At 36.4% G+C, this 60,948-nt stretch overlaps 5 protein-coding genes across 7 annotated transcripts; 3 read left to right on the top strand and 2 right to left on the bottom strand.

Annotated features, from left to right (window-relative positions):
• The first annotated feature begins 20,374 nt into the window (after positions 1-20,374).
• On the top strand, positions 20,375-21,567 carry LOC127138220 (uncharacterized). Its single transcript, XM_051064610.1, has 5 exons — positions 20,375-20,395; positions 20,500-20,679; positions 20,976-21,096; positions 21,188-21,383; positions 21,471-21,567. The coding sequence occupies exons 1-5, from the start codon at positions 20,375-20,377 to the stop codon at positions 21,565-21,567; spliced, it is 615 nt and encodes a 204-aa protein (XP_050920567.1).
• A 135-nt stretch (positions 21,568-21,702) lies between these two features.
• On the bottom strand, positions 21,703-26,269 carry LOC127076836 (gibberellin 2-beta-dioxygenase 8). Its single transcript, XM_051018629.1, has 4 exons — positions 26,190-26,269; positions 23,397-23,862; positions 22,149-22,470; positions 21,703-21,997 (listed from the first exon to the last, which is right to left on the bottom strand). Exons 2-4 carry the CDS (start codon positions 23,855-23,857, stop codon positions 21,752-21,754), a joined length of 1,029 nt encoding a protein of 342 aa, XP_050874586.1. The 5' UTR covers positions 23,858-23,862; positions 26,190-26,269; the 3' UTR covers positions 21,703-21,751.
• An 8,125-nt stretch (positions 26,270-34,394) lies between these two features.
• On the top strand, positions 34,395-41,744 carry LOC127076834 (cysteine-rich receptor-like protein kinase 10). Of its 3 annotated transcripts, none has more exons than XM_051018626.1 (8): positions 34,395-34,668; positions 38,953-39,654; positions 39,729-39,830; positions 39,954-40,373; positions 40,516-40,747; positions 40,822-40,916; positions 41,031-41,086; positions 41,169-41,744. In XM_051018626.1, the coding sequence occupies exons 2-8, from the start codon at positions 39,123-39,125 to the stop codon at positions 41,469-41,471; spliced, it is 1,740 nt and encodes a 579-aa protein (XP_050874583.1). In that variant the 5' UTR covers positions 34,395-34,668; positions 38,953-39,122; the 3' UTR covers positions 41,472-41,744. The 3 variants fall into 3 exon arrangements, with proteins under 3 accessions (XP_050874583.1, XP_050874582.1, XP_050874581.1); XM_051018625.1 differs by lacking the exon at positions 34,395-34,668 and having other exon boundaries at positions 37,410-39,654; positions 39,954-40,081; positions 40,163-40,373; XM_051018624.1 differs by lacking the exon at positions 34,395-34,668 and having other exon boundaries at positions 37,410-39,654.
• On the bottom strand, positions 34,593-37,575 carry LOC127076832 (cysteine-rich receptor-like protein kinase 15). Its single transcript, XM_051018623.1, has 7 exons — positions 36,704-37,575; positions 36,450-36,566; positions 36,177-36,367; positions 35,884-36,094; positions 35,534-35,771; positions 35,295-35,445; positions 34,593-35,205 (listed from the first exon to the last, which is right to left on the bottom strand). Exons 1-7 carry the CDS (start codon positions 37,503-37,505, stop codon positions 34,900-34,902), a joined length of 2,016 nt encoding a protein of 671 aa, XP_050874580.1. The 5' UTR covers positions 37,506-37,575; the 3' UTR covers positions 34,593-34,899.
• Positions 41,745-42,026: 282 nt separating the features above from the next.
• Positions 42,027-44,681, top strand: LOC127138218 (COBRA-like protein 10). The gene is made up of 2 exons (XM_051064609.1): positions 42,027-42,798; positions 43,270-44,681. The coding sequence occupies exons 1-2, from the start codon at positions 42,243-42,245 to the stop codon at positions 44,679-44,681; spliced, it is 1,968 nt and encodes a 655-aa protein (XP_050920566.1). The 5' UTR covers positions 42,027-42,242.
• Positions 44,682-60,948: the final 16,267 nt, after the last annotated feature.

Below are 60,948 nucleotides of genomic sequence, written 5' to 3'. Positions count from 1 at the left end.
GACAGCATATGCTAAATTGTAGGTTGTTCAGTTTTCTGTTACAGCTTTCTCAGGCTATTCTTTAGGAAGTCAACAGCTTAGAGAAAATCCAGGAAATCAACAACCAAGCTACATTCAATGAACCTAACAAATAGCCTATTTGTTAGCAACCTAAATATTGAATTTGAGGGAACGTATGTGACCTAAAATTCAGGAAAATACAGGTGCAAAAGCCCAGGTGCTGCAATATAAAAAGGAAGGCATTCCTCCATTCAGTTTCAGGGATTTTGAGGCGTGAAGATTTAGTGTGTCCATCTTACTTCACTGCTGTATTTTTGTGAGTCTAGAATTAGACGTATCTTGTAAGCCAAGTCATTATCAAATAGATGATTGCTTTGGCATAGGGTGTTCATTGAGTTGTAAGTGTTGTGTCACTCAAAGCTTTTAAGCGTGAGTGCTGTGTATCTTGGTTTAAGCTGTGAAGCATAACCAAGAGTTGTTTTTGAAGTGTGACTTCAAAGTGTTTTTTAATATCACTGAGGTGATTGAGGGGGAGTGAGTAGGAACTCTGATCTTAGATTAAGATTGAAATTGCATTGGGTAGGGATTAAGTGATAAGTTGTAAACGGGTGAGTTTAGCTTTGAATTGATACTACTAATAGTGGATTTCCTCCCTGGCTTGGTAGCCCCCAGATGTAGGTCATGTTGGACTGAACTGGGTGAACAATTACTTGTGTTATTTACTGCACTTACAATTAAGTTCTGCATAATCCCTGTCTGTGCAGAATTGGATGTCATAACAACCAGTGTGACATCCAAAGTCTGATAACTAGAATTTCAATTGGTATCAGAGCAGGCACCCTGCCTGTGAAGTTCTGGGTGAGATCTAGGGAAGTTACTTTCTAGTACCATGGACAAGGATTTAGGACACTCAAACAGACCACCCATGTTGGATGGATCTAATTATGATGACTGGAAGCCTCGCATGATAGCCTTCTTAAGGTCTCTAGACAGCAAAGTCTGGAGAGCTGTCAACAAGGGATGGGAACATCCAACGAGGACTGATGAAGATGGAGTCAGTGTGCAGATTCCTGAAGAAGATTGGGACAAGGAACAAGAGGCATTAGCTCTTGGAAATTCCAAAGCCTTGAATGCACTGTTCAATGGAATCACTAAGAACATCTTCAGGCTGGTGCACCATTGTGAACTAGCTAAGGAAGTTTGGGATACCCTCAAGGTAACTCATGAAGGTACTTCCAAGGTGAAGATGTCAAAACTTCAGATGCTGACAACCAAGTTTGAAAATCTGAGGATGAAAGAGGATGAGACTATTCATGACTTCCACATGAATATTCTTGAAATTGCAAACACCTCTGGTGGACTAGGTGAGAAAATGACCGAAGAGAAACTTGTAAGAAAGATTCTCAGGTCCTTGCCTAAGAGGTTTGCTATGAAGGTCACTGCCATAGAGGAGGCTCAGGACATCAGCAATATGAAGGTAGATGAGCTCATTGGTTCTCTCCAAACCTTTGAAATGGGCTTAGGTGAGTATGCTGAGAAGAAGAAAAGCATAGCCTTTGTATCTAATGCTGAAGAGGAGGCAGAAGAAGGATATACTGGAGGTGATGAAAGTATATCAGAAGCCTTAGCCATGCTTGGAAGGCAATTCAACAAGTTCATGAAGAAGATTGATCAAAGAGGTAGACCCAATGTCAAGAACATCCCGTCTGACATTAAGAAAAGATCAACTTCTGAAGAAAAGTTCAACCATGGGGAGGGAATCCAGTGTCATGGTTGTGAAGGGTATGGACACGTCAGAGCTGAATGTCCTACTTACCTCAAATTGCAAAATAAGGGGCTAGCTATCACATGGTCTGAAGGAGATTCTGAAAGTGAATCTGAAGGAGAATCTGCCAAACATGTCACTGCACTAACTAGTGTGTGTGTCTCTGAAGATGACACAAGTGCAGATGAGCTGACCTTTGATGAACTTGCTGCAGCATATAAGAAGCTGTGTACCACCAGTGCAGAAGTGCGTGCACAAGGTGAAAAGCAGAAGAAACTCATCAAGGAACTGGAAGATGAGAGACAGAAACAACTGTCTGCCATAGAAGGGCTGAATGATGAGATAGCCCTGCTGACCTCCAAGCTGAACCAGATGACCAAATCCATCAGAATGATGAATAAGGGAACTGACACCTTGGAAGAAATCCTAAAGGTGGGACAGCAGTCTGGAACCAAATCTGGGCTAGGATTTGGAAAAAGAGCTGAACACAAACGCCCAAAGGCTAAAGTTCAGAAGTTCAAGCAGATGTCAAAACCGATGTCTCAACATCGAGGAGCTAGGATGAATGATCATCAGAAGAGAATATTCCTGAATTGGAGGTGTCACCACTGTGGCAGGCTTGGACATATAAAAGCCTTCTGCTACTGGATTCATGGCTTCCCTAACAGAGCCTCACCTGTCAGACCTAAGCATAACACACGCAAGCGATGTGTTCCCATTAAGAAACAACAATGGTATGCTAGGATAGCTCACACTGCCCTAAGGGCTTCTTCCAGAGAAGACTGGTACTTTGACAGTGGATGCTCAAGACATATGACTGGTATGGAAAATCTACTGGCAGACATTCAACCTCACACCACCAGCTATGTGACTTTTGGTGATGGTGCCAAAGGAAAAATCAGAGGTGTGGGCAAACTGGACTGTTCTGGAGTGCCAAAACTGAACAATGTGCTGTTAGTAAGAGGACTAACTGCAAACCTCATCAGTATAAGTCAGCTGTGTGATCAAGGTTTTCAGGTTCAGTTTACTAAGGAGCAGTGCATTGTGACAAATGGTGACAATCAGGAAGTTATGAGAGGAACCAGGTCCAAAGACAACTGCTATCTATGGGAACCTGACCTCTCTAACTTTTCCACAACTTGCTCCTCAGCCAAGGAAGAACAGGAGGTAAAGCTGTGGCATAGAAGACTTGGCCATCTCCACTTACGTGGAATGAAGAAGATCATATCCAAGGAAGCAGTCAGAGGAATGCCAAAGCTTCTGATTGATGAAGGAAGAGTCTGTGGAGAATGCCAAGTGGGCAAGCAAACCAAGATGTCACACCCAAAGCTGGGACATTCCACAACCTCCAGAGTTCTGGAACTGCTGCACATGGACCTAATGGGACCTATGCAGGTTGAAAGTATTGGTGGGAAGAAGTATGCCTACGTGGTGGTTGATGACCATTCCAGATACACGTGGATAAACTTCATCAGAGAGAAGTCAGATACATTTGATGTCTTCAAGGATCTGTGCATAAGACTTCAAAGAGAAAAGGACAGTTGTGTGGTCCGGATTAGAAGTGATCATGGCACTGAATTCAAGAATTCCAAGTTTGATGAGTTCTGCTCATCTGAAGGAATAAGCCATGAGTTCTCCTCCCCTATAACTCCTCAGCAGAATGGAATAGTTGAAAGAAAAAATAGAACTATTCAAGAATCTGCCAGAGCAATGATTCATGCAAAGAAGCTCCCTATGCACTTTTGGGCTGAAGCAATGAATACGGCGTGCTATGTTCACAACAGAGTCACCTTGAGAAAAGGAACCTCCTCCACTCTGTATGAAATATGGAAGGGTAGAAAACCCACTGTGAAGTACTTTCATATTTTTGGAAGTAAATGCTACATTCTCACAGATCGTGAACAGAGAAGGAAGCTAGATCCCAAAAGTGATGAAGGCGTATTTCTGGGATACTCCACGAACAGCAGAGCCTATAGAGTGTTCAACTACAGGACCAATGTCCTGATGGAATCCATAAATGTCATTGTGGATGATAAAGAGGAAGGAACCGATGTCATGGAGGATGTTGAAACATTCCTTGATAGTCCAACTGACAGTCCAGTCAAGCCTGAAGAAGTACAGGAACCTCCTCCTGAATGTGAAGTAGAAGCACCTACCAAAGTGCCATCTATCAGAATTCAGAAAGACCACCCTAAGGATCTTATCATAGGGGATCCCACCAGTGGTGTGACTACCAGGTCAAGAGGAATAAACTCAAATTCCTGCTTTGTTTCCAAGGTTGAACCAAAGAATGTGAAAGAAGCCCTGACTGATGAATACTGGATCATTGCCATGCAAGAGGAACTCGAGCAGTTCATAAGGCATGAAGTATGGGAGCTGGTTCCAAGACCTGAAGGGTCCAACATCATTGGTACCAAGTGGATCTACAAAAACAAATCTGATGAGAAAGGAGTAATTACTAGAAATAAAGCAAGACTAGTAGCTCAAGGATACACTCAAGTTGAAGGAGTAGACTTTGATGAGACATTTGCTCCTGTGGCTAGACTTGAGTCCATCAGATTGCTGTTGGGGGTAGCATGCATCCTGAAGTTTAAGCTATTTCAAATGGATATGAAGAGTGCATTCTTGAATGGCTACCTGAATGAAGAAGTCTATGTGGAACAACCCAAAGGGTTTTGTGATCCTAACCAACCTGAGCATGTATACAAGCTGAAGAAAGCCTTGTATGGGTTGAAGCAAGCACCCAGAGCTTGGTATGAAAGGTTAACCGAATTTCTGACCACAAATGGTTACAGAAAGGGTGGCATAGATAAAACCTTGTTTGTGAAGGATGAGGAAGGCAAAATCATGATAGCTCAAATCTATGTGGATGATATAGTCTTTGGTGGAATGTCAGAACAAATGGTTAAAAAATTTGTTCACCAGATGCAATCTGAGTTTGAAATGAGTCTAGTGGGAGAACTGACCTATTTCCTTGGAATGCAAGTAAACCAAATGGAGGACTCCATGTTTCTCTCCCAAAGCAAGTATGCCAAGAACATAGTTAAGAAGTTTGGTATGGATCATGCCAGGCACAAGAGGACTCCAGCTCCTACTCATCTGAAGTTAACCAAAGATGATGGAGGACCCAGTGTTGATCAATGCCTGTACAGAAGCATGATAGGTAGTCTGCTGTATCTAACTGCAAGTAGACCTGACATTTCCTATGCAGTTGGAGTGTGTGCCAGATATCAAGCAGAGCCCAAGGTGAGTCACTTGAATCAAGTCAAAAGGATCCTCAAGTACATCAATGGGACATGTGACTATGGGATGCTGTACTCACATGGGTCTGAGCCTGTCCTATCTGGGTACTGTGATGCTGATTGGGCTGGAAGTGCTGATGACAGAAAAAGCACATCAGGTGGATGTTTCTTCTTAGGAGAAAACCTCATATCGTGGTTCAGCAAGAAGCAGAACTGTGTCTCTCTGTCCACCGCAGAGGCTGAATACATAGCGGCTGGAAGCAGTTGCTCCCAACTGGTTTGGATGAAACAAATGCTCACTGAGTACAATGTCACTCAAAATGTCATGACATTGTTCTGTGATAATCTCAGTGCCATCAACATCTCCAAGAATCCCATCCAACACAGCAGGACCAAACATATTGACATTAGGCACCACTTCATCAGAGATCTGGTGGAAGACAAGGTGATCACTTTGGAACATGTAGCCACGGATCTTCAACTGGCTGACATATTTACAAAGGCTCTGGATGCTACTCAGTTTGAAAACTTAAGGAGCAAACTGGGAATATGTCTCTCTGAGACATTATAGCAACCACTGATGTTTGGGATAAATTGTTTAATATCTCTGCCTATTAAACGATTTGTACAAGACTATGATTGGTCAACATATCATAGCTATGCTGCGCGCAACAAGGGTGAATACAAGAGGGTAAGGGGACACCCTACAGAGAGAAGGCCTCTGTACCTGCAGGAGTTCAAGGATGCTGTTCATGCAGGAGTGGTTCTGGATGTCAGAAACAACATCATGGCATCTGATATGGTGGTACCTACTGTAAAGCAAAAGTGGGTGATCACTTGATCGAAGCTGTGAAGCAAGATCAAGTGGATGTGAACTTGGTTGAAACTGTGAAGTAAAACCAAGTCTGGAACTCTGTCATTGTGCTCTGCCTATGTTGTTGACTTTGGCAACATTTGTGACAAAAAGGGGGAGTAATAACCACCAATACCCCTGACAAACAGAGTGGGTCTCTACAAACAGACTCTCATGACAGATCTGAAGATTCCCCCCCTGCAGCTGATGTTGAAGTTTAGGTGCAACTTCTAATATATATGTGCTGCTATGTGAAGTTTTCATTTAACTTCCATGTGTGTGAGTGTGCTGCCACTCTGAGTGTATTAGCTAGTATTATTCCGCTGCTATGAACTCTGTTATGGGGATCAAAGTGTTTTAGCCAAAAATTTGCCAAAGGGGGAGTTTGTAGGTGTTTAATTGGCTGCATTGTATGGTAAAACACAAATGTCTTGACTGATGTCATGACATGTATATGTAACTACATTGTAGTTATCGCAGGACTAGCTAACACAGGATTATTGAATGCTGTGACATTCATACCTGTCAACAGATACTAAGGAACAGAAGCTCTGTTAGAACTTAGTATTCACTTGCAGTCTGGTTATCAAGGAAGAACCAGACCTGGCATAAGGCCTACTGATTGAATGTCAAACTGGATGTTGTGACATTCATCATTGACAGCAGCTACTGAAGATTGGGCAGAGTGGTGTTCTGCTATACTTCAGCATATTAGTTAGTTTGTTCTTCAAGAGAATTACAGAACTAACCTAAGGCCAACTGTGTAAATGTTAAGTTGGACACTTTGACATTTACTAATGTAAGCTGGTACTGTAGTATGGTCATATTGATCATGTACAGGTCAGCAGTTTTGTACAGTCTGGTTTCTGGGAAAACAGACTCAGCATATGGACCTTGATGTCAAGCTGAATGTCGTGACATTCATGCCTGACAGCATATGCTAAATTGTAGGTTGTTCAGTTTTCTGTTACAGCTTTCTCAGGCTATTCTTTAGGAAGTCAACAGCTTAGAGAAAATCCAGGAAATCAACAACCAAGCTACATTCAATGAACCTAACAAATAGCCTATTTGTTAGCAACCTAAATATTGAATTTGAGGGAACGTATGTGACCTAAAATTCAGGAAAATACAGGTGCAAAAGCCCAGGTGCTGCAATATAAAAAGGAAGGCATTCCTCCATTCAGTTTCAGGGATTTTGAGGCGTGAAGATTTAGTGTGTCCATCTTACTTCACTGCTGTATTTTTGTGAGTCTAGAATTAGACGTATCTTGTAAGCCAAGTCATTATCAAATAGATGATTGCTTTGGCATAGGGTGTTCATTGAGTTGTAAGTGTTGTGTCACTCAAAGCTTTTAAGCGTGAGTGCTGTGTATCTTGGTTTAAGCTGTGAAGCATAACCAAGAGTTGTTTTTGAAGTGTGACTTCAAAGTGTTTTTTAATATCACTGAGGTGATTGAGGGGGAGTGAGTAGGAACTCTGATCTTAGATTAAGATTGAAATTGCATTGGGTAGGGATTAAGTGATAAGTTGTAAACGGGTGAGTTTAGCTTTGAATTGATACTACTAATAGTGGATTTCCTCCCTGGCTTGGTAGCCCCCAGATGTAGGTCATGTTGGACTGAACTGGGTGAACAATTACTTGTGTTATTTACTGCACTTACAATTAAGTTCTGCATAATCCCTGTCTGTGCAGAATTGGATGTCATAACAACCAGTGTGACATCCAAAGTCTGATAACTAGAATTTCATTTTCTCATGGTCTGCCGGATTTACTGAAATTTGATTATACCCCGAATATCCGTCCAAGAAACAGTAGAAATTTTTACCGGCGAGCCGCTCCAACATTTGGTCCATGAAAGGTAGTGGGAAATGATCTTTCCTTGTGGCTTGGTTCAACCTTCTATAGTCGATGCACATCCTCCACCCTGTCACTGTTCTCGTCGGAATCAACTCATTTTTATCGTTTTTGATCACCGTCATTCCGCCTTTCTTGGGGACCACTTGTACCGGACTCACCCATGCACTATCAGATATAGGATAAATCATTCCGGCTTCTAAAAGTTTGACAACTTCTTTCCGAACCACCTCTTTCATTGATGGATTCAAACGCCTTTGAGGTTGCGCAACCGGTTTGAAATTTTCCTCCATCATTATCTTGTGCATGCAATATGCTGGACTAATACCCTTCAAATCGGATAAAACCCACCCTATCGCACCTTGGTTCTTTTTCAATACTTGAATCAACTTATCTTCCTCTTGCGTGGACAATGTGTTGCTTATAATCACTGGTTTGGTACACTCATCTCCAAGAAACACATACTTTAAATGTGCCGGAAGCATCTTCAATTCTAACTTTTGCTCTTCAGTTTCCTTCTTTGCATCCAAATCTTCCACTAATTCCTCTGTATAGGCCAGCTCACCACAAGATTCTAGCTCGTGCAACATCGCTTCGATCTCTCGTTCCTCATTGTCAGTTAACACATTGTATGCTCCGATAAGGGATCTTTCCAAAGGATTAGAAATATGGATTTGATTCACGACCTCCACTACTTCCTCTTCACTTGCATCAATTCGAAAAGAATCATGCTTGTCAGTTGGATGTTTCATTGCTTCGAAAAGGTTAAAAGTCACCTCTTCATCTTGCACTCTAACCTTCATAAGCCCATCATCTATGTCGATCATCATCCGAGCGGTCTTCATAAAAGGTCTTCCAAGGATTAAGGGTACATCGCGGTCCTCATCCATCTCTACTATTACAAAATCCACCGGAAACAAAAATTTGTCCACTTTTACGAGCATGTCTTGGGCAATTCCGTATGGTGAGGTTGTAGACTTGTCTGCTAGTTGTAAGGTCATTCTTGTTGATTTAATCTCCACATTTCCCAATCGTTTGACAATAGAAAGAGGAATTAAATTTATACTAGAGCCCAAATCTATCAAACCGTTCCCAACGTATGTGCTTCCAATGGTTACCGGTAGAACAACCCGGCCCGGGTCGGACTCCTTCCGAGGTAAAGTCTTCTGGATGATTGCGCTACACCGTGCATCAAGAATGATGGTCTCATCTTCCACATGTCGCCTTTTCTTGGTAAGAATGTCTTTCATAAATTTAGCATACCGTGGCATTTGTTCTAATGCATCAGCAAATGGAATGTTGATTTGGAGTTGCTTGAAGATGTCCATGAATCGTGCATAATGCCTAGCATTGTCTTTCCTTGATGGAGCATGTGGGTAGGGTAGATGTTGAGTTGGGATGACATTCACTCCCTTCTCAGATTTCTTCTTTTTCTTTGATTCAGCATCTCTTTTTTCTTCACAATCAGTCTGCACAGCAGTGGGCAAAACTTGCTCTTTTCGCGACGCGAAGGTGGTTCGCGGCGCGAACTGAGCATTTCCAGAATCATTTTTCCTCTCACCAACTATATCTGTTTCTTCCAGAATCCCATATGTGGTGTTCTCTTCTACAATTTCTTCACCTTTTTCACTTACCAACGCTTTACCGCTCCTTGTGACAACTGCTTTGCAATGCTCCTTTGGATTTGGTTGAGTGTTAGCAGAAAAAGAAGGCCCTGCATTTTGTTCCGACAGCTGCTTCGCGAGTTGGCCTACTTGATTTTCCAGATTTTTAATTGCCGCCTCGTTACTCTTCTGATTTGCCATAGAAGCTTGCATGAATTGTTGAAGAGTATCTTCTAGCTTGGAATTTCCTCCTTGCGACTGCTGACCTTGAGAGTTTGGTTGTTGGTAAGGGCTTTGCTGTTGATAATTCTGGTTGTTGAATCTTGACGGTTGGTAACCTTGGTTGTTTCTTGGTTGATAGCCTTGATTGTTAGGCTGTTGTCTTTGATATCCCTGGTTTTGGTTGTTCACATAACTGACTTCTTCTTGAGGTGGAGGACAAAAACCAGTAGGATGATCCCCTTGACACAACTCACAACATGCTACTTGATGCTGAACTTGAAACCCTTGAATCTCTTTTATTTGCTGTGGAAGCTTGGCCATTTGTTGAGTAAGAAGCTCCACTTGTTGAGAGAGTAGCTTATTCTGCGCAAGGATGGCATCATTAGTATTCAACTCTAAAACTCCGGGCTTACGTTGTGAAGGGCTACGATCATGTTGACCTTGATGATCATTACGGGCCATCCGTTCAATAATGACTTTAGCTTCTTCCGCAGTTTTTGATATAAGCGAACCACCCGCGGTGGCGTCCAGAAGTGTCTTATGGGTTGATTGGAGACCATTCAAAAAGATATGGATTTGAGTAAGCTCATCAAAACCATGTCCCTTACACTTCCTCAACATTGATTTGAATCTCTCCCAAGCTTCATTTAGAGATTCGTTTCCTCCTTGAGTGAATACCGCTATAGCCGTCTTGGCTTCCATGAATCGGGATTGAGGGAAGTATCTTTCTAAGAACTTTTCTTCTAATAGATTCCAATCCGTCATCACTCTTGATTCTTGATCAAGGTACCACTCCTTTGCTTTTCCCACTAATGAGTGTGGGAACATTCTCTTGAATAACGTCTCTTCACCCGCCTCGTCTATTCCCGTAGAACCCGCAATCTCATAGAATTTGATGAGATGGGTATACGGATCTTCGTGATCCATTCCGGTGAATGGAGTTGCATAGAGAAGTTGGAGGATTCCGGTCTTCATCTCTGTATTTCTTCCTCCACGGGCAAATTGAGCATTCCTTCTTGGACTATTAGCGGACATTTCGGTACGATTATCCTCCGCCATGTTTCCTTCACAAGCTTCTACAACCACTTCTTCGATTGGAACAAGTGCGGAAGTAGATGCTTCTTCTCTCCGGTTCCTCTCTTCGGCTAGTTTCCTTCTTCTTCGTGTTTTGCTATTGAGCTTCCGAAGTGTTCTTTCAATTTCAGGATCGAATTGAAGTTGCTCCTCGGTTACTTTTCCTCGCATGCACTAGAATCTACAAAACTAACAAACCAAGTGAAACAAAAGAGGGATAACAATAAAAGTAACAAAACTTAAAACACAGAATTATTGCAATGCTTGTAATATCGACACCAATCCCCGGCAACGGCGCCAATTTGTTGAAAGAGTATATCTTTGGCAAATATTTTTGTATCGTATCCACAGAGATTGGGTAATACTACCGCCGTTCTATAATTCAAATGTTATAAGTTTAGAAAGTAACAGGGTTGTTTTGTTTGGAAAAGTATCTTGTTAATAAATGTTAACAAAAACTATTAAGTGGTTTTAGACAAATATAAAAGCTTGGCAAGATTGGAGTTCACTATTTCAAATATCTATGATTCCCTATGATAAATAATTAGACTCAAGATTATTGATGATGTTCAAATATCCTCTCAAAGTCATTTATGTCTAAATGAAATCGTGATAGTTACTATATTGATCCTTAGACGATCTCTCCACCTAACTATCAATATAGCAACCTTTAATGTTCAATATCAAAGAATAGTAATGAATAAATCTATCTCTACAACTTATTCACTACTTGAAAATCTGTTTTATGTCTAAACTCGAGTAATCTCTCTCGACAACTACTCAAATCTGGTTTTCAACTTAAAGCAAAAACAGTAATCAACACATCAACAATCTCTATCTCATATATAAATCAAAGTGAATACATAGATAGATGAGAATAGCTACTACCTCCAATCTTGACAAAAGGAGTTTAGCTCCTCATCACCATTGTTACAAAGCAGAAGGATTTAGAAGAAAAACTCTGGTTTTTTCTATTACAAAAACTCTACAGCACAATGTGTGAATCAATGGAATAATGTCTCAATACCCTAGGTTAAACTATTTTGTCTCCACCAAAAAGGTTGACATTTCCCTAATTGGACATTGTCATCAGCAGCAGAAAAGCACTTCCCAGGCAGACATCAAAATGGCAATTACTTTTTCTGCACAGCAGCACATTTGACCCTTGGTCAGCTTGCTGGATTCGCAGCCTTCGCGGCGCGAACTGTTGCTTTCCCAGCTTCCTTGTTTGGCAAGCTTCCTCCAAAATGCCATGTTGAAACCAAGGTCTTGCTTATCCATAATTCTACACAACTAACAAAAAATGTGAAATAACTATTCGAAACAAAATAAATTAAACCTAATTGCATTTATACAAATTAATGAAGATAAAAGTGTGTAATTACATCAAAACTTGGTAAAAGGGACCAATAAAATGGTATAAAAAGTAGTACTAATTGGTCCCTAACACTACATGATAAGAAACATTTTAGGCTATGTTTGGATACTGTAAAACGAACTAGGAGAAAAGGAGAAGAGCGAGGCGGAATGGAGTGGAGCAGAGCGGAATGAGATAAAGATATCATTCAATTGTTGAGTATTTTATGACGTAAGAGAGCAATTTTATCATTCTGCCCAAATTGGAGGGTATAAAAATGATGGAAATGATGGAATATTTCATCCGGTTCCGCTCCATTTCATCCACTAATAATCCAAACAACAAAAATTAAGTTTATTCCATTCCATTCCATCATATTCCATTCCATCATATTCCATTCCATTCTATCACATTCCATTCCATCAATCCAACCATACCCTTAGAAAATTTAAATGAAAATGACCAAGATGGAGTTGACTTTAAGAGACCAATGTATTTGACTTCAAATTTAATGGAAATTGATTTTTTAGGGGGTTACTTATCCCACCCTGGAAAAAATCTAAAATGATCATCAGATTCGGAAGATGCATCTCTGGACGTATCTTATTTTAAATATAAATGTTAATTAATCTGGAGATGCATCTCCGGAATATTTTAACATATACCCCATGCATCCCTATCTCAAAGGATCATTTTACACGTTAATCATTCCGAAGATGATCTCTGTTTAGGGTTTACGAAGATGCATCTTCGTACCCTATCAGAACAGTGCAGGTTATGTTTGGTTTATGGTTATTCAGATGAAAATGACGATTGATAAATGTTAAGGATCCTGTTATGTGATGAGCATTAAACCATACAATTGATATGCAAAAAATGAAATATATGAATCTAGATGTTCAAAAAATGACATATGTAAATGAATCAGAATACACAATAAAGTAGAAATAAGTCAAAATAAAATACAATTGATAATAAATCCAAAGTACGAATACTATATACTACTGCATATGCTGGACTACAGCTCTTCGACCTCCTCTACCCCCACGTCCTCCAACGTTGTCTCCAGTTCTGTCATACCTTAAATTTTCTCCCGAGTTCTTTCAACTGCATCAGCATAGCAAAATCATTTCATCTTATCGTGCATTACATCAGTCAGAAGCATTCATCATAGTTTAAATGGAAAGTCAGGAGTTCTGAAATTTTATCCGATCTTAATGACATTCATTCAGTCATTTTGTTTGATTAAGAAGTCAAAAAGCTTGATTTCTCAATCTTAGTGCACCGTTAGTCCTATTACATCATGTTTCAGAGGTCCAGAGGGTGACAATCAAGAGTACTGTTGTCATCTGAATCTTTGTAGGGTTTTGAGTGTGATTGAGAACCAGAAGCAAATGATCCAAGAGTGATTATGTTGCATCTCATTGTCCATTCATAATTTCTCGATCAGTAATTCAACGCATTCACCAGACATATGCATTATTTACTCATTACAACATGCATTTTATTCTGCATAATGTTTAGAAATGTCGTTTGTAATAAACTTTCGGATATACAAACATAATAATTGAATCAATTTTCAAATATACGTCGACTTAGAGGGCAAAAAATTTCAAAATCAAGCTTGCAAACATAAATTTTATTAATCTACGGTTCGCGTAGTTTAACCTGACATTTTTGTTTTATATTTTTGACTACTTTTTGGGTCGCATTTTGACCAGTCTAAGCCTTTTTAACCAGTTATTTTTCACTTCAAAATTTGTATGTTTCCGAGAAGTTTATTTTGTGCTAGTCATTTTAATGCATTCAGTTTATTTTTTTAGATATTTTTGTGCCATATTTTTATTCATTTTTTATCCTTTTATTTTTGTTTTTGTAACTAAAATAATCGATATAATTAATTAGAATTAAGCAAGTTTTTAGTTTTAGTTTATTGTGTTTTATATTTTTAATCTAATTACTAGAACTCATTTTACCAATCAAAATAAAGAAAAAAAATAAAAACCCTTCATTCATGGGCTGCCACGCGACCCTCTCCCTATTATGAAGAGCAAAAGTGTTTATTTTTTTTGCTATGCAAAAGACCTAAACAATGCCTTAGGTTAAAAAAAAGTATCATCCAATGAGAGGGACCCATGTATCACACACGACCAATGAAAGAGAAGAGCAACTCAATAAGTAGAAGGAGAAAGGAAACAAAAAAATACAAATGTGTTTCTCTTTTCTATTTCTTCACGATCTTCATATGCACATGTTGCAGAAAACATGAAAAGAAAAACCTGCTACTACAAAAGTTTCTCTCCATAATGAAAGTTAAAAGACCACAATCACCTTAACCATAACTCATCCCTCCAACCTTATATAACCAAATATCCTCCTTTAGTTCACACAAAATCGTCTGACCGTATACACCCTTGACACCACCTTCAAACTCATCTTCCGCAAAGATCAAATCTTCATGATAAAAACTTGACCAATCAAACTTGTTTTCCGCCCTTGCGTGACTTCAAAAACATATTCGAAAACGAGTATGCTTTATCCATATCGACGTGAAACAAACAAAGACTCCTGTCTCCAAGAGCGAGCATCAAGTAAAGGTTTAGTCACTCGATATGTCGAAAGGATCACTCCTTAAAAGTGATCAATCCAGTAGTTTTTTAAAGTAGAACTACATAGCCTTGAGTTCTCCATAGCAACTAGAGATACGTAGGAGCAGGATTTTGAAATCTTGTCAGGCACATTAATGTTAAAACACACCCCTTTAATAAAAATCCTTGCTTTTTTTTTTCTTCTCTTTTCTCACTCGATAAGTAGAATATCACAAATGATATCACGCTAACACTCTTGCACGAAACTAACTAAATGAGTCTCGTTGAGTATAACAAATGTGAGAGGGGGTTGATACCTTCCCCTTTCATAACCGACTCTTAAACCCGGTTTAGTTGCGATGACCATGTTTTTTTTAAATTTTTTTGTGGATTTTATCGATATTTTCCCTTCTCTTCTTCAGGAATAAATAAAGTTCGATGGTGACACTGTTTTGTTTATATTTTGAGTGTTCCTTACGCTTGGGTAATTTTCGCGTCGTGACAGCTGGCGACTCTTGTAACATCCTAAACCCCAGATACAGTTTAACGTACAATTTAATTGAAAATACGACTACAAGGGTGTCACTCACATCAAAAATCAACCATGCCCCGTAACACGGGTTACAAAATATCACATAAAACATGTCATCGCGTGCTTACCTTTTCTTAGGGTATCATCGTACTGAAATTATTATCAATCAATTTAAAGATTTAATAATCACCATTCAGGAAATTAAATCTCATAATTTCAACTTCATAACATCTTAACAAGAGTTGTAATGATCAACTCATCTCCATTTAAACTATATCAGATGGATGTGCATAATGCTTATCTCAATAATTATGAACCAAGCAATGAAGGGGTTCCTAAAGATTCTGATTTTTGTAACATGTCTCTCCTTTATGAGGATATTGTGCCGAAGTGGAAGTATGCTCTTCAAAGAAGGTTTGAAGCTGAAAGGGAGCTAGGAGAATAAACCATGAAGACTGTTTCTGATGATGGTCCTATCTATGATAAGTTGGTCAAGGAGCATATGAAAAGGTTTGATAGAGTAAAGTTTGTCAAACTTTCATCATTAACTTCCAATTGATTGGATAAAATCAAGGTTCTGTCTATTGATAAGATAGTGAGAAAGGGAACTATGGAAGAAGGAGAATATGCAAATAAGGTTGCAATTTTTTTTTGGCACTGGTGTATAATGGTCTTATGGAGCTTTATAATGATGAAGACAATGTTGGAGCTTGTAGGAGATTGAAGTTAAGGATGATCGTATTCCTCATGGGTAGCTACCCGTGTCTTTTGACTGTATGCTACTGTTTTGTACTACTTTAGGTTGGATGCTATTCTGATCTCTGATGATATTAGTTATTTATATACCTTTGCCAAATTATTGGAAAAAGGGGGAGTAATAAGAGTTGCTAAGTGCTAAAGTAACACAAGTTTTTTATTGGTACTAACCCTTATGGGTAAATGCTAATGGTGTGCTCCATGCTGAAGCATCGAGCATGGCATATGTTCCTGGTTCTTGTATATGTGAAAACAAATCTATTTGTGTTAGTATTATTCATTGATATCAACTACTAACTGATTTTGTGTGTATGATTAAGTATGTGAATGATTGCATATTGATATATGTTAGTTAGTTAGGATTGTATGTTACTAACTATGAGATAATAGATTAATGCATGACTAAGCCTGTGAATGATTGAATGATTGTCAGTTTGGTTTGAAGCAAACTGAACGGACTATGTGTAAGTATCTAAATGTTGATGCTTTTAACTTCTGATTCGTCTGATGCTTAACTCTGATACAGGAAAGTTGTTAATGCTGAAATACTCTAAAGATCCAGTACATCTACTGGCTGTCACTTGTTCTCATGGAAGAAATGCATTTGTATCTTGAAGAGTTACTTTGCCACAATTTGCCAAAGTGGTAGATTGTTGTTCATTTTGGATTGACCCTTTGAACTGGCTGCGTTTTAGCAAAACAACAACTTGGAGAAGTGTCTAAGTGATCAAGATTGTTCTAGCTTGCTAATGTTGTATGAAACCTCATAACGGACACATGCGGGGCGCGATGCTCTAGCATGTTGGTTTGACATCTGGGCATTATGAAACAAGTTCCATAATGTTGTGTTTTAGATTGTGTTATGTATAAGATTTGTTAAAGATTTTATTGTTATTGATGTAACACTATGATTAGGTGATTTGTTTGACAGCTGGATGAAGTTTAATTCGGATTTAAATTTGAATTTGAATTTAAAATAAAACATATCTTGTTGGAGATATTCAAGGAGCAAATCAAATATCCAATAGATTATACATTAAATTCTGGACGAATTCAAAGATATCATCCAAGGAGAAAAGCCCAGAGTTACATTGTTATATAAAGATCTCAAACCTACACTGGAAAACAAGAACTCTCATTGAAGATCTTAGAGTGTTATGTTTTATGTCGTGTATTCACTCTAATGCCATAATAGGATTAATTTTAAATCTATATGTACACCTCTATGTTTTAGTAACTTGTCATAGACGGGTTGTCTAGTTGAGTTGTAATCAATATTGTTTATGTACACCTCTATGTTTTAGTAACTTGGAATAGAACTTTTGTCTAGTTGATTTGTAATATTCAACATTCTTTATCTTGTGAAGATTAAAGTTGATCACTAGGTTTTAGTGGTTGTTTCCCCCTGTCACTGGGATTGTTGAAGAGAAGAAAGTGAGTAGGTTCTCATATTTAAGGGGAGACTCTAAATAGAAAGTTATTGGATAGGGTTAGAAATAGGCATTGAACAACATAGGGTTTGTGGTTGCTTGTAAGTTTAAATGTACTACACTACTAATAATGCATTTCCTTTATTGGGTTGTGGACTCAGCCCCCTATACGTTGGTATAGTTTCACTGAACTGGGTAAACAATTGATTTGTTCTTTATTGATTTTATGCTTCATCATCTATTACTTGTTAGTATATTGTTTATGGTGTATCTTATCGCACCTGTTGTTGGAGCATCGTGTTCGACATCTATCCATTGAGGAACAAAATTTCAAGTCAATCATACATGCTAAAAATGGAGGTTCAAGTAGGAGTATGGAAGCTTTGTGCAAAGAATATTAATCTCTCTAGGAAAGACTCTTAGGGAAGAAGAAGGAAATACACTCAAAAGCAGAAACTGGTTCTCAAAGGTAGAAAAAGTTCTTTTATCATTTAAAAACCCTTATATATTGGAAAAAGAAATCAATAAACTATATCATCTGAAGCAAGAGTTTGCAAGATCTACAGATGGATTTCCTCTAGGGAATGTAAATAAACTCCATTGCTATACAAGGAAATGCAACACCCTAAGATGGTAATCTCAAATCACGCGTCAGGAAAAATAGACGAAACATATCAGTGATGGGAAAACATTTAATTCTCTTTCTCCCCACTAATATAGTAACCACTCAAAACAAACCCACATCTCTCCAAGGTCGTACCCGTTGCTAGAGGTCGACCGCTATTTCAAAGAATTCCCTGTCTGGCTTCCACCTGGAAAAGCCTTAGGGGTAACTGTTCTGGGTTGACCAAAGGCCCAAAGAAAAGGCTCAATTCTATGCCAACCCAACCAAAAGAATTCAACATATAAATTCATGGCATAAAAAATTCAAGGTACATTCTTCTGATCTCCAATTTTCATTGTGCTGATTCTTGGACTCTAAACTGACTAGCATGTTAGAGTGCTAACATTGCATGTCAGCCCCACGCCACCACATCAAAGATCAGTACCTCCAGTTCAGAGTCCTCCACCATCGATCAACACCAATTTTGGTTCCACAGTTGAACAGTAAGGAACATCAACCTTAAACCAAAATTTATGTCTAGTCTTGTAATCCTTCTCAGATATTGTTTCCACACTTTTTTAAGTTTAACTGTTTCCAATCCAAACGATTTAATTATCAATGTTTATCTTTCACAATGTAAGATCCAAGATATATAGTTCTGGGATTCGCATTCTGGTTGGCTAGCGCGAGGGTTTCACGCAGATCACTAATGTTTCTTGTAGATTAATTTGTTGGCAATGTCTTGAGCGTTGATACTTTATAAATGGGCGACAAATATTTTTTTATAAACAAAATTATATCACTTTCCCCCCTTGGATATTTATGAAAACCAGGGTGATAGGTTATTTCTTTTATAAATAAAAAATTAAATAAAATATAATAAGGATTTCCCCTCGGTTGTTATCCCCCTAGAGGGAATAGATTACTTCTCTTGCAGGCCCAAAAAAGTGGTGAAATGTAAGGAATATCACTTATAGATTTTTGCTATCCACCATTTTCTTTTTAATTGCAATATCTTCTCAGTATAATTAAGAATAAGTTTCTTAATATTGTCAGTCAGGAAAATAATTAAATCATTGAATTTGTACCTTGGATGACAACATTGATAAATTATTCTCAAATATAAAAATGGATTGCAAGACGTGGCATCAACAACAACAACAACAACAACGTCATTATGTGAGATGGATTACAAGAGTAGGAAAATATTTTCTTCAAGGTTGGTAAAATTAGTTTCTTCAATGAATGAATGTAACAGCAACAACAACAACATGCCCATCATCATCACACAATCTTGAAAGATTTTCTAACTAATTAAGAAATCTTAAAAGATTTTTCTATCTTGCAATCCATCTCAGAAAATGATATTTATGAGTTTGGAACGACATCAAATAAGTTAGGTTAGGACAAAACATAATGAACGAATGCTTTTATAGAAAAAACCGAATAATCTTTTCTCTAGATTAGTAGTCTAATCGAAGAAATAGATGACTTAATATTTAAAAAAAGAAAAAGGAATGACACCATTATAAACGAAATAACATAAACTGCAATTGCTGAAATTCAAAGCGTGTCCCTTATTTAGTTTTCCCCACGATATATGTATCAACTGAGAAAATATATAATATTTATTTTAAAAAATTAAAATGTGTCTCATCCCGAATTTACACTTCAATTTTTTATTGGATGGAATAAAATATTTTCTAATTTACACTTTCAATTCGACATTCCACAAGTATTTCAAGCTTCATATGGAAACTCCCTCTCTCAATATAGTAACTTCAATCCTAAATTTCTTCAAAAACTCATAAATCAGTGAAAGAATAAGCAAAGTGTATGGACAAACCCTATGTAGAAGATTATATTATTCCATCCAACAAAAAATTATATATTATAGTGCATTTATAGTCATTGTGTATGTAGGCCTAATGATTTTATCTATTGGTTTAGAGGTCTCATTGATTTTGACTTTGTATTTTATTTTATGAAAAAACAAAGGATCAATTAACATTTACTAGTATTATATAATAAAAGAGTTGTATGCTAAGAATGTCAATTTGCATATGCAATTTTTTGATGCACTGATAAAATATAGAAGTTGACAAGTGATAAAAAAGATACAATGATTTCCACCATCAGTTCCTCTTTATATCCAATTTTTTTCTCCCTTCTAAAAAAAACCAATCGTTCTAAAAAAAAAGAGAGACTAGAGAATTGGTTTTTCAACAAAAACAACATAGTTTTTGCATTTGCATTTCAATTTGTTCCTAGTGGTTGATTCTTCCATATTACAAAGAAACAACACAAGTTATAATTTTCCACAACAATATTTTCAACCCTGTGTTGAATTCAACATGCAATAATGTGCCAAAGTTAAAAAGATCAATCATGTCATTGATTTTCTCCTTCTTCTTGTATTGGGTTTCTTAGTTTCAAACCAATCATGTCAACATAATCCTATGTTTTTTTATCTCTTACAAAGTTATTGAAATATGGAGGAAAATCTCAAGTTGGTAAGATTATGTTCTATGATTAATGTTCAATTGTTTTGTTATAAAATAAGAATGTGTTATTTATTATGAATCCTTGGATTTGTTTTTGCTTTTGTTTTTTTAAGGATTTGTCATCTTCTTCTTATTTTGGTTCTGGAGATGCTTTGGAAAAGGAGAAGAAAAGCTTGGACCACATGAATTCATTTCAATACACAAATGAGAAAATAGAAAGCTATGTGATTGATATGGATCCATTTTCTCCCGGCATCAATAAAGATAATGCCAATACAAATTCAAGAATTACGGTGTGATTTTCTCTCTTTTTACTTGGAAAAACATTTTGGTTTTCTTCAATATTTCACAATTTTATCACAAGATTTTTTAATAAGACATTTTTCTCATAATTATCCATTGAAATCGCTTAGACATTCATCCAAAAACACAGTAATCACTATAGCAATATAAATATTTGTAAATTGAATTTGAATTTGTTGGATATTAATTATATCTAACCTTTTGAAATTGTTATTAATTAAATAAGAGTTTTACATTTTAATTTTACCATATGTTATTAGTATGCTATTATTCTAACCCTAAAAAGACGCAGAGGAGCTTATCCAGAAAAGGATCCCAACGTTTGGGTGACAGGAAAATGAACAGCATTGCAACACTTCAAATTCATGATAATAAGGATCTCATATCTGCTATGTGCTCACCATTAGGTACCATTGCAACACTTCAAATATATACAATACTACAAGAATAATAATAATTTATGTATAATAGAAGTGTTAATTATATCTACTATGGTAGGTGTAGGGTGTGGTACACCGGAAAAGTCCGGAGCAATGCTAGTGTCGTCGACGGATCATTCAATCAACCAGCACATTCATCAACAAAGCGGCGCAACCACGGGTGAAACAAAACCCTTAACTCGCAGAAATAGTTTCGTAAGATCTACTTCATGGTCACTTGATCCTAAAAGGGTTCTCATTTTCTTTGCCACCTTGTAAGATATATATATACACCTAATATACATTTTACTTTTGCTTTTTCTACTTTGAAATTCTGTATTAATTGTTTGATTCTTCAACAGGTCAAGCATGGGAACAATGTTGCTCATATATTTCACTCTTATTAGCAATAAGCAAAATTCAGATGACTTTGTGGGTGATATAGGAACTAGTGAATGAAATGTGAGAGTGAAACCACACATTTATTAGTCTACAATTTCATCATTTAGAATCTTACAAATTAGGGATACATTTTTTTATCAGATGTAGAAACAATGTGTATAATCTCACATGTAACATGACCAAAAACTTGTTGGAGTACTATATAACAAACATTAATTCTATTATAACTATATTTGATGCACTACATAGTTTCATGATTTTTGAGAAACCTAGGTAGACCTATTTTAGAACCTAGTTTTTGAACATCATCATGAACTTGTTGTCTATATTCTTCAAAGCTAAATTTCTTGTAAACAGAAGGCTCTTTACAACTTTCAATCACAGTCTCATTTGAAGGACACAAAAAATAAGCCACAGAGAATCTTTCAACTCTTGGATTTGTCACAACTCGATGTTCAACACTCTTATAGACTCCATTGCTCCAAGCCTACATAATTAACAAAATAACTATTACATGTAAATTACTTGAGAAACAAGTTAACTCTTCTTAGCCTAACCAATTAGTTTGTTGTAACCGATTTCTATATTAATATTACAAAAAGTAGAATATCAAAATATATATAGTTATTGTGAAGTACCTGAAATAAGTCTCCAATGTTGATTATAAGGGCATTAGGGTTTGGTTTAACTGCAATCCATTTTCGATCTTTGACCAATTGTAAACCTCCAACTTGATCTTGATACAATATGGTGAGGAAATCACTATCTGTATGTGGTATTAGGCCATGAATCATAAAATCAAGAGAACATGGAGGATATTTGTTCAATCTAAGATAACATGTCTCGGCCAAGCAATTTTCTTTGAAGAAAGTTGAACGGAGGCCTAGTTTTTCAGCTAGTATATCAGCTAATGTTTGTGCAAGGTTTGAAACTGTGGTGGCAAAATGTTCAATTATTGAACTGCAAAAAGATATACATTTAAAAAAAACTGGTGTAAAATATCTAATTGTCTAATTAAAAAAATATATATGTCGGCCTCCCAAATTTTTGGAGTTCAGAACTACAGTAACATCTGCTAAAGGCCGATTATATATATATATATATATATATATATATATATATATATATATATATATATATATATATATATATATATATATATATATGAGTAATGATATTCCTACACCCAAATTCTTATACCAATACTTACACTAAACACTATTCACCGTATTTATACGGTGAACAATGTTTTTTTAATAAAATAATATTAAATATTTATTTAAAATAAAAAATATTTTTTTAAAAATTAATTTTATAATAAAAATAAATATTTATCATTAATCAATTTTATTATTGTATTAATCACAAAAATATATATTATTAACTCCATATTTTCCTCATAATAGCTTATTGATCGATTTTATTATTTCATTAATCAATAAAAGACATAATATTAATCAAGTTCTGACATTAATTTATAGATTAAATTATAAATTAATATCAGAACTTGGTTAATATTATGTGTTTTATCGGTTAATAAAATAGTGAAGTTGGTTAATAAAATATTAGAAAAATATATGGTTAATAAAATATATTTTTGTGGTTAATACAATAAAAAAATTGATTAATAATTAATATTATATTTTTATTATAAAATTAATTTTTTTAAAAATATATTTTTATTTAAAATAATACTTTAATATTATTTTATTAAAAAACTTTGTACACCATATAAATACGGTGAATAGTATTTAGATGAATGAATATCATTTCAATATATATATATATATATATATATATATATATATATATATATATATATATATATATATATATATATATATATATATATATATTAATTGATGATTAGATAGAAGAGAACATACCTAAGATGAGTGTTTGATTGTGTAGATCTTCCTAATATATGAGTCAAAGGAATATGAAATGCTTCTGACCAAGATAACTGTTTAATGCATGTAGGAGTTGGTGTTCCCCAACGGTAACTACCGGCTGAAAAATTCAAAAACTTATCTTCTTTTCTCTTCTCTTCAAAAGGTTGTTTAAACACTTTCTCTTGCTCACACCTTAACAACCTTAAAATCTCACTTGAAATTCCATGATTCACAACTTGGAAGAAACCCCAATCCTGTGAAGCCTTTGCTATCATAGACTTGCACTCTTCGCTCGCCACGTGGTCATTGTCGATTTTGTTTAAATGGCTCAGATCAATCAATGGTAGCTCACATTCTTCATCAACCATTAACTCATCATTGTTGATATTTTGGGAGTTGTTGAATAGGTTTTTGTATCTTTCTTCAAAGGGTGGGTCTGAATTAATTGAATCCATATTTCCTGATATATCATATGGAAAATAAAATGAATTTGATTTTTTTGAAGAATTTATGTAAAGAGATTAAAAGTAGATATATATGGAGAATTTGTTCTTGTTTCTTTGTGTTTATTTCGTCTTTGATGAAAACGTTTTAAACCTTGGAGACAAAGGTAGATTTCATGTCTTTTTGTTCCTACATAAATATTGATTTATTCACACTTTATTAATTTATATATATATATATATATATATATATATATATATATATATATATATATATATATATATATATATATATATATATATATATATATATATATATATATATATATATATATATATATATATAACTTTGTAATAAAAATAAAATTTAAATATTTATTTCAAAAATAATAATCTTGTAATAATTTAGCAAAAATATAAATCGATATAAATATTTTTCTAGAATTTTAATTCCACACGAAACAATTAAGAAGTTGCAAAGAAACAAAATTGTATATATCTAGGAATAAGAAAATTGCATCTATCTCAAGTCTCCACCTAGCTATATATATATACAAAGAAACATGGACAAAGCAAGGTAACATACACACCTTGTGTTTGTTTGTGTTGATGATTCATGAAGAGAGATTTAGATTTTTCGATAACATGTTAAAATTGAGGAAGAAATAATGTAATGCATAAATTGTAGTAAATCAGATAGAGCACGTAGCTATGGCCAGGACTAATTAAATAATATTAAAAAGTTGTGACTGGATATCTCCATGCTAGTTTTGGTTATATTCTAAGATATTTTTAGTTATCTTTATAGGTTATTTATGCATAATAACAATAATAATAATAATAATAATAATAATAATAATAATAATAATAATAGAAAAGGTGAATAATGTGCTGCTTATATTTTCTTATTTAGTTTAAGTATAAATTTAAAATATAGATAATGTTTTAAATAAAACTAATATTAATGACTTAGAATGGTGTTAAACGAAAACAGTATTTAATATATTTTTGGTATGAATAGCGTGTAATCTATAGGTAAGTGTAAAACCTAGTTTAAATCAATAATGATTTCAAAAATTATTTTTTAGAAATATAACCGCGTAATTTGTTGTCGTTTGTATGCTAATTCTATATAATCTAAATTATATATATATATATATATATATATATATATATATATATATATATATATATATATATATATATATATATATATATATATATATTTTAACTTTAAAAAATAATTTTTTTATTTGTTTTCTAAAAATATATATATATTTTTTTCTATAAAATAATTTTTAAATTTTTTCTTAAAATATTTTTAAAAAATTAAAATTGTTTTTTATATTGAAAACTATTTTTGACATTTTTTAAACATATATTATTGAAGATTAAACATATTCAAAATTATAATTTTTTAACTCATAAGTGAATTTCAACGCAATTTCAATACATTTTTGTTTAAAAGAAAAGATATTATTATTATTATTGTTATATCTAAATATTTAACAAGAATACTTAAATATTTATCAACAATAAAACTAATAGATTTTGATATTTTTAATATAATTATTTTTATTTCTATAATACATTTTATTGGAAAATTTTCAATCCACAAATGATTATGATAGAGATTTTAAATAGTTTATAAAGTAGTACTCTTCACCACAAGTCACTCCATAGTATTGTATCGGGATATAAAAAAATCAAGTCTCATGTATCTAGTTTTAAAAGCGTTTGATTTAATTCTAATACATTTAAATATTTAAAAGTAATTTCAAATCTGGACCAAATCCATCTATTCAACTTCAAATCAATAATGGTTGCAATTAACCAGTTTTAATGTAATCAAATCGATATTGAACAAGTTAAAATCGGTTAATTGCGTGATCTGGTTCATTGTGCATATTTAAAATTGAATCATAGGTACACAAAATGAATCTTTGAATCATATTTAAAATTGCATTTTGGTGACAAAGTAAGAATACTATAATTATTATAATTTAAAAGGTAATTTAAATAAGATAAACATACATATTCTTATATAATTTAAAATTAAATATACTTCATCACATTATTCTGACCGAATAAATAGTTATGCAGTTTGACCCGTAACTCATTAGTTCAATCGATGATCTATTGATCTAGTATTCTGACCGAGTTATTTATCGGCCTAGAGTTTAAAACACTGTATTTGATATTTCAGTTTGTTTATTATGCAATAAATATTTAAAAGTTTTATTGATAAACAATGATTAACGTCATATTAAAGTTAAAAATAACAAGTAATTTAATACAAACATTTATCACAAAAGTGACCGGTAAAGAAGTATTAGTAAGGTACCTGATTAATTAAGAACTTGAGAAGTTATAAGATTCTTGTTATATCAAAGCTGCACTGAAACACAATATTATCAAACAAACGAAATTATATACGCAATGAAGCATTGCATTACATATAGAGATATATATAGGAAAAATAATCAATTATTATCAATAATTTTTTTATAAAAAAAGCAAAATAAATTATAGTGGAACTTCGATGATTGAAAGGTTATGTTAAAGAGAAGACCACGCGGCTCATTGTTGCATCAGAGAATACGTATCCAATGTTTTTCAAAAAATGTTCTTACATTTTGATATGTTTTTTCTTTTGAAACATGTATATATAGAAGGCATGTGCAATTTTAATTTATTAATTTGAAATATTATTTATTATTATTATTACAGAATAAAGTGTATAAGGTAAAGGAAACATATTGAAGGATTGATTTAGTGGTAGAAATTAAACAAACATATACACATGACGTGTGTGTGATTAGACACATAAATCATGTTATGTTTTTCAAAAAATATTTCTTTATTTGATGTGAAGAAAAGAGAAACTTGGAAGAATTAGAACCATACTTGTTAATATCCGTGTGTTTTACTACATTTGATTTAGTTCAAAATTAACTCAAACAAATCAATGGACATATAAATCTGTGAGATGTATGATGAAAAATGCGACAGGGCATAGTTATATTGTGGAACATAGATAAGAGGCAAGAACATGTGCATTGTGTACACAATAAAGGACAAGAAAAATTAACATGGTTAGATCCATGCCTTTCATTATATTAATGGCGACTATGATTTAAAATTTTGAGTGATGAAGAGAAAGAAAATATGTTTTGAGATTGTTAGAAATCAATAATATTAGAAAGTAGGAGAAAAATGTTTGAAAATGTCAGGGTTGTAGGACAGATAGGGCTAGTGGCGACATTGGGACCTGTGTTAGTGCGCGAGACACTTTTAGTGAGGAGAGAAAGAGAGAATAAAGAAATAAAATTTTTATTATTGAATTGAATTGAATTGAATAATAAAACTGAATTACAAAGTGTCTATTATATACATCTAAGTGACTTGATTACTAAGTAAAATAATAAACTAAGTAACAAACCCTAAACCCTAATTAGCTTTGGACTTTGGCCACACAACTCAACATGGATTATATATAATATCTCAACATACCCCATATAATCCAAGTTGTCGAAACACACTAATCATTGTCGATCTTCCATATTCATAATTTCTTTCTCAACATTAGGAACATGTCGATCTTTAATCTTTTGGTGAAAATATCGGCCAATTGTGCTTCACTTCAGCAATGCATTACTTTAAGTTCACCTCGATTCACCTTCTTCCTTAAGAAGTGAAATCTATCTTCTATGTGCTTACTTCTTCCATGCAAAGCTGGATTCTTCACAAAATTTATGGCTGACTTGTTGTCGACCTGCAGTATCAGAGGTTTCTTCACTTAGACCTTGATCTCTTCCAGCACAGATTTGATCCAAATTGCTTGATACACAACATATGATCCTACTATATATTCAGTCTCACACGATGATAATGCCACCACAGGTTGCTTTCTCGAGTACCAAGAGATTGAGACATCAAATACTTGAAAGAAATATCTAGTAGTGTTTCTTCGATCTTCCTTATCTCCACACCAATCAACATCTGGATAACAAGTAACCATAACTTCTTTGCTTTCAGAGTCTGGTCGAAATAAAATTCCATAGTTTGTCGATCCTTTTAAGTATCTCGAGATTCTTCTTGCAGCCTTCATGTGTGACACCCTTGGTTCACTCATATATCTTCTCACTAATTCGATTGAGAAACATATATCAGGTCGACTGTTGCACATATATCTCAGAGATCCAAGAATTTGTTTGAACAAAGTTGCATTTATTTTGTCTTCCTCTTTGTGCTTCTCCAACTTCAAATTTGGTTCGATAGGCGAAGATGTAGAAGTCGAATCATTCATTCTGAATCTCTTGAGTATCCCCTTGACGTACTTTCTTTGATATAACACCATACCTTGCTTCGACATTTGAAATTCCATGCCTAAGAAGTATGACAACTTTCCCAAATTCGGCATTTCAAATTCCTTCTTCATTAGCTCTTTGAACTTTGACAAGTTCTTCAAGCTATTTCTAGTTACTAGCAAGTCATCGACATATAAGCAGATGATTGTTATATCTTGTGCCAAAACCTGAACATAGACACCATACTCATATTGGCATTGACGAAACCCAATTCGACCAAGTATGAGTCAACCTTCTTGTTCCATGTCCTAGGTTTCTGCTTGAGACCATAAATCGCTTTGTGTAACTTGTATACTTTCCTTTCTTCCTCCTGAATCATAAACCCAGGAGGTTATGGGACATACACCTCTTCATCTAAAGGTATATTCAAAAATTCTGATTTCACATCTAAGTGAAAAGTCGACCAACCTTTCTTACATGCCAAGGCTACCACTAGTCGTACAGTTTCCAATCTTGCGACAGGTGCAAATACTTCAGAGTAGTCGAGTCCTGCTCGGTGAAGAAATCCTCTAGCTACCAATCTCTCCTTTTTTCTTGCTATCGACCCATAAACATTGTGCTTTAACTTGAACACCCACTTCACTTTGACAACTTTTGTATGGGCTGACAATTCGACAAACTCCCATGTGTTGTTTCTTTTGATTGCTTGTAACTCTTCGGCCATAGTAGACTTCCACTTCATATTCTTTAAAGTCTCGCTATAGCTGATTAGTTCAACACTTGCAAGTAAAGCAAAATGAACTAGTTCTCCATCTATTGTGGCTTTATCATCACTAACTACTTCATAGTCTTGAAGTCTTGCTAGACGAGCTTTAGTTCTTTGAGGTCTCTCACTTGTACTAGCCATAACCTCTCAGACTTCTATTGTGTCGGGTATGTCAGCAATAACTTCTACTTCAACTTAAATATTGATAATATCTTTGACTTCGACATCATTACTTGCTTCATCGAAATCATAGCTCATCAATGGCTTGTCAATTGCATTACTAGAATCCTAATCCCAGGCAGAATTTTCATCATTCACAATATCTCGGCTAATCATAATCTTCTGAATAATCAGATTGAACAAGCTGTATACTCCAGTCTTATGATATCCTACCAGAATCATAGGTTCACTCTTGTCATCAAGCTTCCTTCTTCTTGCATCAGGAACATGCTTGTAACACATAGAGCCAACACACCTTCAAATGACTCACTGATGGTCGTTTCCCACTCCACACTTCTCTAGGAACCTTGTTCTTCAGCTTATTGATAGGGAACCTGTTCAGTATATAAACAACAGTTGAAACAACTTCACCCCATAAGGATTTTGGAAGATTCTTCTACTTCAACATGCATCACGCCATGACCAATCTGGTCAAGTTTCTTCTTTCTGTTGTTCCATTATGTTGAGGAGTATAAGGATCAGTTACCTAATGATGAACACTATGTTCTGAATATAATGCTTCAAATATCTTGGATGTGTATTCGCCACCTCCATCTTTTTGCGACACCTTGATCTTCTTTTCACTATGGTTTTCGACAAGCATCTTGAATCTCTTAAAGATTTTAAATACTTTGTCCTTTTTCTTGATCACATAGATCCACATATTTCGACTAAACTCATCAATAAACGAAAAAAATATCTGTTTCCACCAATGGTATGCTCCTCAAAAGGACCATATACGTCTGAATGTACAACTTCGAGTATGCAGGAGGATCTCATTGGCATAGTCGAAACGAAATACTTCATGGACTACTTTCTGACTAGACAACCTTCAAAGAGTTTGTCGGGCATCTCAAAACTTGGTATACCAGTTAACATATCTTGAGTGATCAGTTGATTGAGCGACCTAAAATCCAGAGGGCCAAACCTCAGATGCCATAACCAACTACTTTTGTGGTCGACAATTGTTTTCTAACATTGTACCTCAGTCGAACTAAGCATGGTATTGTATGTTCTATTCTTCGACGGAGGAGATTTGAAGACCAAGTTATTATGGATGTTGAAAAGTTATAAGGCTCCATCTTACATCTTTGATCAAGGCCTTCACTCAATTACTCCTTTGAATAACTATGTTTCCAGTACCTTCAGCTTACAACGAGCTATTATCAATAAGTTTTATTTTACTCTTGTTCGACTCGTCGAAATTGACTAACCAAGCTTTTCGACCAGTCATGTGATTCGAGCAGCATGAGTCGAGGAACCAGATCTTGGACTCGACATGGTCATCTGCAACTGCATCCATAACCACCATATCATCAGAATCATCTAAATCATAACATGCAAGATTCGTTCCTTCGTCCCTTCCTTTTATCGATCCTTTTTCTTTCCTATACCAGCAATGCTTGGCCAAGTGACCCCACTTTTCACAGTTATAACATTACACACCTTTTCTTCTTTGTCTTTCTGATGGAAATTTCCTTCTCCTTTTTTCGAGGATTCAAAAGGTCTATCATTGACCTTATTCTTGTGAGGATTCGACCAAGACTTCTTTCCCCGAGTCTTATTGATTTTTTATTTAAACTTGTTGGAACCACCATTCTTCTTCCACGACTGAGCTTGTAGTGCCTGTATTGAGTCTTGAACTCCTTTCCTTTCGACAATCATAATCTCATGCGCCTCCAACGAACCAACCAAATCTTCTAGTTTTAGGGTTTCAAGATTGTTGGATTCTTGGATAGATACAATAATGTGATCAAAGTGAGAGGTCAACATACATATTACCTTCTCAACTATCATCTTATCAGTTTCTGCACCTTCGAGTTTTACCATAACCCTTCATGAGATGGATGAGTTTCTGCACCTTCGACACATAGCCTGCAATCTTTTCGTTTTCTCCCATCGACAACAATTCATATTTTCGTCACAAAGTTTGCAACTTGACAACCTTGACTTTCCCGCCTCCTTCATAGTACTTGACAAGAATATCTTATGCCTCCTTCATCGGTTCATCATGAGCGATTCTGTCGAAATTAGCCGTATCAACCATCGATTGGATGTAAAACGTCGCCTTGCAACCCTTCTTCTTTGAATCCTTGTGAGCGGTTCTCTGTGTGTCGGTTTCATCTTCACCAACCGCAGGAACACCATTAGTAACCACTTCTAGGGTTTCATTAAAGCCAAATAGAGATTGCATTTGTTTTCTCCATCGAAGCCAATTCTTGCCATCAAGAGTTGGAGTGGAGTTTGGTAAATTTCTGTTACCATTCATCTTTGCAGTGATTGATCAACAACAACCCATAATCCCGAAAATACGATCTCTGACGTGTGATTCTTAAAAACACGATTAAGAATCTAACTGAAGCTATGATACCTAGTTAGTGCGTGAGACACTTTTAGTAAGGAGAGAAAGAGAGAATAAGAAAATAAGGATTGTATTATTGAATTGAATTGAATAATAAAACTGAATTACAAAGTGTCTATTATATACACCTAAGTGACTTGACTACTAAGTAAAATAACAAACTAAGTAACACACCCTAAACCCTAATTAACTTTGGGCTTGAGCCACACAACTCAACTTGGATTATATATAATATCTCAACAATCTACAATGGCACAGTTCTGGCGGTCGGAAGGCCGCGCCGCCATCCCAACGATGTCGTGGGAGATACTTTAAGATATTAAGTGTTTCGTGTTGGAGCGAGCATAGGAAGTAGAGAGAGTTATTATATCGATGCAGCGATAAAATTCTCTGATATGGCGGAGTAAGGTGGATCTACAATGTTAACAATCCAACGTCCAAGTCAGTGTGGTCAGAGATATGTAGTTGCATTAGTGACAGTGATAATATACCTATTATGACGCGTAACCTGACTTATATATGGCAAGTGGTTAAAAATGTCTCTATTTAAGTTGGCATGTGACACGGTAACTGACACGTCGGTGGTTGGAATCAGGTTACCGTCTCTTTGGTGAGGTCTCACATGTTAACATGTCTTCCTTGATGACGGTATAAATTAGGCTCTTGTAATTGAGTCTGCTTTATTGGGACTTTGATCAACCTGAAACAATTGTCATCTAAGTATTTACTGTCACTAGTGCAACGAGGATTGCATTAGCGGATACTGGGTGGCCTCAGGCCCACTCTTCTCCACCACATCGAGTTTCATATGTAAGCCTTTGACTTTGAGAAAGGGATAGCTAAAAAGTCAGTTAGTGGGAGTAAGTGGCATCGGGAAGTTGCACATTAAATACATGTATGAACCCAAAATATTTTGTAGAGTGAACCTTACATGTGGCTCTACATCTAGAGGTAGAATTTTCCTTATAGAGTACTCGAGTATCATATGAGATTAAGGCTTAATTAAAACTATTGATTGTTCTAGTCAGGTTCGCTATATCTTCTATTATTGATCGTGTGGTAACTGATCAAATAATATATAAAGGTTCTAGGAAGAATCACATATTGTTTTCACCTTCATCGTCTATAAGATTTAGGGATTCTTCTAAAACTTCGTTTCACTTTTAACTTCACACGTGAATTGTGGAGGTTTAAAAATAATAGATTGAAATAAAATCATCTTCTAAAATAAAGTTTGTAAATATTTTGATAAAACATTTTATAGTAAAGTTAGGATGGATGAACCAAAGTAACCACAACAAAAATTCTCTTTATTATAAATGCATGAAAATCTTGACATTAATAATTAAAGTTGTAAATTATATAAATTATATTATAAAATTTGTATCACGCCTTTTATTACGTTTTAACTACCTATTATGATATAGGTTTTAAATGACATTAACTACGTATTAATTGATATTAATGCTTTTAAGTTGTGATTCAATAGAAAAATTTCTAATTAGCTAACACATGAGTTCTTGAGTTGTTATAAAAAATTTGGGTTGTCAAACCACTCGTTCAAATTAAAAATTAGGAAAATTTTACCTTATACCCCTACAGTTAGTCCCATACCCCTACATTTAAATTTTTTTGATCAAAATACCTTCATATAAATAGACTATATTTTCCATTTCAATTTTTTTTTACCATTTTCGTTGAAGAGTTCCGGAGAAGAGAAATATTTGACTTTTTTGCATTGTAAACCGGAACACTCAGAGTAAGTCTTTCGGTTCATTAAATGTATACCGGAACACTTCTCTAAAGAGTTCCGGTTTGTTCCATTTTAGGGGCACTGAACCGGAAGTCTTTTAGAAAGTCTTCCGGTTTGGAATGTTGTATACTGGAACACTTTCTTCGGAAGGCTTTTTTTTCTTTTTAAATTTTAATTATTTTTTTAAACAATTTTTTTTTGCAGTGATTCGAAGACGAGGCGCAGATGGTAGGATTCCAGTCCGCACGTTAGACCGGGGTGAATCTTCATCTGCAGCGGAGCCGGCTGGATATCCAGGAGGGCCGTACAATAAGTCTCTTTTGGTGAAGTATGAGCATCATGTTGCTCAACATTTATGGTTCGGTGAGGTAAGTAAACGGGCTATATTTAAAAATGAATAATAGTTGAATATAACATATTTTGTTTTTTAATATGTGCTTTAACTTTTTTTTAGGAATTCCAAAGAAAGAGTTGAAGATTGCTGGACATGGACTGAAGTTGACTTCTAGGATTCCATTGGCTCTTCCACCACAGATGGAGAGTTGGGTATCTAGATCCGGTTTATCTTCCCTGCAGAGAACCGGTTTGAACAAGATAGACACAAATCTTGTCTCTGCATTTGTCGAAAGATGGCATCTAGAGACATTTTCATTTCACATGCCGTTTAGTGAAATGAACATTACTTTAGATGATGTCGCATGTATACTTCACTTGCCCATCAGGGATATCTTCTGGAGTCCTCAGAATGTGACTGAAGAGGTAGCTGTTGAACTTGCTGTTGACTACCTAGATCTTGCTGTTTTCCGTAATATACTACTTTGAAAACTACTAGATTTTCTAATTATGTTATTGGAATTAGAAAAATCATTTATATTTAAGGTTATCAATATCTCATTATCAATCATCATCACCATTTAAGCAAATATACAAAATAATTTCCAAATTTTTTATAGTATGTTGATTTATATTTAGAAAAAGATGTCTCTAGTCATCAACAATTTGATATGAAAATTTTAAGGGTAAATACAAACAAAAAAAAGTCTTAAAATATTAATTCATGGGAAGAACAAGTACTATAATAAGTAAGCGTTGTATTCAATGAAGTGTTCACAATTAATTTCCTATATATTACTAAATTCTAATTCTTTATTGTTAAATTTTTATTTCATTTTTTAAATAATTATTATAATTGTAACAGTTTTAGTTTTATACTTTAAGAACTTATCATTTTGTTGCAACAATCACATTATTACAAATGTAAATTTTGTTATACAATATTAAGCTTCATCTAATTATTGAACTTTTGGTTATGTCAAAGTAGATATTGCCATAAGATAACCAAATGATTTAAAGGTTGATCACTTGAGTAAGGGAAGAACAACAAGCAAGAATCTAGTTAGGACTTCATTTGAGGTGACCATTCTCACTTATTTTTTTGACTTTTAGATATTGCATGTAAACTGTTTGATAAATGTTCTTGATGTTTGTTTATTTTTGTGTGTGTTGTTAAAGCTTTCATTGTCTTGCTTGAATGTTTTCAACATGTCTGCTTGAGAAAACGGTGTATGAACTTTGTTCTTGATGATAAAGTTGCTTGCTCTTTGTTCCGATGCGTTGGGAATCATACTTTTTTTTGGTTTGAAATCATCGTGGTGAAATACTAGACCATATACTCTCGTTAGCCGAACGATTTGTTGATGTAGAAGGATCTACGCGAATCATCTTACCTAAAGAAAATGCCGGTTGTCTTGGTTGGGGAAGAACCATTGATTCACTTCCTAGGAGAACCGCAACATTTGACATTGTGGGCCTGTGTTGCGGATCTTCCTGCACACACAAGAGCCCAATATGAATGCACCTAAGAACTTCCGTTTCAGAATCAATACATGACTCCGATAATATAGAATCGACAATTTCTAATCCCTTTCCTTCATTCCACATCCTCCAAGCCTGTCGTAGTTTAGACAAATATGATTATATATAAAAAGTGAAGCTGTACTATACTACTAATAAATCAAGTCTTCAATTAATGAAATTACATATCCCAGGAGAGTCGGGGCAAGTCCGGTTATGTAAAATCCGCTATTTCTTTTTCCACTGATGATTTCCAGCATAATTACGCCAAAGCTGAAGACATCAGATTTCACTGAGAATAATCCCTCCATTGCATACTCTGGTGCCATATATCCACTATTTTGTATATCAGCGTCTAGAACATAAAATACTAAGGCAATGACGAAAAATAAATTATAAGATGAGTGAATTTAAGTTAGCTTACTGTGTTCCCACAACTCTTTTTGTGTTTGCTGTATTCTGATTCTCAGAAAACATTCTCGCCATACCAAAATCTGATATTTTTACTATTAACTCATGGTCTAACAACACATTGTTTGGCTTTAGGTCGCGATGAATGATTTTAAGCCGAGATTCCTCGTGTAGATAAAGTAGTCCTCTTGCTATGCCGCCGATGATGCCATAGCATGTGTTCCAATCAAGTTTTGGACGTTTGTTTGGATCTAGGATGGTAAAGAACAAAATCAATCACTTTTGCAAAATCAAACACAATCAATATCACATTTGGAATTTTATTTGTATATGAAAAGTAAGCAGCAGCAACAAAAAACAAACCGAATATAAATCGATCAAGGCTTCTATTTGACATGAGTTCATATATGAGCATCTTTTCTTCTCCTTCTAAGACACATCCCAACAATCTCACCAAATTCTTGTGTTGAAGTTTAGCTATTAGAATGACCTCATTTTTTAATTCTTCTATACCTTGCCAAGACTTTTTCGACAATCTCTTAACCGCTATTTCGTTACCATCCGGTAGAACACCCTGCAATCAAATTCCAAAATCAAACATTACATCATGACAGTAATCTTAACTTAGGCCTCACCCAGGTTACAAAGAATTTTACCTTGTAGACCACACCAAACCCTCCTTGTCCCAACCTATTTTTATCCGAAAATTCACCGGTAGCCGCCTTAATGGTTGCTAAAGTCATAAACATCTTTTCATCAGAACTAACCAATTGACCTTCTTGTGTGATTACTACATTCTTACTGCTAGACAACTCTTGTAATAGCGTCCTATCGCTTTTTTCTTCGTCTGTTTTATTTTATTATTCAAAAACACAATTATATAGGAACAAAATAGAAGAGAACTAAGGCTCTAAATAGAAGTACTTCACCTCTTTCTCTGTCCTTTTTCTTCCTGAGGCAAGTAGTGCACAGCCCGATAAAAGCTGTTAATGTTAAAACTGAGCCACTTATAGTCAAGATAAACATCCATGGCTTCCATTTTCCTTCTTTAAAATTGAAAAAGCTTGTATCAAATATCAATAGACTCTAACCTTTATGGTTTTCAAATAGCATTGAATTACTTTAAAAAAGTATGAATAATTTCTTGATATATTGTCAGATTCGAAAGCCTTTAATTAATTACCTTTGGAAGTTGGGAAAATCAGAAGGGATGCTGATAATGAAGAAGCATTAAAAAATTCAAACTGATCGAATCTAACGTTGCAATTGCGACTAACAATAATCCCTCCTTCCCTGTATGAGCAGCATTGGTTGAGTTCTGTAATTGCAGAACTCAAACAACTTCTGCATTCAGTTTCAGAAATGTCCTTCGTACATTCGGCAAGTCCATAAATTCTTTTCTTGACGGAAAATTCGATTTCTGCTGTTGCAAACATGTTCTTAGAAGGGCTAAAAGCAGCCTCATTTGAGATATTGTTCATTAAATAATTCAAAACCTGTTGAAAACTAGTAGGATCTGAAACGCGCTTCTCTAGATCATTCTGCTTTGGATATTTTCCAGTGTAAACCGCGTTTGTAAAGAACATCTGAAACGAATACCGAACTTGACAAAGTTCATACCATATCATTGCATCCTCACTCTTACACCTATTCATTAAATCCTTACTTGCTTTCTCAATGCATTCATTACAAACTGTGGAATTTGTTATGTCCCCTCTGCATAGTGCTTGTCCATAAACTTTTTCTAGTCCTTCTCCTGTTGATGTGTTGTTGAAGAAACTTGTGTTTGAAGCTACTATGTTGGAAGATAGAGTTTTCATGAGAAGCTCGAGATTCTTGTGGAATGAAGTGTTGGAAGTGTAAAATGGAAAATTATCAGGACAATATGTATCTATAGGATTGTCTGTACCAGAAACAAAGTTGAGAGATTTTAACACTAAAATGATTAACATAATCATAGCTGAAGAAATTTTATCTTTGTCCATGATCACAATTTCACTTTTCCACCAACAGACAAAACATCAAGGTTATAGTTTATGATGAACATGGTATACTAAATATTAATTGTTTTACTGATTCTTGATCAAATAATCCGCGGAACCACATTTCTGGTCATAATAAAATATAAAAGTCAATATATGACTTACATTTCAATTCAACCTTTTAAATAGTTGAGTTACAATCAAACGGTTGCTTGATTATGATAGCAATAATATATTATAGCATAAATACCACTTTGACAGAGTCTTGATTAGTATTTTAATAACATCATATTATACTAAGGTTAAGGTAGTATTAAGTATCATCAATATGATAGATATCTAAAAAAATATGAATTTTTCTAAATTATTATTAACCTTATAGTCACATTATGAAGTAAGCTGTGTACTAGTCATGAGCGACTTTCATTGTATGAATAAAATATACTAATTTATTAAGAACTGATCTAAGCTAATTTGGTTTGATTTGATTATTATGTTAGAACTTTTTCTAATATTTGTTGGACTACAATTAATAGTAGTTTTTTGTTTTATAAAGACCGGTTGATATTGTGATCTATTTGATGTTTATATCATATAAATGTGATTAATAATAATGGATTTTTGGACATTTAATACTAATTTGTGTTGAATAAAGCATAAGTTTAACCATTAGGGTCTATGATGGACTATGAAGCACCGACGCCTCTAGAAGTAGACGTGTTGCTGTGTCTAACACGTATCGGTGTCCGATACTTGTATGACATCCGTAGGATACGTCTCGGAAAAGGCAGATAAATAACGAAAAGTCAATCAAGTGTTCCAAAAGAAAGTTTTGATTTTGTTAGATCCATGGTTTCAAATTGTGGTCTGCATCTGCAATTGCAGTGTGATCTTCAATCACGTGTGCGACTCATCGTAACTGCAGCAGACGATTTACGTCATGTTTGTTTAAATTTTCTTGCCAAAAATTAAAATTTTCCTGCAATTTAAAATAATGGTTAGACCCTGCTAAAAACTTGCACGACCTGAATTCAATTCAATGATCAAATTCTATTTGCCAAGAGATAGAATCTTTCAGTTTTTCAACTTTCAGACTTTGGATACAGTTTAATCGACATTTCAAAATCCTTTAGCATAATTTCTTATTCTTGCTTCGTATAATATTCAAAATAAGTACAAACAGAAACATTTTCCTGGAAATTAATTATAGCCACTTGGCTCTCAAGTTTGAATCAAAAACAAGCTTAGCTATTTCCTGGTAATTTAACATGTTTTACTCAGCAGAGGGAAGACATAAGAAAAAATATTGAAAGAGAACTACCAACTTAGTTTAGAATCAGAAGCAGAAAAAATAACATGATTCATCATCATCATCTTACTCTTTCCAAATCAATTCAATTCATCCTTGTTTTCTGTACTCTCTATTTTCTTTCATTTGTCGCCTTTGCAGATCCCCCATATGAAACGTGTTCCACACGGAACATCTATACAAATCGAAGTTCGTTTGAGAACAATCTAAGCAACCTCCTTCTCTCTTTACCCTCTAATGTTTCAGCTTCAATCTCCAAATTTGGTAATACTTCTTCAGGAATTGGCCTAGATAGAGTTTATGGTCTCTACATGTGCCTTGACTTCGTTTCAAACGAAACTTGCCACAAATGTGTAGCAAACGCAATAGAAGACATTGTAAAACTCTGTCCTCAATCAGATGAAGCAGTTGTATATGAAGAATTCTGTCAATTACGTTATTCAAATAAAAATTTCATAGGCTCCTTGAACATTACCGGGAACATTGGGAAAGATAATGTACAGAACATTTCGGAACCTGAGAAATATGAGTCTGTTGTGAATAAAATATTGAATAATCTTACTGAGATAGCGTCTTTTAATGTTTCCACGAACATGTATGCTACTGGAAAAGTAGCTTTTGAAGATAAGACAGTATATGCTTTAGTGCAGTGTACAAGAGATTTATCAGCCAATGATTGCAGTAAGTGTCTGCAAAGTGCTATTGGAGATATACCAAGTTGTTGTTATGCCTCCATTGGTGCAAGAGTTTGGAGTCGTAGCTGTTATTTAAGATATGAGTTTTATCCATTTTATCTCGGTGAAATAGAATCCACAAGTTCTTCAACTAACCAAGGAGGGAAAAGTAAGCATTTCTTAAGTTTCAACACTGTTCTTTAACATTCTGTCAAAACCTGTTTTGATTGATTTTCTATGCAGATAAATCAAGCAAAATATGGATGATTACTGCTATTGCAGTTGGGGTAGTCTTGGTGATAATAATTATCATTTTCTACTTATGCTTTATCAGAAATTGGCAAAGTAAGTTGTTTGATTTATCATCTTTTATCAAACCCTCAAGCTTATTTTTTCTTTGAGATGAATCTTCATCTTTTTTATCCTGTGTTTTGTAACAGTTCTAATTCATTTGTTTCTTGTAATTAGGAAAGAACGGACAAGGTAATATATCTAATAATTTCCCTTTTATTGATATTGGTTCTCTTTGCGTGGCTACCAAAAACTTCTCCGATTCAAATAAGCTCGGGCAAGGTGGATTTGGTCCTGTTTACAAGGTATATATAGAATTCAAGTTTATTCACATTTTTTGTATGAACGATTATCATCGTATGGAAGTTTTGTTTCTTTATTTGCAGGGTATACTTAGTGATGGCATGGAAGTGGCAATCAAGAGGCTCTCAACTTGTTCTGAGCAGGGTTCAGAAGAATTCATTAATGAGGTTATGTTGATATTGAAACTTCAACACAAAAATCTTGTAAAGCTTCTAGGATTTTGTGTCGATGGAGAAGAGAAGCTTCTTGTTTATGAATATTTGCCCAATGGTAGCCTTGATGTCGTCCTTTTTGGTACGTAGTATATTCCAATTTTCACCGTTTTTTAGGATTATATTTATCAAATTCGGTACTCATGTGTTTACAACACTCACATACGTTGCGCATCAACCAACTGCGCTAGACCCTAATGTTTCTTACATTTCTATTGATCCAGAGGAAAGTGCACATCTTGATTGGACCAAACGAGTTGATATAATAAATGGAATAGCAAGAGGCGTTCTCTATCTTCATGAAGATTCTAGACTTCAAATAATACATAGAGATCTAAAAGCAAGTAACATATTGTTGGACTGTGACATGAATCCAAAGATTTCAGACTTTGGCATGGCAAGGATATTTGCAGGAAGTGAAGGCGAAGCTAACACTACCACAATAGTTGGCACATAGTAAGCACTTAGTTCCTTGCATCAACATTTTTTCCTTTCCATATGTTTGCATGCTTAACAATTCTATATTGCAGTGGATATATGGCTCCAGAATATGCAATGGAGGGTCTATATTCCATAAAATCCGATGTTTTCGGCTTTGGAGTACTATTGCTTGAGATCATTACAGGTATTATTATTTTTGATAGAAACCATAGATAAAATAAAAGTATAGAAAACCTGAAAATGTCGATTACATCAAAAACAACTAACTAATGTAACTAAGTTTACAATCTAATAACAGGTAAACGTAACGCTGGTTTCTGTTACTCCAAAAGCACTTCTAGTCTACTAGCTTATGTAAGTGTCCATAATCTGAATTCACTACATGAGTGAGTGACCAATGATTATTACTTAACATCATTAGTTAATGATTTTGCAGGCATGGCATCTATGGAATAATGGAAAGGGATTGGAATTAAGGGATCCGTTGTTGTTATCATGTCCCGAAGACCAGTTTCTGACATACATGAATATTGGATTGCTATGTGTTCAAGAAGATGCATATGATAGACCAACCATGTCTTCTGTTGTTTTGATGTTGATGAATGAATCAGTAATGCTTTGCCAACCTGAAAAACCTCCTTTCTCGGTAGGGAGACTCAATGTCATTGATCCAAATGTTCTAGATTTGGAAGAATACTCAGTCAATCTGTTAACTATTTCTGATATCTTGCCCGTGTAATGTAAATCAATGTAGTCTTTCGTACCGTGTTGTGTGGATTAAGAAGCACCAATGTAACGTTCATAACTCGCAAGCTGCGAATTACTAACATACATACTCCACTTTGAATAGGGTATTAGAGTATACACATTCAGTTAGTTGTTATTTCTGTTTTACCAGTTAGTGTAGAAAGTTAGTTTGTTATTATCGTTGCGTATTGAGTTAGTGCACGCCAGCACGATGGTAAATGTTGTGCGAACTATATATGATAACTTGGAGAAGTTCATTTTTGAAGTCATAGGAGCAAAAAGTTCTAGAATTCATTGTCATGTAGAGAGGAGTTGGAACTAAATCCTCTTAATCTGATCATAGATAGATGAGACGAGAGTTTTACTTTGCCACATGTGAGAACAAAATGAAAATATATATATTATTTTTTAACTTAATGAAAAAAAAAATAGAGATTTAAAATTACTATTAATAGTTTCCTTCTCCTAAATCCATCACAAAAGGTCAAATCTCCCATGTGACTTGTTCTTTGCTAATATTTCGATTCTAACTCTCCTCACTCCCTCAACTTCCATAACCTTATACTCTCTAACTCTTGTCACCATTTTTCTATTTTTATCATTTCAATCTCTCTTAAATTTCTCTCAACATTAACATCATAATGTTTCCACATTAGTGTTAATTAATTTCACCTAGAGTGTCACTCCAACCTCTTTAACTAATTACAACAATTCCATCATGCAAATGAATGAAAGATTGACAACACAATAAATAAATAAAAACATGTCAAACATATGGATATGTAAATTGTTATCATCATTAATAACATTGTTGATAATTTCATCTTGTGTCTATGTATGTGAAGGTCAAGAAGCGATGGCGACGGCTCTTCCTCCGGCCGCAGAAACATGTAATGGAGTTTTTATTTCCTACCAACTAATGGACCGAAGGAAGGAATTTCCCCGTGTTAAGAACGTCACGGCGCAATCATGGGCCTTTAATGCGACCGCGAAGGTTCTCAACACGGGGAAAGATGTTGTTAAATCATGGAAGTTGTTTATAGGATTTCAACATGATGAGATCCTTATCTCCGCCGACGGAGGTATCCCGTTTGAAGCGGGAGAATTTCCCGCGGATGTCGGAAATGGGACAACCTTAGTTGGAAGTAATTTAGCAGATTTGGAAACTTCTATTAATACAGCTAATGATATGAACCAAATTCAAGCATTGATTAAAATATCTGGTACACAGTTTGGAGTTAAACCACCTGGAGTTCCATTGCCTAAAACCATCAAGTTGGACAATGATGGATATAAGTGCCCTCGACCAACTACGCGTAGTAAGTCACCTTCTTCGTCCAAACATTAGATGCAGTTTTGATCACTCTATTTTATTTTATTTCGCTCATCATTTTTGTCTATCTATGTTGTTTTGTTAATGATTTTGATCACTTTATTTTAAATATATGAATATACTCTCTCTTTGCGGTCGCGATATTGCGATGATGGTAACACCTATTACAATAGTTGCAATGTGAATACTAATCGAGAGACATTTGAAATAATGATCACAATTTTCTTGATTTTCTGGTTATATATGTGGCACCGACACATCTGATTAAAGGTGTGTCTGAGTCGGTGTCTGTGTTCGAAATCGACACCGACATATGTGATTTTGTTTAATTTATTATTTTTTAAAATTATTAAAACGTGTTAGTGTCGATGTGATATTTTCGATGTTCGTGCTTTGTAGTATTCTAGTTCCATTACTTCTTACTAACTAGAGAAACATGTAATTCTCTATTTCATAGAGAGAATCATGCAGGCATGTTGTAACAGAGATCCAAAATCCAAAAAAAAACTTATAAAGACAAAATTCATACCACGTCAAAAAGGTGACCTAACAATATCCTATGATGTTGTTCAAGCATATGACAACAACTATCTTGTTCAAGTAACAATGGAGAATCATAGTCCTTTAGGACGTTTAGATCGTTGGAACCTAACATGGGAATGGACAAGAGGTGAGTTCATACAACAAATGAAAGGCGCATTCACGCGCGAGATCGAGTATACAGGTTGCATCTTTGGTCCTCCAGGACAATATTACAAAGACATGGATTTCTCTAAAGTTATGAACTGTCAAAAACATCCTGTGATCAGTGATATGCCACCAGAAAAATCTAATGATACAGAACTTGGTAAAATTCCGTTTTGTTGTCGAAACGGTACGCTTTTACCTATAATCATGGATCCATCACAATCCAAATCCATTTTTCAAATGCAAGTTTTTAAATCTCCACCGGATTTGGATAAAACTTCTCTTTTTCCACCAGCAAAATGGAAAATAACGGGTGTTCTTAACCCGGCTTATGAATGTGGACCGCCGTTGAAAGTCCAACCGACAATATTTCCGGAGACTAGAGGATTGGATGCTATAACCTATGCTATTGCAAGTTGGCAAATAGTTTGCAATATAACAAAACCTAAACAAAGAACAACTGGATGTTGTGTTTCCTTTTCTGCTTTCTATAATGAATCTATTGTTCCATGCAACACGTGCGCATGTGGTTGCGATGAAGACGAAGATAACGGCCGTTGTAACCCTAATGCAAAATCAATGCTTTTACCTTCAGAAGCACTTCTTGTTCCTTTTGAAAATCGAACGAAGAAGACGGTTGCTTGGGCTAAGTTAAAGCATTTTCATGTACCTAGAAAGTTACCATGTGGTGATAATTGTGGAGTTAGCATAAATTGGCATGTAGCTTCTGATCATAAAGGTGGTTGGAGTGCAAGAATCACTTTGTTTAATTGGAAGCCCTATTTTTTTAAGAATTGGTTCACTGCCTTGCAGTTCAAGAAAACTGTTTCTGATGGTTTTGAGAAAGTTTATTCTTTTAATGGAACATTGCTTAGGAAAATCAACAATACTATTTTCATGCAAGGAATAGAAGGATCAAACTATTTGATAGGTATAGATAATGAAACAAATCCAAAGGTTCCTGGAAAACAACAATCTGTTATTTCTTTTACAAAAAAGTTTATGCCAACTATGCAAATAGCTAAAGGTGATGGCTTTCCTACAAAGGTGCTTTTCAATGGAGAAGAGTGTTCTCTTCCAACTCAATTTCCTATGAGAAGTGGAAATCAACATAATGTATATTTAGTACAACAAGTGTTAATCTTAGTTTTAGCTTTTACAATGATTCAAATATTGTATTAGGGTTAGGATGCCATTGTGAACAAAAATTTATTTAGACTTTTTTTATATATCTAGCTTTGCTTAATTATTTTCCCCTTTATCTTATGTTGGGCTCTTTTTATATTTAGACCAAAAATATATAGTTAATAACAATCAAAATTGTTGTTAATTATTTTCAACCGATAGATAATGAGTTATGGCATATTGCTATATTCATTAACTTACTTCTAAACTATTAAATTATGATAATTATCTTACTTTATTCGAGTCACGTCATAATTAAAAAAAAAGCTTAAATATAATTTTAATCATCCTATTTTAATATTTATAATTTTAGTCTCCTTTAAAAATTTAGTATTTTGGTCTCTCTATTTAACTTTTTATGAATTTTTTGATCCCCTTAGCTCTTCATACACATCATTAAATGTTTTAATCTTAGTTTTAGCTTTTACAATGATTCAAATGTTGTATTAGGGCTAGGATGTCATTGTTAACAATTATTTATTATTTCAAATTTAATTTTTTTATAACTTTTATGGTTGATATTTCTCTCCCTTGTTTTGTTTTAAATTGATTGGTTAGTCTGATTTTTTTTATAAGGATTTCGAGTATCCTTTGTATTTGATTTTTTTATTGAAATATTTCATTGCTTATTTGAAAAAAAAACGACTATTTACTTAGACTTTTTTTTTATATATATTTAGCTTTGCTTAATTATTTCCCCTTTATCTTATATTAGTTTTTTTATATTGTTTGGAACAAAAATATAGTTAATAACATTAAAAAATTATTGTTAATTTGTTGAATAGTTAATGACTTATGATAGATTACAATATTCATTAACAAACTTCTAAACTATGTTAACTATATGATTTGTTCAAGACTTAAATGCAATTCTAATCTTTCTATTTTGATATTTATAAATTTTGAGTGTCCTTTAAAAAAAAGTCTTCTCTATTTAATTTTTTTATGAGTTTTTTTTATCCTGCTTATGTTTTGTGTACGTGGTTCCTCAAGTTATGACGTGACTTTGAGTGTGGCCTTGAGTATGTAGTGCCACATAATTAAATGTTTCTATCGGAAAATGGAAAATTTCAAAAAAAATCCATATTATATTTTTAATTAGACTTATAAATAAGAAATAAAATGAAATTATGTTCTCCTTCAATAAATATGTAACACATACTCAAGCATGACAATGTGTGTGACACTATGGATGTAGTAACAATAAAATTGCAAATAAACAAAAATGAACACAAGCAATTGATAATCCAATTCAGTGCAATTACACATACGTCTAAAAGACGTTAGCCCAAGAAAGAAATTCACTCTTAACAGTAAAATAAATAAATTGGTCTTAGATGAACTTTTCTAGTTCATTACCTTTTTTCTTAATACTATCCGTGAATTTATATTTAGGACTCTCCCAAATATGAGACCCCTTTCACTTTCTCTTAACAACTATCCCCAGTGTTGGACAAGTACGCAACCATTTGAATGATGAAATATAACAACTCAATGACACAACTCTATTCCTTAGTATAGGAATGAATAATGAATAGAGTGTTATAAAGCAAACGTCACAAAACACAAAGACGCAAGTGTCATACCCCAAAATTTGCCCATTAATATTTCAAGACATTTTTCAGGGCACTCCGACTCATTTTTATGACATTGATCTTAAAGGAACAAAGGCCTAGCTCACGAATGGCCCAATCCAGAAAATGGCCCAAACTGGCCTGCTCGCTAGGCGAGCAAATCCTTCGCCTAGCGAACGTTCGCTACACGCTCGCCTAGCGAAGCTGACAGATAACAGAAAATTCTGGGCTTCACTCTGAGCCCATTAGGTCATGAAAAAAGGCATTATAAATACCACAACTCCAGTCAGAAAAAGGGAGAACGAAAACGGAGAAAGGAGAGCCCTGGCAAGCAAACCCTGATACTCACTGGAGACAAACCCTGAAGGAAAAGCCGGCGGCAGCAAGGTCACTTCCGCTCAATTCGATCCGATCGGCCAATTCAAGGTTACAATTCGATTACAAACAGGTTGGCATTGCTATTACTACCTTATGTTCTTAATTTGCACATGGTATCATGATTGAATTTATGAAACTATCTTAAGTTTTACATATGAATTTAAGTATGCATGAACATCTGAATGTCTAACCACATAATCTCTGTAATGAATGCTATAAGGTGTGAAACTTGCTGCCATTATATCGTTATTAAAACCGGAATCCGCAGCCGCTCGCTAGCACATCGCTAAGCGAGCATGCAACGAGTGTTCGCTAAGACTTCGCTAGGCGAAGCAGGAGCGAACGCGACAGCAGCCGACTTTTCTGTTCTGACTTTTGCCCACCTGTCATGTTTTTATCATAGCCATGCATTGTTTATCTGACCCTACTGCTGTTCTGGTTTCTTTTGTGGTGTAATTCTCGATTGCACCCTGATTTGGTATTCTGACATGTTTGCTGAGTTTTGCAAAGGTTCACACATCGCCGGGAAAGCTAGCTAGATAGGTATTCCACTTTATTTGTGGGATACCCTTTGTGGAGTTTTACCCTAAATTACCTAATTAATTTTAATGTATTAATTTTAATGTGGAGATCCACCCTCAATTACTTAGCTGATTTTAATGTATTGATTTTAATGTGGAGATTCATCCTAATTGCCTAATTGATTGTAAAATACGGCCTTTAAATATGTGATCTTGGACCTCTCTTTGCTGCCCTACGGTATTACGATATAACGGTCATGTCCCGCGAATGTGGGGATACACTTAGCAATGGCCCTTCGATTAAATCATCATAAAATAAATCATAGTCCCTCGGATGTTGCCTTCGAATATATGATTTCGTCCCTCGATGACCCTTCGGTGTAGCCTACGGTTAAATGATGATCGTCCCTTCGAATGCTAAGGTATCCTTATAACTGTTGCCTTCAATGACCTATCGATGACCCTACGATGACCCTTAAACATCCAAAGGGCAAAATTACTTACTTCTCAATAGTAAGGACAGTTTTACCCTCATAAGGATAGGAAACGTTCATAACGACCTTAGGAAGGTATAACTCTCAATTGCTGGATCATAACCTAAAACATTTCCCACCCCTCACACTTTGCAAATCCTAGAAAATCACCACTTGGTATACATTCATACTAGAATCATTACCAAGTTACATTTTTCTAAACCGTTTTCAGAATCAAACGAGATAAATACTTTGTATACATTCATACGAGAATCATTACAAAGTTAAACTCTCTTTTCGAAACATTTTTTAAACAATTCACGAACACTTTTCAGACAAAAATATAAGTGATCCAGCAATTAAGAGCCCATGGATAACCATGGATACAAAGGGTGCTAACACCTTCCCTTTGTATAATGTACCTCCCGAACCCAAAATCTATTGAGGTCTTTCCTGTTCTTTTCCACCTTTCCTTATTGGATAAAAGAAAAGTCGGTGGCGACTCTTGCTATCCGCGACATTGCGATAAAAAGCAAAACACCCCAAGTCAGTTCACCGTATGACAGAACTGGCGACTCTGCTGGGGAATATAATTACAAGAGAGGTTACCTTAAAAAAAACAAGATCACTTATTTAAAATTGTCTGATTTACTTTTAAGGGATTGCTTGGGTATTCTTGAGTGAAAGATCCTACACCCGGATCTAGTGTACCTTAGGTAAGTAGCAATAGATCATCGCGACTATCCGGCGTATACTGGAATGGTTAAAATGATGGCTACGGTTAATGTGACACTTTGGATGTCCTGATGTTCCTCATGTTTACTTGAGGAAAAATTTGGCATCTGCGTGGTGTCATTAAAGCATTAACCAGACCTTTAGAACCCTAATTGACTCATCCTGGCCATTAGAAAGTAGTGAGATAACTGACTTCGGTTCCGACTGGGGTTGGTTGAGACTCGATACTACACTCCTTGAGATTGGACTTTAGGGAAGCTTCGGTCAACCACTTGGTGTTGCACTGAAGTGGATTTGAAGGAAGGTCAATGATTGGAGATCCTTTTAGAACCCGGTTACTATTCTAGGACAGGTTGAACCAACCAAACTTCAGTAGGGAGGGTACTTACCTATGGAACTCATGCAAGCCTCAAAACTTAGGAATGATTGTTGTGTGACTTGCTTGTGCGTGTTATTTACTTAACATCATAACATCATAACATCATAACATCATAACATCATTTCAAGGACTTAGGGATTTAACTTTGCTCTGTTTTGTAAGGCTATGGCTCCCAGGAAGACTATCCGGATTAATCTTGTAGCAATCTCTCCTCAACTCAAGAACTTAGTGTCAGAACTTTCCGATCATGCGCAGTTCATCAAGAGACATGGTTCTCTTCTCAATTTAGTTACCACTGGGTTTAAAGAAGATATGATGAGAGTTTTATTCCAGTTCTTCGACCCTAAACATCATTGCTTCACATTCCTAGATTATCAGTTGGTACCCACATTGGAAGAATTCTCCAGACTGCTTGGGATACCTATCCTTGATCAACTACCGTTCAGTGGTTTAGAAAAGGTTCCGAAGTCTGAAGAAGTTGCCGCAGCTTTACACATGACGAAGTCCGACATTGAAGCTAATTGGGTAACAAGAAGTGGAGTTAAGGGTTTACTTGCCAAATTCCTGACAAATAAGGCCCGAGAATTCTTAAAAGTTATGAATGTTCGTGCTTTCGAAGACATCCTGGCATTGCTAATCTATGGCTTGGTGTTATTCCCTAATCCAGACCAATTCATAGACATGAATGCTATTAAGATATTTCTCACTCATAACCCTGTACCTACCTTGCTAGGAGACATTTTGCATTCCCTCCACACTCGTACCATGAAGAAGCAAGGGACTCTCATGTGCTGCATACCTTTGTTGTCTAGGTGGTTTATTTCGCACCTTCCTCAATCGGTCTTGAAGAACGAGCAGAGTTTGAAATGGTCTCAAAGGATAATGTCGCTCTCCCACCCAGACATCTGTTGGTGTCCTCAGTTCAAGGAAAATGTTACCATCATTGACCGTTGTGGCGAGTTCCCTAATGTACCACTCCTAGGAATAAGAGGAGGTATTACTTATAATCCTGCTTTAGCTCTGCGACAGTTTGGTTGTGCTCGAAGAGATGGTCCACATGAAATGATCATCGAAGGCATTGTGTTCGACTATGACAACGATTCCCAAGGCCTCCGTCAAAGATTTGTACGAGCTTGGGGCATGGTGAAGAGAGGTACGTTAGGACAGAAAAATTCTATTCCTATGGAACCTTATCTCAGATGGGTACGCGCCAGAGCTCGTGAACTTGTCATGCCATATCTTGCAATCGGACCTCAGATTGTCGAACCTGAAGCTGAAGGAGGTGCTCCTCAGATCATTCCTTATCCGGATATGCCTACCAATGTTAAGGAACTAAAGAGATCCTGGATCCAGTTGAGAGAAGAAAGGGATACTTTCGAGACTCAGTTCGTCGCAGAAAGGAAGAAAGTGTTAGAACTTACCAGTCAGCTTAATGAGGAACGAAGACTCAATGCGTATCTTCGCCCAAAAAGAAGTCGCCCCTGGGAGACTTGAGCTTTCATTGTATTTTTATTATTATTCCTTTTGTAATGAACATTGATCAAAGAAATTAGCAATAAACATTTCTCTCTTGTTGGTGATTTACGCAAAGTTAAATTCCAAAAGTCCTTGAAAACATTTCATGCATTGCATAACATAACATAACACTGCATAACAGGTATTCTACAAGTTCAATGTTCTCACGGTCTTCATTACAAACAGAAAAATGGATCTCGAACAAACTGTCAAAGATCTCCAGACTCAGAATGCTCAATTCAAGGAGATGATGCTAAGCTTATCCAAGGGGCAGGAGGAACTGAAGGCTCTTTTGCTCGAAAAGAAGAAAGACAAGAAAGCTGTGAGTTTCATTAACCCGGGAAGAAGGCGTAAAGGACAGGCCGCAGGAGTCAAGTTTGGGATCCCGAATGGTCCAGAAGAGGAGACAGAGAATGATTCAGAAGAGGAGAATGTCGATCTCTTCAACCCTGAGGACGACGATGAAGATTATGAAAATGAACAGTACTCTCCAAGAGATGATAAGTACAAGTTGCTGGAAGAATGTATGCTAGCTATGGAGGGTCAGAAGGCGCCCGGTCTGGATTTCGAAAGTTTGGGTCTGGTCTCCGATGTGACCATTCCTCGCAAATTCAAAATCCCCACTTTCACTAAGTACGATGGTGCGTCCTGTCCTCAGATGCATCTGAGAGCTTATGTGAGAAAGATTCAGCCACATACCACTGACAGGAAGCTATGGATCCATTTCTTCCAAGAGAGCCTGTCTGGCACACAGTTGGAATGGTATTATCAACTCGAGAGCTCTGACATCCGCACCTGGACTGATTTAGCAACAGCTTTCTATAAACAGTACCAGTATAACTCTGAACTAGTGCCTACCCGGCTACAGCTGCAGAATATGACTATGGGATCTAAAGAAAGCTTTAAAGAATATGCTCAAAAGTGGAGAGATTTGGCTGGCAGAGTCAAACCCCCTATGACGGACAGAGAATTGGTGGATATGTTCATGGGCACACTGGCCGGCCCATTCTACAGCCATCTACTGGGAAGTTCTTCATCAGGTTTCACTGAACTTATATTGACAGGTGAACATGTTGAAAGCGGCATCCGAAGTGGAAAGATACAGGTGGCTGCCTCTGCAAGCACCAAAAGGTCCTATCAGGGGAGGAATGAATCAAATGCTGTGTACGGTCAAAAGGGTCGTAACAAGAAAAACCGTGACCATGACATCAGAGCAGTTACGATTGCAGCACCACCATCTCAAAACTTCCAGCCCAAACAAGACAGGCCAAGAAGGCAGTTTACCAGGATCAATATGACCTTGGCACAGGCACTGCAGGGAATGCTAAAGGCAAATTTGATCACCCTCAGAGATCCTCCTACAAATCCCAACACTACTTCTTCTCGTTATAACCCTAATGCCAGGTGTGCATATCACTCCGATAGCCCCGGGCATGATACAAACGATTGCTGGTCATTGAAGAATAAGATTCAGGATATGATCGAAGTTGGAGAAATTGAGTTTGAGCCTCCGGAGACCCCTAATGTCATCACTGCTCCTATGCCTAATCATGACAAGACGGTTAATGCCGTGGATGACGACGATCACGTTTCCAATGTGGCGGACTTAACATCTCCTCTCCCGATCATAAAAAGGAATTTATTGCAAGCTGGTTTATTTCCAGGTTGTGCTGAAGATTGCAATCTCTGTATATTCTAACCAGATGATTGTTGGGAATTGAAGAATGGTATTCAACGGCTGATGGATGATCGTACAGTTCTCTTCGAAAGGATTCCTAAGGCGGAAAACCCTATTGAAGAAATATCTGTGATTGCTAGGTCCAAAGTTCCAGTGAAGATTACCGCTACTAGGGCGCCTGTGAAGATTACTGTTGAGCCTAGGGTAGCTCCCCTAATCATTACTGCACCTGGCCCGATCCCGTATTCCTCAAGCAAAGCTATTCCGTGGAATTATGGCGGTGATGTTTACGTCCATGGCGTGAAGCAAGTGGATAATGCTGCTAATACTAGTGGCATTGTTGGGACTAGTAAAATTACTCGAAGCGGAAGGATCTTCTCTCCAGAAATCTCACCTCCTGTCCTTGAAACTCGAGGAAAGGAACCAGTCAATCCTTCTCAGTCAGAGACACCGGTCGAAGTTACTCCCGAAGATGTTGCCAAACAGGAAATGGAAGAAGTGCTGAAAATCATCCGCAAGAGTGATTTCGATGTGGTAGAACAGTTGGGGCATACCCCGTCTAAGATCTCGATGTTATCCTTGCTGTTATCTTCTGAACCTCATGCCAATGCATTGATAAAATTCTTGAAGACCGCTCATGTACCTCAGGAGACATCTGTCGATCAGTTCGAACATTATGTTGCTCACTTGGCTGTTGACAATGGCCTAGGCTTTTCCGACGCTGATCTGACACCAGCAGGAAAGAATCACAATAAAGCCCTGCATATCTCCATTGAGTGTAGGGGAATCACTTTGTCTCATGTGTTGATTGATAATGGCTCTTCCTTGAATGTGCTGCCGACAGCTGTGCTGGATAAGCTGGATTGTAAAAGCATTGAACTGAAACCTAGTGACATTGTGGTACGTGCTTACGATGGTGCGAAGAGTGTTGTCCATGGCGAAGTAGTCCTTCCTATCAAGATAGGACCTCAAGTCTTCAACACTACCTTCCATGTAATGAACATTCGTCCTGCCTATTCCTGCTTACTGGGACGCCCTTGGATTCATGGGGCAGGCGCTGTAGCCTCGTCTCTCCATCAAAAGTTGAGGTATCCCACAAAGGGCAAAATTGTCACCGTGTGTGGAGAAGAAGAGTACATTGTCAGTAGTGTGCATACCTTCATATACGTCAAGATGGATGGTGAATTCATTGAGACTCCTTGTCAGTCATTTGAAGTAGTTCCTCCGACCAATCCTGTCCTTAAGCCCACTTCCTGTGTACCCAAGGTTATTCGTGCTCCTCCTGCTATGATTTCTCTGAAGGACGCTCAAGCCGTGGTTGAAGATGGTGGTCGTACTGGCTGGGGTCAATTGATCGACGTACCGTACAAGTCTGACAAATTTGGCCTGGGGTTCAGCTCTGACAAGAGTCAAATTAATGCTGTAGAAGATGCTGACAGCGATTGCGACCTGGATAGCTGGATTTTCCCAACAATTGGTGACGGACTCAATAATTGGAAGGCTGAAGACACTATCCTGATTTCCTTTAGTCAGGAGTAATTGTTATTGTCTATTTTAGTGTTGCAAATTTTTGTTTTTTTTTACAATTGAACTTCTCCAAGCGTTGTGTCTATGCCCGGGGCACAATAGCTAATTTGTTAAGGGTTTTGTCATCTTCATAAGCATATTCATATTCAATAAATCAATGGACTTTTTGCATTCAAATATTGCGCTCTTTATCTTTTCTGTCATCTTCCAAACGAGCTATGTTTTCTTACACACACTCACGTAACGAATTGCAGATCCATCCCCACTCCGGATCCTGTTGACAATAGTTCTACTACTGTTCATTATGACTTTGAAAATCCGATCTACCAAGCCGAGGATGGAAGTGAGGAAGATTGTGAAGTATCTGGAGAACTTGCCAGACTGTTACTGCAGGAAGAAAGGATTATACAGCCACACGAGGAGTCAGTTGAGACTGTAAATCTGGGTACTGAAGTAAACAAGAAAGAAGTCAAAATAGGAGCAGGCTTGGAAAACAGTGTCAAGAGAAGGTTGATTCAGATGTTGCATGACTATGTAGAGATTTTTGCTTGGTCTTATGAAGACATGCCAGGACTGGATACCGATATAGTAGTGCATCAACTGCCAACGAGGGAAGAATGTCGTCCTGTTAAGCAAAAGGTTCGTCGCATGCGTCCTGAAATGTCTGAGAAAATCAAAGCCGAGGTGATGAAACAATTTGATGCAGGTTTTCTGGCTGTTACTTCTTATCCTCAATGGGTTGCTAATGTGGTACCAGTGCCAAAGAAGGATGGTAAGGTGTGAATGTGTGTAGATTACCGAGACCTGAATAAAGCGAGTCCCAAGGATGACTTTCCACTCCCGCACATTGATGTTCTGGTAGATAACACCGCTCAACACAAGGTGTTCTCATTCATGGATGGATTCTCAGGTTACAACCAGATTAAGATGGCGCCTGAGGACATGGAGAAAACTACGTTTGTGACGCAATGGGGCACGTTCTGTTATAAAGTAATGCCATTTGGTTTAAAGAATGCAGGGGCAACGTACCAGCGTGCTATGGTGGTTTTGTTCCATGATATGATCCATCATGAAATAGAAGTATATGTGGATGACATGATAGCCAGATCTCATACTGAGGAGGAACACGATCATTTATACAAACTGTTCGAGAGGTTGAAGAAATACAAGTTGAGGTTGAACCCGAACAAATGCACCTTTGGGGTAAGGTCCGGCAAACTCCTGGGCTTTATTGTCAGTGGTAAAGGGATTGAGGTTGACCCGGCCAAGGTGAGAGCTATTCAAGAAATGCCAGTTCCCAGTACAGATAAAGAAGTCAGAGGTTTCTTGGGACGCTTGAATTACATTGCCCGATTTATCTCCCATTTGACCGCCACCTGCAAACCCCTCTTCAAGCTACTGAGGAAAAATCAAGAGATGATATGGAATGAGGAATGTCAAGAAGCTTTTGACAAAATCAAGAAGTATCTTCAAGAACCTCCAATTCTGATGCCACCAGTTGAAGGAAGACCTCTAATCATGTATTTAACCGTGTTAGAAAATTCAATGGGGTGCGTGTTGGAACAACATGACGAGTCTGGTCGAAAAGAGCATGCCATATACTACCTTAGCAAAAAGTTTACCGACTGTGAAACAAGATACTCACTGCTCGAGAAAACTTGTTGTGCTTTGGCCTGGGCTGCTCGCCGACTGAGACAGTATATGTTGAATCACACCACTTTATTGATTTCTAAGATGGATCCTATCAAATACATATTTGAGAAACCCGCTCTCTCCGGAAGAATAGCAAGATGGCAGATGATCTTAACAGAGTATGACATCCAGTATACTACTCAGAAAGCAATCAAAGGAAGCGTGCTAGCTGATCATTTGGCTCATCAAGCGGTGGATGATTACCAATCTATGAATTTTGAGTTTCCAGATGAAGATGTCATGTTTGTTACCAATCATGAAGAACATGGACCGGATGAAGGACCCGCACCGGGATCCCGATGGACTATGGTTTTTGATGGATCTTCTAATGCGTTGGGCAACGGTGTTGGTGTCGTAATTATTTCTCCCAGGGGTTGCCATACGCCTTTCACTGCTAGACTATGTTTTGATTGTACCAATAATATGGCTGAGTATGAAGCATGTATTTTGGGACTCAGAGCTGCCATAGACCTAAGGATCAAGTTTTTGAGTGTGTACGGAGACTCAGCATTAGTAATCAGTCAGATCAAAGGAGAATGGGACACTAAACATCCGAATCTCATCCCTTATCGAGAGAAGGTGTTGTCACTAATCCCATACTTTGGAGAGATTACATTCGAACATATCCCACGAGAAGAGAATCAGTTGGCAGACGCATTGGCTACCATGTCATCTATGTTCAGAGTCAGATGGGACAATGAAGCTCCCATGATCACCATTGAGCGATTGGATGAACCAGCACATTGTTATGAGCTTAATACTGATGAAGTGGAAGAGAAACCTTGGTTCCACGAAGTAAAAAGATATTTAGAAACTCAGGAGTACCCTGAGGGGGCATCTATCAATGATAGAAAATTCCTGAGGAAGTTCTCTGCTAAATTCTTTTTGAGTAATGGAGTATTATACAAACGTAACCACGATTCGACTTTGCTTCGCTGTGTGGATAAAAAGGAAGCAGAAAAGATTATGGGAGATATGCACGACGGTATTTTTGGGACTCATTCTAGTGGACATACGATGGCCAAGAAGATTCTGAGATCAGGGTATTATTGGTCTACCATGGAAGCTGATTGCCACCATCACTCCAGAACCTGTCACAAGTGCCAGATATATGCGGATAAAGTACATGCACCTCCTGCTCCATTGAACGTGTTGACCGCACCTTGGCCCTTTGCAATGTGGGGCATTGATATGATTGGGGAGATTAAACCTACTGCTTCTAACGGGCATCGTTTCATCCTTGTTGCTATTGATTACTTTACAAAGTGGGTAGAGGCCGCCTCATTTGCTTCTGTCACCAAGAATGTGGTGGCACGGTTCATCAAGAATAGTCTTATTTGTCGGTATGGTATCCCTGAAAGGATTATCACCGACAATGGTACTAATTTGAACAACAAGATGATTACTGAACTCTGCACGCAGTTCAACGTAAAGCACCATAACTCTTCTCCGTACCGACCAAAGATGAATGGCGCTGTAGAAGCTGCTAATAAGAATATCAAGAAGATCATACAAAAGATGACGGTGACGTACAAAGACTGGCATGAGATGTTACCGTTTGCTCTTCACGGTTATCGCACTTCAGTACGCACTTCGACAGGAGCAACTCCTTTCTCTTTAGTCTACGGAATGGAAGCCGTTTTACCAGTGGAAGTTCAGATTCCCTCTCTAAGAATCATGAAAGAGGCGGGCTTAGATGAAGAGGAATGGATTCAGACTCGACTCGATCAGATAAACTTGATTGATGAGAAGAGACTTGCGGCTGTTTGTCATGGACAGATATATCAGAAGCGCATGACCCAGGCATTTAACAAAAGAGTCAAGAGACAGGTGTATCAAATTGGTGACTTGGTGGTAAAGCGCATCACTCTACCACAAGGTGATCCCAGAGGCAAATGGATTCCCACGTACGAAGGGCCGTTTGTAGTTAAGAAGGTATTCTCTGGTGGAGCCATGATACTAGCTACAATGGACGGCGAAGACTTCCCGCATCCCGTGAACGCAGACATAGTCAAAAAATACTACGCATAAAAGAGACCTGCTAGGTCGACGTACCTAAGCAAAAGTAAGGGCATCCCGGCGAACCAAAAAGGTTCGGGCAAAAATTAGGGATAAACATAAAAAATGTGCACCCGGCAAGTCGAAAACCTGAAAAGGCGGCTTGGGCAAAAAGGGGTATCCTGGTGGATTGAAAACCTGAAAAGGCGGTCCAGGCAAAAATTAGGGATCAAAGCGTATGACTATGTCCCGTTCTCAGACAGCTTCATCCAAGTTCAAAGGACTGAACAAGCTAATCACTTCTATCCGACAGCAGGAGATGAGAGGCTTGAAGACATAATGGCAGTAGGGGAATTAAAGTCAATAGGACGTTTTCGGCATAGCTTTCTCTTTGTTTTCTTGACAATTTCCTCTTACTAGGATTTCTGTCTCCTTGTACACAAATTGCCTGTTTATAGGCCCTCTTTCAAATCAATATAATTTTGTTTCCAAAAAGATGATTTCGTTTTTACTTTTCTGTTTTGTTTGCGTAAACGTCCATTGATTTAATTTGAATTGATTTATGCATTTGAATATGATCAAGGTTTACAAAAAAAAAATTGCATGCCTAAAATAGAAATAGCAATCACTACAAGACTTCAGGATCGAGGAAAAGGTCTAACCATGCTTTCTAATGAATCCGTTGCTAATCCTATCCCCCAGCAAAGCCAGTCATTCCCCGAAGAGAGTGGCATTACTAGACAAATGGGTCATCTCTTCCACCCCCAGCCAGGCTTCTGTTGAACATTTCTACCATCAGACAGAAATCAAGCATCCCCGGCTAAGAAAGGGTCATCGATACCAGTATCTCCAACCAAAAGACTGAGATTTATTTCCTCAGTAGAGTCCCCTGGAAGAACGTTTCAGACGCATAGTGCATTCACTACATCATTTCACATCACATACCTGCATACAATGTTCACATTTATTCCGCATCATATACATTACACTGTTTCATAGCATGCACATGCATACCATGTTCGCAGGCATAAAGCATCTCATGCACCATGACATTGCATGAAACTAACTTGATCTTTCAGGTTAATTATTGTAACACCCCAATAAAACAAGATAATTATTTAATTTAAGTTAATAATATATTTATTAATTAATTAAATAATTGGAATATTATTATTGGAATTATTATTATTGGGTTATTATTTTATTGGAATAAAAGTTGGAATTTAAAAAAGGTCCCATTCAGTAAAAAGGTTTATTTTTCACGTGAAAAGGAAAAAGGGACAGAAAAGTGGAAAAGGGCAAAAGAGAATCAGAGAACAAGGGTTGGAGAGAGGAAGAGCTTGAAGCTTAAAGATTCGCCGGATTAACTCAGGTAAGGGGGGTTTATCGTCGATTAATGGGTATTATGGGATAACATGTAATGGGTAGTGATAGACTATTGATTTGTCCCTGATTAGAATGATGCATGATGAAGATTGTGAAATATTGGATGAACGAAAAATGGGTTTTATTGGAGAAATTCGTAGGAATTAGATGTAATAATGTTAGCCTTTGTGGAATCGAATAGGGTATGATTCGTGTTAGGTGATATGAATGATTATTGTGTAAAATTGGACTGTGGAAGGTGGAATTGGAGAGATCTCGTAGCAGAGAAGACCATTGCAGATCTGGAAATCTGGTTTCTGGTCATACGCGTATGGCACTAGGCAATACGCGTATGAGATGGCCTGGTACGCGTATGGTACTAGGCATTACGCGTATGGATGAGGAAGATGATGTTTTGAACGTAGCTCTGTCTCTGTTGGTACGCGTATGAGGATGTGGTACGCGTAGCATACGCGTATGAGGCAGGCATTACGCGTATGGGATTGGCTGAGAAATGGGCCATACGCGTATGGGACTAGGCAATACGCGTATGGGCAGGATTGTGATTTTTCTGTGCTGTTGTTGTGCAGTTTTTGGTTGTTCAGCTGAGTAATGTAATTTAGCTGATGTATGATAGAGTAGGGATCATTTCCCGTTGTTTTTGAGTAGTATAGGTATTAGTAGAGTGTGCTAATGCTGTGATTGATTATGTGGTATGATGATATGCATAATGTTGTGAATGTATCGATCATGTATGAAATTATGAATGGACTGTTTATGGCTTAGAGTGTGAGCATATGTCCATTGTGGTTGATTGTTGATGTTTGCATGACTAAGTGATTTAGCTTGCATATTGTGGCCTTTATGGTGGTAGCTAATTCCCATGGTGAGGAATTAGTGAGTTAGTATTGTGGATTGTTGTTGATGTTTGCATGCTAGGTGATTAGCGTGCATATCATAGCCCTTGGGGTGGTAGCTAATTCCCATGGTGAGGAATTAGTGAGTGAGTCACTAGGTCTCAAATGAGTGGGACTAGTGAGCTTGGTAGCCGTACCTGGATTTGGTCGGTGAGGTTGAACTATATGTTCACGAATAGTCGGTACCGCATGCATGGAGTCTCATTGCATAATGTATGTATGACGTATAATATGAATGGATGTATTCCAATATTATACGTGTGTTTGTGATGGTATTGGGTATGAGTATGAACTGTGTTGATATTGAGTATGCCATTTGTGTTGATGTGCCGTTAGCGAATGTGTGATATGATTAGGGTGATTAATTGTGTTATTACTTAGCATTACATGATATTTTATAATGCTTATTATATTGATTGAGGAACTCACCCTTACAACTATGTTTCAAGTAACGAGCAGTGATTGAGTAGAAGCTAGTCCTTGGAGTCTAGTGTAGTTCCTTAGTGGGTCATGCTCTGGTAGATGTAACATCGGGATGGGATGTTTTACTATGTTTTCATTTGGTTGTTGAACAACTTTACATGTAAAGTATTACATGGTTTGAATGTTGTTAGTTTGTATCCGCTGCGTATTATGCAAATGTTTCCTTTTGATTAAATAAATGAGCATGACAGGATATTTTGGAGAATGGTGTGAAATGATTGTGTGACACCCTTAATTGCATAATTACTCTGATTGATTTACATTGTTGTTTTAATTAAATATTTAGGGTATTTTAGAAGGGTGTTACATTAGTGGTATCAGAGCATAGTCGGTCGAGTCGAGTCGTAATTATTCTGTTCCCCTGTACGGGATAGGTGTTATGTAACCCTATCAGTACTTATTGTTTAGCTTGTTGGGTTTTCAGAATAGAGATGGCTGGAAGAGGTAGAGATGATGCTGCGATTGCTGAGGCTCTGGGTATGCTAGCTGGAGTACTTGGAGGGAATCCGAATGTTATGGGAATGGGAGCTGCTCGTCAACTGAGTGAGTTCCAGAAGAACAATCCTCCAATGTTCAAGGGAGCATACGATCCAGATGGTGCTCAGAAGTGGTTGAAGGAGATTGAGAGGATCTTCCGAGTGACTGAGTGTGCCGATAACCAGGAGGTCAGATTCGGTACGCATATGCTGTCAGAGGAAGCAGATGACTGGTGGGTTGCTACCCGCACTGAGTTGGAAACTGCGGGGAATGCTGAGATCACTTGGGCTGTGTTCAGAGAGAGATTCCTGAGAAAGTACTTTCCAGAGGATATCAGAGGAAAGAAAGAGATAGAGTTCTTGGAATTGAAGCAGGGCAACCGGTCTGTTACTGAGTATGCTGCTAAGTTCACAGAGCTGTCGAAGTATTACACTCCCTATAACGAGGCTACTGGGGAATTTTCAAAGTGTGTGAAGTTTGAGAACGGGTTACGTCCCGAGATCAAGCAGGTTATTGGGTATCAGCGGATTAGAGTGTTTTTTGATTTGGTTG

This window comes from Lathyrus oleraceus, chromosome 4 (genome assembly GCF_024323335.1).
Source record: "Lathyrus oleraceus cultivar Zhongwan6 chromosome 4, CAAS_Psat_ZW6_1.0, whole genome shotgun sequence".
Classification (NCBI taxonomy): Eukaryota; Viridiplantae; Streptophyta; class Magnoliopsida; order Fabales; family Fabaceae; genus Lathyrus; species Lathyrus oleraceus.
The sequence above is the reverse complement of the archived record's forward strand: the minus strand, read 5'-3'. Positions and strand labels throughout refer to the sequence as shown.

Coding starts and splice junctions, on each gene's coding strand:
- LOC127076834 (XM_051018624.1), top strand. CDS start 38,859: ATGATTCATCATCATCATCTTACTCTTTCCAAATCAATTCAATTCATC. Junction 40,374..40,515: donor CCTTGATGTCGTCCTTTTTG/GTACGTAGTATA, acceptor CTATTGATCCAG/AGGAAAGTGCACATCTTGAT. Junction 41,087..41,168: donor CTTCTAGTCTACTAGCTTAT/GTAAGTGTCCAT, acceptor ATGATTTTGCAG/GCATGGCATCTATGGAATAA.
- LOC127138220 (XM_051064610.1), top strand. CDS start 20,375: ATGGAGGAAAATCTCAAGTTG. Junction 20,396..20,499: donor TGGAGGAAAATCTCAAGTTG/GTAAGATTATGT, acceptor TGTTTTTTTAAG/GATTTGTCATCTTCTTCTTA. Junction 21,384..21,470: donor CTCATTTTCTTTGCCACCTT/GTAAGATATATA, acceptor ATTCTTCAACAG/GTCAAGCATGGGAACAATGT.
- LOC127138218 (XM_051064609.1), top strand. CDS start 42,243: ATGTCAAACATATGGATATGTAAATTGTTATCATCATTAATAACATTG. Junction 42,799..43,269: donor CCCTCGACCAACTACGCGTA/GTAAGTCACCTT, acceptor TCTATTTCATAG/AGAGAATCATGCAGGCATGT.
- LOC127076832 (XM_051018623.1), bottom strand. CDS start 37,505: ATGGACAAAGATAAAATTTCTTCAGCTATGATTATGTTAATCATTTTA. Junction 36,095..36,176: donor GGTTTGGTGTGGTCTACAAG/GTAAAATTCTTT, acceptor ATTTGATTGCAG/GGTGTTCTACCGGATGGTAA. Junction 35,206..35,294: donor CCCCGACTCTCCTGGGATAT/GTAATTTCATTA, acceptor AAACTACGACAG/GCTTGGAGGATGTGGAATGA.
- LOC127076836 (XM_051018629.1), bottom strand. CDS start 23,857: ATGGATTCAATTAATTCAGACCCACCCTTTGAAGAAAGATACAAAAAC. Junction 22,471..23,396: donor CAATCAAACACTCATCTTAG/GTATGTTCTCTT, acceptor ATCTTTTTGCAG/TTCAATAATTGAACATTTTG. Junction 21,998..22,148: donor ACATTGGAGACTTATTTCAG/GTACTTCACAAT, acceptor TTAATTATGTAG/GCTTGGAGCAATGGAGTCTA.